Genomic DNA, 61,542 nt, shown 5'->3' with positions numbered 1-61,542 from the left:
TTGCAAAGATCAAAGCAAAAATCTTGGTATCGTTATTTACCAGACTAATTGGCCTCTCATTCTCAATACTTAATTTATCTTTTTTTTGTTTGGGATTAATTTGATAAGACCTTGAGGAAGGGTTGGTGGTAGCTCTCCTTTTCCCATGCCTTCTTCAAATACAGACTCTAAAAATGGTCTTAATAATAAATAACATTCACTTATCAACCCATCATTCCCAGGAGATTTATTTTCTTTAAGAGAGTCAATACATGTTTGTATCCCTGTCAAAGTAATTTTCTGGTCACAGATTGATTTAAAACTGTCATCAATACCCTTAATGCTTTTTTCTATGTCTTTAAGAAACATATCTGTATCGCCTTCATTTTCAGAATCGGTAGCATGTAACTTCTGATATAAATTGGCTACATATTGCAAAATTGTTTCTTCACATTCTATGTTATTAATTCTAAGTTTACCAAGTGAAGATTGTTCATACTTTCAAGATTAAAAAAGTATTTAGTGCATTTTTCAGCTTGTTCTAGCCACTTTCCTCTGGATCTGACTAAGGCACTTCTGGCCTTTTCTTCACATATTTTGTCCAATTCAAGTTGTAGAGATGACAGTTCTTGCAGTTCCTCTCCAGATAAATGTACTTTTTCTAATAATGTTATCATATTTGTAATTATCCGAGACTCACTTTCTTTGTTTGCATTAGCAAACTGTTTCCCAAATGACAAAGCGAAATTTCTAAATTCATATTTAATTCATTCCCAGCATTTTCCAAACTCGTTCAATAAATTAGCTTGTCTCCAATAATTATTTTTTGGGCTTAATTTTTAAATAAATTATTTTCTAATAGTGTTTTATGTAATTTCCTTTTATATATATATTTTTTTTTTCTTGTCTTGTTCTCATGAACACAGAATTGTGCATCATCACATAGTCAAGTGTATTGTCACACCCCTAATCTGAGACCTTATGTCCCCACCACTTTTCAACGGTTACTTTTTCTGTATCCATCTATATCTAAATAATACAAGGAGATAACTTTTGTTGTGAATTGGAGCTATATAAATAAAATTGTATTGAATAGTATATTAAGTGGTTGTAATTAATACATTGGCTGAGTGACATTAACATCCCCTTCTCACTTTTAAGGTATGACAACATTGCCATGAATGGTAACATAATTACGACCGTTTCACTTAAGAGCAGTGATATTTTTAGCCACCTACTCAGTCAATCCTCTATTGTTTGCAACCCGTTTTCTCACCATTTTAAGACTGCAGCCGTGTTTCTTTTATTTTATTATGGTGTGCATTTTTCATTGTAAACCTTTTATTTTTGCTTTTACTCACCGTTTGTAAAGTACGCTGCATACGTCTTTTCCATTTCAGCATCAATAAATCTGATTGACCGTGTGGCTCTCTTAAGAAAGCTGCTGATGCCCGTATATCTAAATTGCTTACACCTGGCTTGACATAGTCGCTCCTACTGAGCCTGGTTTGGCCTTTGTGGTGATAAAGCCAGGATGCACTGACCACACTAGGTCAAGCCAAGCTTTTTCTGTTATCCTGGATTTCTAAATTCTGCTTTTGTGAAACAGACCTCAGATGCCTTATGTTTGAACCATTTTTAGTGCACCATGGGACAAAATTTAAAAATTCAAAACAATGAATTCCGTTTGTTTAATTGCGTTCTTATTACCACTTGAGGAATACACATTTCCATGCAAAGACTTTATTCAGCCTTGTAATGAAAACAATGTTATGTACACAAAGGGAGTGACAACACACAAACAAAACAAATCCATTTACCAAACTGCAATAATACACAGAGTCAAGTTTATCCTCTTCAGAAGGATTTTAATGTACAAAATAACGAAAAACAAAACTTGAACAAAAACAAAATTCACAAAATGTTTCCTCTGAGAAAAAGAAAAAAAAGACTTCCTGTACAAACAGTGGGGTGGTGGCCAGCAAATGTACGGCCTGGTGATCATCTCCTCGGGCCGCCCCGGCCTCGTCCCCTTCCTCTGCCACGCCCTCGTCCTCTGCCTCGTCCCCGTCCAGCCACTGAAGAAGACGCATACTTGTTAGCAACATTTGTCAAACATTCACCGGTTTGTTGAGTATCACAGCATAGTCAGGTGGGCCACTCAACATGTAGACTAGTTAACCTCTATACTGAAAATCAAGTCATGTTTAAAACAGTACACACATTCCTGCTATGCATGAAAGTGAGGAAATGATTTGCACGACACATGCTATGTATCATACAAAACCTGCATCACAGTCACCTTTAACAGTGCAATCACTCACCGTTTGGTTAGGTGAAACAAGCAGGATGATGTACTGGCCAATATAATTATAATTTAAATCGTTTACAAGGTGTGGTAAATACACCAAGTAGACAACTAGTTTCCAGCAGTTTCTTTGTGCTAACTGGAGGTCTTGTAGCTAAATGTGTCAGTGGTCATTTTTGTCAAATGCAGATATTGAAAACTGAAAGCTCACATTTCGTTATCCCACAAGAAAAATGGAGTGTTAATTCACCAAAAATCAAAAACATACCAACCTTTTGAAATCTCAAGACTTATGATTCATTTGGACACCAAACTCACTCCCATTAGTGGCTGTAGAAATGTTATGACCCCCTGTCTTGTATTCTATCCTGCACTTCTGGGCTTTATGACATCCTAGTTGTGTTTCTAGTCTTTTGAGCTAATGCTACATTAGTGTTGAGAACTCAATTTACTGTAACTTAAGAATCATCTTCAAGAACACAAATAAATCCATAAATAGTTGGTCAGGTCCAACTAAATGTACAGCATTTTAGTATTTGTGTCTTAAGAAAAATAAAACCAAAGGCTTCACTAACAAGACAGGATTCAAACAAACACCCATCGACACTATTGTTAGCCAAAGCCTAAGAAAAGTGGAGACGGATGTTGTTTCAGATAGCATCACTGTGAGAAGGCCCAACTGGAAAAGGAGACACTGCCCCTATAAACTAAACTCGTGGACACATTGTATGGTTAATTCCAGCCACTGAAGGTTACAGTATAAAACCGGACTTGTCGTAGTGACAATTTGATGACAGCCAAAATGTAAATAATCAAAAGTCAGATTATTGTTCACCTCCCAACACCGTTCAAGCTCGTTACATTTACGGGGTGCCAATGTATTGTAGCAAAGCAAGGTGACGCAAAACTTTACTAAACTATCACAATATGTAGTTTCCAACATTACAAGAGAAAGCCTCGTATCATGCCCAGTGTGTTGTATTCTGTTTCTTTCTCTGCTGAACCCCTTGATGATGTTTCGACAATCCTCACCTGCTTCCCTCTTCTTGGACTTGATCTTTGGCTCGATGTCAACCAGCAAGGTATCAAGTGGGAGGCTGTCCGGAAGGATAAAGTAGCGAATGTTGTTGCCACGAATACTCAGTGATTCCAGCTGAGTGGGCTCCCTGTTTTTCAGAGTCATTTTCACTGCCTTCAGGTGGGTGTTCATGCTCACATCAACACCTAAAATGGGAAAATAAGGTAAAGATGGATGAAACGCAATAAAATGAACACAGGCAAGCCAACATACACTAACTGCAAGAGACTAGAGAGTAATAATAATCATCATGTCCATACTAAGCCGGCTAAATTTGAAGCATCTTCTTGCGGTTTCACCTTCTAATACACACTAAGCCAGCACTTTCACACCAGAAAATATGAACGTCTCAAAAACATTTAGTGCAGACAGGTAAACCTGAGCTTTTGTCTGTCCGGGACTGATGAGGCAGTAAACTTAAAGAGTAACTTAACACCCTGGAAAATCCTGTCAGTGTTTCCCATATGTTCATTTATTTGTGGCGGCCCGCCACAATATCAACACTGACTGCCACATATTGAATTTTTATTAATTTTTTTAAACTAGGCCTATTTAAAATCATATTCGACTGCAGAGCACCATAGCACATTTGTGCAGCACATCCTCTCGCTCTCTCCTTCATGAACACAGCTGCTCAAATCCGTCAACAACGCTGTCAATGTCAGAGACCCAGCTTAAAAAAAGTTATTAGCAAGCGTGTAAGGAGCCTATTTAATAAGGAGAGCTGTGCGCCACAGTTACACCGTCATTCTGTAGGAAACACCAGAAACCTCCAGTGATTCTTCTCACCTCGCTGCAGTGATGTACCGGTGGACTCCAGGACCCTGTGACATCACTGTTCTGTGTCGTTACAATGCAACAAAGCAAATTTCTGACCACACTCTGCAGTCAGAGCTGCAAAAAGATTTAAACTTTTAACCAGAGAGGGGAGCTACTTTTCAGCTGTTAGTCTTTCAAGAACACAATTATTGTTCAATCTCTCTCTCTAATCACTCATTTAAAAATACCAATACAGCCAAAAGCTGTGTCAACTTTGCAATTATAAAATAGTGATTCGAATGATGTCTCGGCACAGGAGTCACACGTTTACAAAGTAGCGGCAATGATCCACAAACAAAATACTGTTTTATTCTCATTCAGCTGACTGTAACAAGAGTAAAATATGTAAATTAGAACAATTAAACCATAACTGCACTCTGAGACTCTACAGTTTGACTGTCCTACTTTATCCCAGACTGTGGCCTTGAGGCACAGTTTTTAGTGTTTGCCATCTGAAAGGAGTGGATAGAAGAAACCTTGAAAGAAACAGGCTTGGTAAAGAACAGGGTGACACACACTCTTAACACAATACAGAGGCCTGTGGATGCAATTTATAAATCACATAAAACCCTTAACTAGAATCATTATGTCCCACCTTTGAAAAACAAATCTCTCACTGCAGTTTACTTGTACACAAGTAGCTGCAACACATTTCACTGATGCACCAGCCGGCTCTTACCTGTGATGGTGCCATGGACCTGGGTGCCATTCTTCAGTTCAATGGTAACCGTCTCATGGCTGAGTTTCATCAAAAACCTACAAGTATCAAACAAAATAACGGTGTGAAAACACAGATCTTTGCCTTTAACCTTTCACAACTACACACGAACATTACTTCAACATTATACATCGCTTAAAGTTAAGATTAGCCTGCAGTTAGCTACCGAACTAGCTAAGCTATGTAGCTTTCAGCACCAAAACAAATGTATTCTGACGAGGGGAGCTTTGATTTAATTTAATTTAGGGAGCAACAATAAATAAATATAAACGCCTCTGTCTACGGCTTTTTAAATAATGTCGCTAAATGCTGATGTGAAGTGAACTTTGCAGAGAAGAGCGAAACTCAAACGAGGCCTGTGTGCAAACTAACCTTTGCGTCGGTAACGTTACGTTTGTTAAAGTTAGTTAGCGAGTATTGCTGCTATAATACCTGTGTGACACTACAACTAAATCCACTTCTCTACACTTAATTTAGAGCCTGTATGTCTGCACTCATCTGAGGCTTTAATAAGAGCCTGGCTCATTGTAACACGGGGCCGCCTCCATTCATTTCGTTCACCGCTTCCCGCCTCATCACCGTTCTTCCGTTCACATCTAAGTCCATCCATCAGCATCGCCTTATTTTCACCATCTCATATCACAGCACTCAATAAACGGTGACTTCTCACGACCGCTTACCGGACTAGTTTCATGATGGTGACGGACTGTAGAGAAAAATCCTCCACCAAAGATAAAAAATTACAGCGCTCAGATGAAAACACAGGCCGCTGTTGTACGTTTTACGTTTACGTCGCGCTGATATGACGTCACTCAATCAGCGACAGCAAAGCGGAAACGTTACCAATAAAAACATCGCCGCCTAACGGTGGAGCAACGAACATATTTAGCACGTGTAAAGTTTAGACCACAAGCCTTTACACTTATTGTATAAAATATAACCATTAAATACGGTCATTCCATAACTTTAATCACTAAACTATTATTTTTCAACTTTATTGAACAATTCAGAAAGGGGGAGTATGAGTAGACGTCTGCACAATAAATATACAGCAGCGTCAGATTTGTGACCAGATAAAACATTTTTTTTAAAATAGAAAGAAAGAAATTGTGTTTCACAGTGTCTTCAAGAAGAGTATCAGTTTCCAAGAGATTGTTTCAGGCAACATGAAAGTTTTTGTTTCACTGTTGTTCTTGATTTATGGACGTTTTTCATAGCAGGTATTTTGACTAACACAGTAGGAAAAACAGAGGTGTTACTAATAAACTAACATTAACAATGTCTCTGTTCTATCAAAGTGTCCCAGTAAGCCAGCAAGCACAATACCAGGACCCTGAAACCTAAGCTGCTGAACAGTGCTTTTCCTACTATGACATGTCAAAATGTCTTCTGCAGAAAAATGCCAGTTGATTCTACTTCAGATTGAAAATAAATATCTGTATATTTACTTACGAGTCTAAAGCATGTATATAAGTAACTTCGTGGGCTGTAAAGAATCTGAAAAGATCTTCAGTGTGTTTTTAACAAATAATCCAGCAACAATAAGCTGTTAAGGAATAAAATGCACTGATTTAACTTTGAATGTGGCTCCACCATACCCTAGCCATTTTGTGTGCATTTTTATCAAACACACTTTCACTGTGTTTCAGGAGCACTGGATGAGTTCAGGTGCTAAGTTTGAAAAATAAATCCTTACAACGACATAAAGTTGGAATAAGACAACTTTGCTGGTGTAGTTGTAGTTTTCACTGGCTGCCAGTCTTTGTTGCTAAAGAGTCGTTTAACTGAGTACTTTTACTACTATGGTGATGGTTGGAACAGTACATTTTCACTGGTAGTGGGACTGCTCTGGAGCAACAGGGTGATGTTTTGAATAATGACTTTAAAAAAAATCTTACTTGAAGACTTAGATTTAGGTGAAGGTAGTTTCCTGAATCTCACCAACAGTTTTTAAACAAGTTATTCTTCCGCAGACTAATAATCAGTTTTTAAAAGTATATTTACTTGATCATGTTGTTTATGAGAAGTGGAAAATGACTGTAGATTGCAGCCTTACAGCTCTACCAAGGAATCACTGGAAAGAGAAACCGTGATGTGAAGCACAGCGACACACTTTCACCTCTTTTTATTGAGTAAACTTTGCACTGACACTTTCATTTACAGTTTTGGCCACACATCAAACCTCTCTTATGGACTGACAGGGAATGTATCAAGTATCATTTATGAGAGTGCAATTCTATTTTTTTATTTTTTAGTCTGCAGCGGTTGGTTGAGGGATCGTTAAAATATAAACTTTATATATACGGAGTACAGAATGGCACAGGACCATTCCCCTGACACCAGAAACCCAATTCTAAATAAAAAAACAAACAAAATAATAATAATAAAAGCTGCACTCATCAGTCCTCCACATCTTGTCCGACAGCACTGGATTAGTTTAACACATTAACAGCATGTTTGTGCAAATTAAAAGACGCCGGATTCAGTGCTTCCATTGTGTGTCCTGTTGCAATCATGCAACCTAAAACAAACGGTCATTCTTCAGGAAACAACGTCTGAAATTTTATGGGCATCATCAGCTGCCCTCACATCTTAGTAGGCTTTGTGAAATGTCTTCATCAACACCTACCAAACTGCACCTTCAGAGTTCAACAAGGAGAGGAAAAGGTGTTATTTTAGTTTTTTTTGTCACTTCCTCTACAGCCAAGATCACTTCAGTGGACCACTCCAGACCTCACACTTTAAACCAGCTTGAAACTCAAATTCTGATTGCATATCACGTTCTGTCTAACTGCCTACTTTTTTGAAGTAGAGGGAGACATTTCAACAAAATCAGAATTTGCTCTTAAACAGGATATCTTTACATTTGTTTGGCCTGCCATGAAAGTCTGATTAAAAACTCTCGTTATCATAATTTTAGTCCCCCCAAAGCACCAAATTGTGTCATTAACACAACAGGCAGTGTCTAATTTGCTTGTAAACATTACAGCTGGGCAATAAAAGTTTAAAGATAAAGGCTGAATGACAACAAATAAACCCAGTTTTTGATCAAGTGAAATGACAGAAACTTGGCTACTGATTCTCTGGTGGTGTGTTCCCCATTATCTTTCATTAGCAACTTTGTTTAGCATGTTTTAAAAGTAATGACACAAATAAATACTAACAAATACGATCCAAACAAAAAGGCACACAGAACCAACAACTCTGGTCTCAACTGGAAGAAATTTCATCTCTATAATGAGGAATAAAAAAACAAATTAATTAAACAAAAAGGATAAATTACAATAAAAACCCAACCCATCTCCAATCTACCAACAGCACACGGTACCGGCCATCAGTAGTGGAATAGATGTGATAAAAACAAACTAAATTTTAGTGTTCCCATTTACATTGTCTGGTTGTTTTGGATCAGTTTTCACAACAGTTGCAATGTGCAAAGAGACAAACTGTAAAGTCAGCGCTCAGAATACAGACAAGTTTCAATTTTAATTACTAAGCGTACAGATCAAAGAATGAATATGCATTTCTCATGATTTTAACATTACATGTCATTACATTTTATCACTGAGGAGCAGCGTTGCAACAAAATTGCTCTGGAAAGGAGAAAAACAAGTCAAATCTCAATGTTGCAGTGTATTGAGTGCAGCAGTGTAAATTATAGTGGTTTAATGTCATATGCTTTACAGCATTTCAGCAGTGTACTGATTATAAAACTCCCATTGATTGACATATCAAAGCTTTTACTAAAAAAGTAAACTGATGCATCATTTTGACTTGTGTGAATGATTTACTGTAGTGCAAAGTTAGAGTCCAGATTTCTTTATCTGTATTTACAGTAACACATAAATATCTTTTTATTTCTTCTAGCTTACATTAACTACATCTAGTTTTATCTTTTGTATTATAAAATCTTATTATATAATTTGTTGATTTTAAATTCGCTGCCTTGTGTGAATCACTTTGTAACCTTTTTATTTTTAATTTTATACATCAAGAATAGTAATATTATTGATATAATTTTAATTAAATATGTAATTCTTACTCTACATTATTTCACTGACTTCTGCACTTTTTTTTTGTCGTTGCTATTTGTATAATCTTGAGGAAATGACCACAGAATACTTGGCCGCATTATTTAATAAGAATGTTTATATATTAAAATATAATAAAATTCACTGAACACAATACTGTGACTATCTGATGCCTAATTAGAGATGAAAGATGTTTTCCATATCAATATGACCCCAAAATTTTCCGTACAGAATTTTGTGTGAAGAGTTTTGCATATTGTGAAAACTGAGCCAAAGCAATTTCAAAATACAGCAATATGGATGAGAGCTCATCTCTGATAAAGACTGAGAATTATTTGGAATGGGTAGCAGGATGGTGCGGTGAGCAGGTTCAATTCCCTCCGACAACAAGCACACATGATGCTGAGGTGCTGAGACTGACCTCTGATCTCCCTGTGCAGTGGGACAAGACCACTTCTCTTCTGTGATCACTGGAGTATTACAAAAGATAAATATATCATAAAGTCCAGATAAGCGTGTTGTACTAGCGTGACGTTTACTGAGCAGACAGGTGTATCGGAAAGATCAGTAGGCGCTCTAACAAAGCAGGCACAGTGTGCATGAAGGTCCATAAATCAGAATCAGGCCCTCTGATTGTACAGTACGCTAAACAAGCTCCAAGGTTACAGTCATCATCATCTTATTTGGCTCTAGGAGCTCTGAACAGGCTCGTGGTTGGGTCAGCGTGTTTATAAAGTGTGGGAACACAAGGCAAGATTTCAGCATGATCAGCACCAAAACGCCACCCTGGACAAAGTGATAAGACAAAACACAGGAGGCAGGGAATAAATAAAATAAAATAAAAAAACATGTGCAGCATTTTATGTGTTTATGTGTTATGATATCAGTAGCTTCCCATTGATGTACTCTGTTTTAAACACTCATTTGTTTCAAAGAATAGTTTGTCTGTTTTTCTTAAAGCAGACAAAAGCACTTAAAAAAAACTAAATCTAAATGCATATGACATCATCTTTACTGGACAAAGTCCGCAGGGCTGTATGTCCTCTCTAGATACAGTATAATACATACAGTAAACACTCAACTCCCAAAGACCTTTCATTGAGCCGTTACATCAGTGCCTCCCCCTATTGTTTTCTGTTCCTCTTTCATCACTCTCTCTCCCTGTTCTTGACTAAACCGTCTCTTTCCACATCGCTCTGTCGCTGTCACACCAGGTGTACTTGTTCCTCCCACTCCTCCTCTGGTGATTGGTCCCCTTCTAACTGAAGGACGAGGTCTAAGTCTCTCTCTGTGGCCTGGGCAGTGTGTGCGGGACTGTTTCCGCATTGGGAGTGTGAGCACGGGTGTGTGTGCGCTTCGTCCAGCGACAGGTCAGCCACACACCCTGCGTCCACACCCTCCTCGCCAGCATCTCTATTTTCCAGGTCTAGAGTGCTGGGCCGCGATGTCTTCAGGCCCTTCATACCCGCAGCACCTAGACGGGGACTTGCCGGCCCCCTGTCAGCTTCTGGCTCGCCCGCCAGGGGCTGCCAGATCGGGATGGGGGTCACGTCCCTGGAGGTCTGGCTCTCTGACTCAGTCTCAGTGTGTGTGTCAGGGGAGGAGTCAGTTTCTGTGGTGGGCGGGGAAGGGATGAGGGCCAGGCTCTGGGGGTTGTTCTGGGGGTTGATGTTGTTGTTAAACCAGGCCATGATGTTGTCCAGCAGCTGGGCACTGGCTGTGGGGTCCAGGGGCTCCAGACTCTGAGGGTCGCTGGGGGTGAAAGGGCCTCCTGGTGGGATCACCGGTGAAAGCAGCAGCTCCGGCTCAAGCTCTGGAGACGGGAGGCACAGCTGGGCAGGGGGCTGGGGGTCCGATGGGTGTTCGCGATCGTAGGCGGCAGGACGCTCCTGAGTGTAGGAGCTTCTGCGTTCTGGGCAGGGGTTGTAAGAGCTGTCCGATATTGGGGTGCTGTCAAACGTGGCTGTGTGTTCCCGGTCATATGAACTAGAATGGACGGGGTTTTGGGTGCGTTCAAGTGCGCAGGAGGCAGTGTGCTCAGCCTCAGCCAAATAACCACTGGAGTGGCAGTAACTCTGTTCTTTGCCGTCATAGCGAGGATCTGTGATGGTGATATGGTTGAGCACATACGGAGTGCCCAGTGCATTCTGGTCTTGTCTATGACTGCAGTCGCTGTAAGCAGGTTCACTGGTGTACGGAGCAGTGAGTGTACTGTGGCTGTATGTGTGGTGTGAGCAGAGCTGCTCCTGCGTGTGTGTGTCCAGGTCATAAGGAGTGGTTATGTTCCCCAGTTTCATAAGGCTGTCTCCCAGCTCCAGCAGCTCTGCACTGAGGGAGGGAGGTGGGGGTGGCAGGGGGAGGGAGTTAGACAGGGGAGGCTGGGAGGTGGAGTCTGTCCTGTTAGGAGGGCGAGGAGGATCCAGGAGAGAGGTGGGGAAGGAGGAGCCCCTGGCTCCCGGAGGTCCGTCCGTGTTGAGAGAGTGCAAAGCCACATCACCCAGGTCTCCCGTGGGACCCAGCCTCCTCTCCTGTCCTCTGTCCAGTCCACGCTCCATCTCCCCTCTCCCCTCCATGCCTCCCTCCAGGCCTCGCTCTCTGCGGGACTCCTGCAGGGACAGCTGGATGGCCAGCAGGATATTTGGGTCATCTTCATCCAGCGAGCCCAGCGCTCTTCTGCGGCCCTCACTTCTCTCTGGACCTTCTGGAACACAAAATGTCGCATTAAAACAAGGACTGCTTTGTTTAACCTGATTGCCAATTGATCCCAGTGATCAATGCCTCTGCGTGCTTCGACCAGATCAGATTAATGTTGCAATAACTTAAAATCCCATTTGCTGGATGTCCAGTGTAGTGACAAGTCAAAATTTATAAGTGGAGGCAATGAATGGAGCTGGATTAGGATCCACAGTTAGAGCAAATATATTGCTGTAAAAATCTATTGTATATGGTACTACACAGAAGTGAACATGGTACAAAAGGCCATGTACTGTATATACACATTTTGGATATTCCTTTTTGTAATAAAGGGCTTTCTGTGAGGCTGTTACTACATTAAAACATTTGCCAGACCTGTGTTGTCACTCCTCCTGCTGGTCTCTGGCGTGTTGCTGCTGCTTCTGAGGTTGTGCAGACTCAGCATGTCTCCTCTGCGTCGTGGCCTGTGTCTACGGCGGTACTGGATGTCAGCATAATCCTGCAAAAGAGTGGTTCAAGATGGGTTATTATCGAGCAGTTTTGTATCGAGCAGTTTCACAATCTTAAGCACAGAACACAGAATTTAGCCCATGCATACGCACAAAATGCCAGGAACAACAGTGCGTTACCTGTGAAAGTCTCTCTCTTTGATCTCCTGCTCCCAGTACAGAGTGACGACTCCCCATCTTAACACACATAAGCAAACTAAGTCAGCTGCAGCCGTGGTCATGCATTAGATGACTTAGGTCACTAAGCATAGGTTTAGGGAATAGCATTAGCTGGGCATGAACCAAAAAGTTAGCAGAACAAAACAGTTATGGTGCGACAGGAGTCGTCTCTGCTTACCTCAGGGGAGGCAAAGCCAAGGTACTCCCAGTCCCATGATCCTCCAGGGTAACTAAAACAAACAAGTAAATGTTGGCTAACAGTGACACACATGAAGCAGATAACTTCAATGTTCTTCTTCATCCCTGCCAGTGGAGGGAAGAAGTAAACAAAACCATGTACTGTTTGAGTGAGTCCAAGTGTGTTTGTCCATACTTCCTGCGGGGAGGCTCAGGCGAATCATTGGGAGCGACGCCTCGGGCCACCGACGCCAGGAATTCTTGCCTCTTCTGCTGCACCAGACGGGCTGCACTGATTATCTTGTGGCAGGGCGTCCTCAGGTACGGCCGGTTGACCTTCTGCGCCAGATCCTCCACAACCATCTCCAGGTCCGTCTGGGAGGAAACAAACAGCAGCATGATAACCTCCGTCTGCTCGGAGACTGAAAAGTCAAATTTGCAACTCATATTTAATTCCTATTATAGATAAGACATGAGCGGAGCATATTTAGAATATTCTTTATCTCACAGGAGACTTTTATAAAAATTTTAAGCCTGTTCAAGTGTCTGAAAAATAGACCTCTGATGGTTCAAATATCTTTGCAAAGCTCTGCTCTGCTGAATATTCATACAAAGAAGAATTATGGAAATGATTTTGTTGACCCCCTGACATGTCGTCTAGCATCACCATTAGTAATACAACACCTAAACATCAGATTGCCACGGGACTTGCTAACAACACTTTGTTCTAACCAGTTTAACCCTGTGTGGTTTTAGGGATGACTGGATGGGCTTAAATTGTTAGTCCTGTACTTTCAGAGGACACATGCATGTCACAAGTTAGGTTCAGTGACTTTATTTGTACCCGTGGGCAGATTTGGTTCCCAGTAGACAGACAAGGCATCCATGTTGACACACATTGTACAAACAACACAGACAAACATGATAAAAGTGCTCAATCAAAACTAATCATGTTATAAAAAGAGAAAAATAACAATAAAAACATCAACTAGAATAAATAACCATTAGACTAAATAATGTAAAATTCAGGTACTAATGTTGCTATGAATTATTCATCTGTGTGATGGCTGCTGGAACAAACCTAGTAAATCTTTATACCGCTTTGTTCTACAGGAAGAATCTTACTTTCGCTGCACATATGTATTAGATTACCTGCATGAGCTCAAATATCTCTTTCTGGGTGCTGCCTTGCTGCAGGAAGAAGCCGTACGGGTAAGAGCACTTCAGGACGCGCCGCGTCTTCAGCAGCTCGCACACCCCGTCCTCAATGAACCGCGTGTTTGGAGGCGTGCCTTCGCCTGGACCGAGATTATCATTATAATGCAGATAGGATTAAAGCATTAAGATTAAAACAAAACAAAACACTTTATACACCTCGTATCAGTTGAAAGGAACATACTTAAGCAGCTGACAATCAGCTTTACTCAATCAGTATTAGAGGGACTTACGGCAAATGAAGGCTCTGCTTAGCTGCTCCATCTTCTCTTTAGCTGTTTTCAGCAGTTTCTGCTCCAACTAATCAACGAGTAGAGTGAATACACATGATCATCAGATTGTTATGCATCCCAAATTGCCTTTTTAGAAATTCTGGCCAGCTTTGCATTGTTATAATTGTGTGTGCGTGTGTCGAGAGGGCATTACCTTATAACTGTGCTCATGGTTCTTGAAGCGGGTATAGTAGTGCATGAAACGGTCCAGCTCTTGAAAACTTTTGTGCTTCTTTTCTGCCTGTAACAAGAAGCAACTCATTTTCATTCAAACATCTTGGCGTGCGTTGAGTACATGAAAAGCTGACGGTCGCATGAACACGTGGTTCAATGACGTATCATCAGAGAGGCAATCAACCAGTTCTTGCAGGTGGAAAATGTAAGCAGGTTTGTCTGAATATATTTTGTGCGAATGTTTGCTTCAGTGAGAGCTTGTGTGCGATCGACTGAGTGTGTATTTTGTAATCTTTTGAGCATATGTGTGTATTTATACCTCTACAGTCATCTCCTTGGACTGCTCTTCTAGCTGTTGAATGACCTCATAGCGAGTACAGCGATAGTAGCCTCCTGTTGATGAGCTGTGCTTCTTCCACTCCTCCAGACAGATCCAACAAAAGTCATACTTACACTACAGAGAGAGAGATGAGATCATGTCATCATTCTAACCAAAATACGGTAAATATAAATATATAAAAATAGAATGATTAATACAGACCAGAACTCATTATCTGTACAAATGATGACACACAGCTGACAGAGAGATTAATCTGTATACCTTGGCACACTGCATATGGTTGCATCCCTCATTCTTCTGAATGGGCGACTTGCAGTTGGCACACGGTTTGGAGTTAGTTAACAGCCACAGGCAGTTAGCAGCATCCTCATAGGCCTCACTCACACCTGCCACTGTGGAAAGCACACACACACGCACACGTTAGCAACATCACAATTGTCCAACATCTGTCCTGCAGATACACCCTCCAGCAGACATATGCATATTATATATATAATTTTTTTTTTAAAAAGACATTACAGCTGTGCAATATCACTATGAAAAATCTCATATCCCGATATTGGTAGTTTCATATTCAGATAATGATACATATCATGTTATAGCACGTTTTCTGTAAATTCAATAAGTGCGCTCCAATCAGGATTTTTTGGGCCAATCACCGATTGCTGAAAGCAGTATCGACCGATACCGATCACTGAGTCTATTTGAAGCTTTTTATTTATCATGTAGCATTATACAGTATACTGTATGTTGATTTAATTAGTCCTAAAAACAATGTATTAAGTATTAAAATTAACAGATGATAAAGTAAATGACAACTGTTTATTTTATTGCCAGGACACATGGGCAACAAATTCAATTCCCTCTGTCTTAGAGACTTCAACCATTGAAGCCTTTGTCTGATTACTGTGAACACCTTATAGCTTAACAAATATAGCTTTACTGTGGAATAAACTACAAAAACAGAACAAACACCTTCTTTATACATTTACTTCAACTATAAAAACTGCAACAAAAAAGGCTGAGTCGGTGATAAACTCTGAAGTAGCCGCTTTTTATTCTGGAAAGCTCAGGCAGGTTCTGCTTTAGAGGGTAGAGAGAGGGAGAGTGGGCTACAGAGAGGAGTCATAGCTGTCATCACTGAGATTAGAAAATAAGGGAAATTTAAATAAATAAGAGTACAATGTTAATTCCACATTATACTGTTGGTATATTGTTAATATTACTTATAGTTACAATATTCTTTATAATTTTATATGGTTTACCACTAGTATAGTCCTAATATTATTTCAGTGGGTTGTTTTCATTTATTGAATCCTTGTGCAAGAAGCACAGTCTAAATCTTTTACATAGGCCTACTGCCACCGGCTTTACCAGAGGAGAGAGTACCAACACTTCATATAAGGCCAGCAGGTTTTTAGTTGATTTTATAAAGGTTAAAGATACGGGAGACTTACTGGGAAACATTTAAACGGGAGGATACTGGCTTAGAACGGGGAAAACGGGAGGGTTGACATGAGAGGAGTAGAGAGAGGAGTGGGGTAATGTTAGGCTGCATCCACACTACTACGGTTTCTAAAAATTTTTTATAACAAATATGATCTTCTCTGTCCACAGCAGTGTTTTAGCTGTTTAGCTGAGTCTATATTAAAACGACATCTAGAGGCCGTTCACATACACTGGGCATGCTAATCCGCAGTTGCAGAAGATTTGGCGAAAGAAGAAAGTAATACAGACGAAGAACCACACCAGGTTTTTTTTTTTTTTGCATTGACCGACAACGAAGTGCGACTGTTTCTCAAAGCAACACAGGAGTACAAAGAGATTGTGGTGCCGGAAAACAGACTGGGAGTCATTGCAAAGTAAATACAGAGACATGCACAGTAGCCTAGGCTACAAGTGTTTACAGTATTTACACAGTACAAAATATTTTAATAAAAATACAGAAACTAAAACTCTGACAGTAGCATCGTGTTTTTGCTTTGCATGACTAATAAGACGAAATCAGAAAGCCAAATGTGAGTGTCTGTGTCATCGTTTTATAAAGTCCTCTGTTTTGCCCAAACAAACATCTTTGGATTGGGCGTTTTAATCTGGACGGGAGGCGGAAACGTAGCAAAAGCGATCCGTTTTAAAACGAAAACGGAGAGAGAAAGGCAGTCACCTGATTGAGCTCTCGTCCGTAGACTCTACATGATTCTTGCGAAGGTGGGTAAAAGGGTTAGAGGTGTTTGAGTCTTTCATGTGGACCGCTCTGCAGTATAATTTGCAACGTATGGTTTCCTGCTGTTAACCCCATTAACAAGGAAACAAAACTGGAAACACAAACAACACAGGATCAGACTTACACTCCTCAGGTTTCATCTCTGTGACCTTCTGGAGCCAGTTTCTCCACATCTGACAGTCACATGGCTCATGGGCCTCGCCAAGGCACTCCCTGCAGTCAGGGAGTGTGATAAATAAAGTACAGTCAAATACTATGAGACTAAAGCAGCATAACAACTTATCACTCATCCCTAGAAAGCTAGGCAGAAAGATAAGAGTGAGAGAAGAATGAGGTCATGATGTTGGCCTGCAAACTTTTACAGCGTAGTTTTCAAAAAAACAAAATTGGTTAACGCTGTCAAGCCCTGAGTGAACAACCATGACCATGTTGTGCAACACAGTGGCCTCTTCGTCAAGCTGGGTTGAGTGTGAAAGTATGAAATGAATGGAGAGGGAAAGTGTGTGGCTTAAACCCTACATTGCTCTATATTTGAAACTTGAAAGTTAAGTGTATTTCTGAGATCAGAGGTGCATAATTGTATGTGTGTATGCAGCCAATAAACCGTGAAGTGTACCAGCAGAAAAGGTGACCCTTGCCACAATCGACGGCTGGGGAGGGCAGCAGGGGGAAACTCTGTGGGTCACTGTCCCCGGGGCCTGGACGGGTGAGCCGCACCGCCCGCTCACAGCGTGCTGCGGGACACCAGCGGATGGCGGGATTGTTCTCCACAAATGCCTGCAATAGAAAGCGAAAGAGAGCACACAGATAAATGATAAGAAGATACAGAGGTAGAGGATGAAGAACAGAACAATTTGAAGAGCAGACGTGATTGGGAAATAACGGAAAACAGGAAGAAACAAACAGACAGGAAATAATTTGTCATATAAATATGCAGCAAATTACCCAATATAAATTTTCAGTTGAAAAAAAAGGATCAATTTAGCTGCGGTGAGACTTTGGGAACATAAATCAATATCCGTGTGTATTGTTTTTACCTTGATGTCAAACTGTAGATATCGCTGGTCCATCTCTCTGGAAACCACACTTTCGATCACATGCACCGGCACCAACTGGTAGCACTCGTAGGCCGGGCAGAAGATGTTGTGTGCATCACCCTCCTGAATCTTTACATTGAGGAACCTGAAGAACGCAGTGAGCACGTGTCAGGAAAGCTGACACATAAATGTTCAAACACCCTGACGTATGCAGGAACATTTACACACACAAAACACAGGTCCCTACCCTTCCCAGCATGCTCTGCAGAACTCGTGTCCACAGGACATGTCCACTGGATCCTCAAACACTGAGATAGAGCAGAGACAGATTCCACACTGCAGGGAGACGGAAGATAAACACATCGCAGGATATTCAGATGTTGTCCAACACTTAATGATTTCAAAGTGATATCTAACAAATTACTCTATTCCATTAACTTGAGGTTCAATGCTTTTTGATGTGTTTTCATGATCTACATTGGAAATGGACAAAATAACAGCAAACCAATATAGCAACTGAAAGAAATCCTACCTTTGCAACAAATGAACATGTTTGGTTGTGTGAAAGAGAACCAAGTCAATTTCTTTGTAATTCCTGAGGCCAATTTGCGAGGTTGAATCATTGTATTAGATTTTATTATTACCATCATGTTGTGATGTGATGGCCATCCAATATTATTATCCCTATTTTTCGAAAGACAAGCAGAACTCCCATTATATTATTATTTTATTATTGTATAAGTAAGCACATCGTAAGCAGTGTACAATCCTGAGTCAAATTCCTCATATGTGAACACATACCTGGCAATAAACCTGATTCTGATTCTGATTATACTTTTCAAGTAATATCAAATCACATGCCTCTCTTAAAATACAGCCCGACATCCTTTAACGTCTACAAATCTTCCAGTTTAAGGAGTCTTAAAACTTAAAAGCGTTGGTTGGTTTTTGAATTGGGGTTGTATAAGGTACTCCAGTTAGTTGTGGATGGCCGTCCACAGCAGTATATTGCTTAGCTTCTGTGCCAGTAAAACTCTCTGCCTCTCCAAACAAGGGGCATGTCAACCGCCACCTACTGCTGATAATACACTGACTATGGATAAGTACCTCATACAACCCCACTTCAAAAAATCCAAACTAACCCTTTAAGGTCTGAACACTGTGATAGCCTACAAGTTAAACCTTAGTCAGGATTTGCAGGCAGACAAGTACTGGATGCGTAATTACAATGGAAAAGAGGCTGATGTGCAACTCCAAAGAGTAGAAAGAGGAAGTACTGTGAGAAAGACGGCCTATGACCTCCTTTTTCTCTGGTAAGATAAGACATTAACCTATAATCAAATAAATGAGACACTCTGCAGTCTGACAAAAGTTCAACTAGAATAAACTTTTTTTTAATACATAGACAAGTTTGCAATAGATGCACTTTAGTCCACTCATTCATGTCAGCTGTCAACACAAGACTTTAAATACAGTGGATATTGTGGAAATGTAATGGATGGACCATTTCATTTCATCATCATCCATCCGTCATTAATCAACTAAATAAGTCAATTCACATTCAAACGTAGGTTTATCAAAAAAACAACATCAGAGATTTGCTGCATCTTGAAGAGTTGGTTAAGATTAAAAGGTATTCAAGTCATCACTGGGTGTCTCACCGTAGACAGGCCTTCCTCTCCAGGTGTGAGGCAGCTGTCAGTCGGTGAGGTGAGGGTGAGCGTGAGGGGCGAGCGCGGGGTCCTAGGGGTGCGAGGCGAGGGTAGAGTGTCCCAGGCATTGTATCCACTGGGCGGTGGGATGGGCATGGCCACACCTGAGCGCTGGCAGCAGCCTTCAGCGTCTGACATCCAGGCTTCCAGAAGCTTTTCTCTGTCCCAGTCTGAGAGAAAATGAGAGAAAGAAAGAGAGAGGTTGCATTCACAAGTTTGGAGGCAGGGAATACCTATGTCATTTTCTCTGAATAATGCAATCACACACTGACAGTGCTGTGAGGGTTTGTGAAGTTGATAATTGACTTTCTTTAACAGACAAACACACACACCATGCGCTCGGAGCAGGGCCTCAGCAGTGAAGAGGGGGGCTTGCAGCATGTCAGCCGTCTCTACGATGAGCATGTCCTTCAGCCTGCGCAGGTCTTGAAGCTTCAGTCCCTCATAAGGCTGAAGGGGGGGGGGAGAATTTCTTTTTACCATCACATGGTTCACTTTAAGGACATTTCCTGTTTCAAAGTTGAAGCACTTACTAAGGTCCCTGACCTTAAAAAGAATAAAAATAGCACATTAACATTAAAAGTACAGCCAGCAGGAAACCCCCAGATCTAGTAACTGTGATCTCACCTCCTTGTATTGCAGCAGGTTGGTTTCGCCATGTGCGTCTGTGTTTGACTGCTGAGCTGAAGAGGAGGAGAAAACCATCTGTGACTCCAGGCTGAGGGCCAGCTCGGTGTGGTGATGCCGCTCGGCGTGATCGCATGGCGTCAACCTGTCCTCGTCCTCCACAAAAAGGTCCGCCTCGCTCTGGATTAGCAGCTAGAGGGGAAGGACAAGGAGGGAGAAGAGAGAGAACAAAAGGAATGGGAGAAAGAGGGGAGACATGGATAATAGAGAGGAACAAGAAATTGAAGGAACTTGCAACAAAAGAGAACAAAGGAAGCGAGCGGCAACAGCAAGTGGAGCAGACAAAGAGAAAAGAGGAGGAGGGGGAGAACAGAGAAAGAGAAAACAAAAGAGGTGGTGTTAGAAAACAGAAAATGTAAAAAGATGGAGAAAACGACAAGTGGAAGGGAACAAGAGTCAAAAGAAAGTTTGGTAAAATGGAAATTGATTGAGGTATGGACAGTTTATGAAAGAGATGAATAAACAAGGACAGAAGAGAGGGAATGTAGAAATGAAGAGAAATGTGTTTTTATCTAAAAAGATGCACATATCAGTATTTAGCTCAATTTCTTGGAAAAAAACAAGGGAGGAAGCAGTAGCACTACTTGGATCAGACAGTAATGAAACAAAGCAGATGCTCTTGATGCAAGGACTGGTATAATACTGTGTACAGATTTCCAGGACTGCGCTCCGTGTGATTGGATTTGGCAAAGATTTTACAGACAGATCTGCCATACAGAAAATAATGCTCATCCTAATGCGAGTTCGGTGACACACACACACACACACACACACTTTCTCTCACCTCCACACAGCTTTTCATGCCTGCAGATGCAGCGTAGTGCAGACAGGTGCTGTGGTGATTGTCGGTGGCGTTGACGTTGGCCTTCTCATACTGACCTCCCTCCAACCTGGCTCCGGTCCAGCTCAGGATCATCTATCGACAGGGGAACCCACAAATAAACACATGTTGTCAACTTTAACAAAAGAAACAACTTTAAATAATACACTTTGAGTTTGTACACTGAACTACACCTGCAGGCAGTCCGCACGCCGCTGCTCGTCCCTCTGGGGTCTGGCCAGTCGGGGCGACAGCGCTCCCTCCGACAGCAGCAGGATCTGTGGGCCTTGGCACAGCACGTGGAGGCACGTCTCGTTGTGCACATTGCGCTTGTTGGGGTTCCCCTCTTTACTGAACAGGAAGGACCTATACGATGCAGGAAAGAAAGCCAGGAATAAATTAAACAGAAGAAGGCTTAAGGATAAAACAAGTTCAGAGGAGTTCAAAAGCGACGTGGGAAGAGAAGAAAGCAATAGGTAGAAGACTTCAATCAGAGGGTGGAAGAGGAAACTGCAGCATACAAAAGAGAGAGATCGCTGTGGAGGAAGGAGGAGATGGGGGGATGGAGTGGAGATGACATGAGGTTAAAGTATAATGGTGAGATGGATTGTGAGATGAGTGTTAGAGAGAGGGAGAAGAAAGATGGCAGAATATTGACTATTTCTGTTTAACATCTCTGAGATAATGACCATGCTGGCTAGCAGGAGTACACACACACACACACACACACACACACACACACACACGATGATGGATGTGCCAGTTGCACTGGAAGCCAGGCTGCGGTTGCAGTTCTGTTTAGTAAACAGTGTTTCTCTGCTCTTTGTCTGTCAAAACCTCCATTTACTGATTAGCTTTCCGCTCATTCATTTGGCTCCACCTATTTTTTCCCCTCTTCATGATTCTTTCCCCTCCTTTTCTGTCCTATACTTGCTTTTTTCTCCTCCTCTACAAAGTTTTTTTTTTTTCCCAAATGACATCCTCCTCTACATTATCCTATGGTAGCAGCATGTTAATCTGTAAGGACAAAACCTGTTTCTATTTCTTTAGTGGTTTAATATGAATAGTGGGGCAAAGAAGAAGAAAAGAAAAAAGACGCTGCTAAGCCTCTCTGCTCCCTCTGCACTTTGGACACAGCAGCAGCAGCCACTATTGAATTAGCGTTTGAATGTTTCCTTATTGTGCAGCCTTTCAGCATATCCGTCCACTGCTGTCCTGCTCTTCCACTTTTGACCTTCTCATCCTGTCAGCCACAAGCCCCTGCAGCCTCCCCCTAATGACTGCACTGCCAATTCACCCACACAGCAGTTCAGGATGGATGGCCCTAATATCAGTCTAATACAGACAACAGTCTAGGGGACGTCACATGTTTTGCTGCACTTGTCGAGCACCAAACTGTTCAGACCACAAAGTCATTTGACGAGGGCAGGAAACTTCATGGGAGAGTCAAAGCAATTCACACTGAAATCCTGAATTAGGTTGTCCTGTGCGGCCAAAAGGTAACCGAACCTGCCCGCGCACAAAAATAAAAAAGGGGAGTTGTTCGGGAGCTGCAGTGTGTTGACAAATATGTCTAACCACATGACGTCACAGTTGTTGTTTTTACATATTTGTAACACTGTTTAGAACAACATTCAGTTGTTGTTGTTGAGATAGGGTTACACTTCCTGAACTACACGCATTTTTCCAGTAATAGGTCCACTTGTGATTTGCACTTCTCTTGGGATTACTAGCCAATCCAACCCACGGAGACGACTAGAGGACAGCAAATAAACAAGGAGTAGATAGACGTTAAAAATAATCTGAAAAACAGACTCTGCATCTACCAGCCCACGCTTGTCCTCTATGAGTCTTTATTTTGTCTGAGATTTCTCGGTCGTCTATCTGCTTGGACAGAGGGTCCAGTCGAGCTGCTATAACAAAGGAGCATTTCCTCTGATACTAATCAGGAGCAGAGCGCTGTGTTCAGCACGCCTCTCCGGCCCATTATAGGTTAGTAGGAAGGGACACAAATAGCACACCAATTGATTCACTGTGTTATATTCACAGACTCAAATGCATTAAGCGGTTGTGGAGTCACAGTTTCCCCTCTCTCAAAACACACACGCACGTGTGCACAAATGCAGATGCACAGATAATTGACTGGCTTTTTCAAACAGCTTCCTCTGACCCCCGTAATCATGGAAAGAAAGGGCAAAAGAGAGGAAGAGTGCAAGGAGGAGGAGGAGGAGATGAGGACGACTACTGAGTCACAGAATCAGCTGTCTCAGTCATGGCCATCAGCCTGATTATCCCTGCAGGGGGTAAAAAGACACACTGGTGTCTTGCGTGCTGTTCACACTACACAACTTGCCGTCTTGTGACGGGAGTCTTGACGTCGTTGTGGCGTTCACACTACGTGACTAATCGATTACAGGGGGTCACACATTACGCGAGCTGACAACGACTCTGTCACCCGACACTGGTCCCTAAACCACGTTTTGTCAAGAAACATACGTGAAATGTGAAACGGGAAATGACACGAACCTACAGACAAAACAGCTGTTGTTTGTTATTATAAAGACAGCAATTATAAAGACAAAGAATATGGGTGAAAGAATGGATTGGGACACGCAGGTAGCTGGGATTGTCTGAGCTACAGAGAGCGCTGGAGGTGAGTAAAAAGTGTTTTGCGGTGAAAAAGTAGTTGCCTGCTCTCATTGGCTGAATGTGGATGTCGAGTTGGCCGACTTCTCCAGATATTTGGCATGCTAGATATCTGGCAGACATTGGCGATGTGTCAGAAATGTGTCAGGGAGCCGTTTTGACACGTCATTGAGTAGTTCACATATAACGACTGATCGCCGATCAACCCCTGATTTACTCCCGATCACAGCCTGACGGTCGCCGAGCGGCAAATCGGGCTAAAAATCGTGTAGTGTGTACTAGGCTTAAGACTCAGTGACTTGCCTTTATTGTTTCTCTCAAGACATTATCCGACAGTGCTGGTGTATATTTGTGTACACCTATTTCAAACAAGTATGCATGCAACAAAACTCCTTACAGAAAAAAAGAACCATGCAGTAAATTTTTAAAAATCTGCTAACGCTTGCGAAGTGGCACTGTGGTGATTTAGCTTTGCACTTTCATTAAGTTGGGGGACTCAAGAGAAAGAGATTAAAAAGACCGGGAAAATCTACACAGCAGAAGCAGAGACATCTTGACTTAGTAAAAGACAGCTTTCCGTTAGGCCCAGGTCTTTCAAACTCTATGAATCCAAGTTTGTAAAGTGTGCTTTCTGATTTAAATTTGAAGCCCACTTTGAGGTAAACCTGAGTTATTTTACCAGTAGATTTACCACAGATAATCATCACACAACTGAGTAGTAAAGTTACTCCTCATGATGAGTACACCGAACCTCATGTGGAGTGCCCCTTTCATGTTTGCTTTTTGTTGAGTCTCTCACAGTTGCTCATTCTAGTAATTGGTCCTTTTTGATGCTATCCATTGCAGTTTTGACAATCAGTAGGTTGGTGTGGGTCTAATTGCATCTGATTGCCAATGTTCTTCATGGCTAAGGCACTTTTTACCATGTCTGGCGCATGTCAACTGGATTTATGAGACTTCATCATTTACATAATTTGACAGTATATACGACTGGCCTCTTTGGACTTCTGTGCAATAAGTTGCCTTAACAACACAATGGTGAAAATGGTGACACTCAGAAATCTATTAAAGCTGACATAATGCAAATTGTTATTCAATTTAATATGACTCACTGGCATAACTGCCTTTGTGACTGTATTGGAGAACTGCTTAACACCATTAGATCTTAAATATAACTGTCGAATTCAATTAGCACCTCTGACATTCTCAATCAAATCCAAACCACAAAAACATGTTTTTTTACCTGAGCAGACGTGTCATGGCATGGCGGCAGACATAGTGCAGGGGCGTGTTGTGCTGGTACTGCTCTCCATACGAGGCGTTCGGGTCCAGGCCTTCCCTGAACTGAGGGTTTCCCTCATACAGCTGCCAGGCCAGGGCCTCGTCGCCACCCACCAGGGCCTTGCGGAACTTGGTGGCCGTGTTGCCCATGGCTTCAAGCTTGCAAAGGGCCGCCTAAAGGGAGCTATGGCAGATGCCCGTCTGCCTGCCCGCCTGCCTATGCCTCCCTCCTCCTCTTCCTCCTCCTCCCCGTTCACCACAGGTCACAACTTAGAGCAACATGGTTCAGTGTTTTCCTGCCCTGGAAGTAAAAGAGAGAGAGGGGAAGACTGATTACAGGAAAAGGATGGTGGAAAGAGGGACATGCAGTGAGGTAAGAATTCGAATGAGTGTGGGGGGAAAAGGGGTGGTGAAGGTACCTCTACCGGAAATAGAGGGGAAAACGAAGGGATAGAAGCAAGAAGCTAGAAAGACAGAGACATAATTAAAAAGAGGGCAGGCGAGAGGGGAAGGTTAATGATATCCAAGCCATCGATCGTTAGTCAGTTGATGAAAAGGCATGTTCAATATTACCACAATTGGCTACTGGGAGTCCAGTGAGCTTACTTTGGAGGATTTTGCATATTTTAGACTGTTTACATGCTTGTCTTCTACTGGAGAGTCTGAATGTGTGTTAAACCATGCAGCACTAACACAATGGGCCAAAACCAGTTTTACTTTTGCCTCTCAGGCTCTAAACCAAATAATCGCAGCTATAGCTGCTACAGCTTACTCGCCCAGCAAGATCCACAAGATCTCTACAAGCTAGATCCACAAGCTATCATGATCTTTTCATTATCTTCAATTTTCAATTAAAAAAAAATGCAAACCAGAGTAATAACAGTGTGTTGAACAGAAACAAACACACACTCTTTCTCCTTCACATTTTGTACATAATCACTATCTTTACCAATGTGTTCTGCTTCATTTCCTTCCTCGTCTTCCCCACCTCTCTCTTTCTTTCTTTCTCTCTCACACACACACACACACACACACACACACACAGTCCTGTCTTTAACACACACCATAACATCCTATAATGAGCAGAGTATGTATGTGAGTGCATGTGTCTGTGTGTGTATTGTGAGCCACTGAGGGTATCATTACAGTCTTTATTCTATGGCCATCTGTCTGGTCCTCACAAAGAGCCTCTTTTAGCCCGGCTACAGTTGGCCGCTGGCTGGCCAGGCTCTGGAACATTTGAATAATGTGGCTGGCTGCCTCCCCTCTTCTGCCTCCCATTTCTATACAGACAGGGATGCAGACAGAGAAAATGCACACTGACAGATGAAGACATTCAGGCCGCACAGAAGCTGCTACCGCTGGCGAATAATAGCCAACATCTTGTAAGTTCTGCTCCTGTGATGCATGCAGTGGACTGGACCTTGTGTGTCTGTGTTTGTATATCTGGAGGGGGGTGGTGGTGAGGGTGGGGGCGGGGGTTACTATAGTTAATAGGTCAGTCTGTCTGCTTGGCTCTCTGTTTTGTGCACACTGGTTTACTTCCAGTTCACTTCACTCCTCTGTGTATCTCCGCCAGTCTCTCTTACTAAATAAGGACAGGAAGTCTGGACACGGAGGAACTTTGGAATTTCAGGGATCCCAAGTCCTGCTGTTTGAACTTGGCAGTGACAGGGCAATTATCTACTATAACGAAAGCTGGTCGAGCTTACAGTCATTTAGTGGTCGGGTGGAGTGAGGCTGAGGAAGTGTTTCATTCCTTACTGTCTGGACACCGTGCACAAAAGGTATGTTTATGAATAAAATAGTAAGTTGCACAGGTCTACACAAAACAGGCATTTTAGGCAATGTAATAATCAAGACTTAATGACTCAGGAGCTCAAGAATCCCAAACACATGAATCTTATCTGGAAATGTTGTCTGATGATTCCTGCTGACAAGAACTCAAGTCATGGTTACAAAAACGTGTTCAATATCCAATGATATAAAACAGAGAAAAGCAGCATTTCGGCACTTTTGAAAAGAATAAACTTTAGAGTGTTTGCTAGTTATGCTTGATAAATGATACTTTTAATGACAAAACAAAGCTGCCAATTCATTTTCTGCTAATCGACTGTCAGATTTAACAGACAACAATCTTCAGTTACAGTTCTTCCAGGGGTCATATCAAAATATTAACATCACACTTATATGTATCTCAGCTCTATGATTTGTTTTAACTAGGCAGCTATGATCATAGACTTTAAGTTACTATTAGACATGCAAACAGGGACACAGTACTTAAACCCTACCGGGAAGCCCATTGAAAGTGAAATGTACATTTACAGCTCTGTTACAATCACTCTCACATGTCTTTAAAACAGAAATCCCCCACTGTGGTGCCATTGCAGTTATCAAAACTTGCTGTCAGCTCATATAGACATTCACTCAAAGACCTCAGTCAAAGTGTGGGTGGATGGTGCTGCTGTATTAAAGCAACAAAGCTAAGCTGTCAGAATATACATAAAACTTGAGGGAGTCAGGCATGAGCTGCATAATGAGATGCAAGTTACTTCAACGGCACTTCGGCATTTACCAAAATTAGCTAGGTCACCGTGTATATCAGCTAAATATTCGGGTCAGACCTCGTGTGGTTACCTCTGAAGAAGTGTGTCAGCATGAAATGGAGCACAAAACAAACAGCAGCCGACTTCTCTCTGCATGTTTCTGTCCATGCGGCCCCTCGGTTAAAGCTCCTTTGTTCAACACATTGACAGTCTGTGTGAATCACTAACCTAGCCGGACAGCGAGTGGTTAACTTAAGGTGTAGGTAACCTGAAATGCCGCCGACAAAACGCGTTACCTTAACGTTTTCACACGGCTGCATGGGGAAACGTTAACACCCAAAGCAGCCTACCTTCCTGCCGCTACCGAAGCTAGCAAACCGTCTCTCCCTCCGGTGGACGTTAGCTACCTCCCCGACAGCAGGACAACTGTAAATCTCCGCCGTTACTTACACGGTCGTTTCACTTGGTCACTAGTCGCACATTCGGAAACCTTCGCAAATCGAGAGCCATTTTCTCATTGCTGTCATTCGCATCCACGGCTGCTTTTCCGCTGAACCATCCTCTCTGCCACCGGACCCGGCGGGGACGTTGCTGCTGCTGCTGGGAGCGGAGGGGCGAGACTGACTGACTCGGTTCAGTGTGTTGTTGTGGCTGCCAAAGAGAAAAGCCTACTGCGCATGCTCGGAACCAAGTGTCACACGGTGGGCTCTCACCTGATTGGTCGGTTGTCTGGGTTCTCTGGGTGGTTTTGTTTGGTTTACTGTTTGCTTACTGAAACCTTCATTTTAAATTTTATTTTATAGCTGATATAAACAGTTGTATTTCAATATCTATATATATTGATTGATTGATTTATTGATATCTTTATTTCGAACTTAAAAAACACAGTGTTAAAAAAACAACCAAACAAAAACTCCATAATTTCCGGTATTTTAACACCTCTATTTACATGTGCGAAAAGAAGTAGGAATAAGTAAAACCCCAACTCCAAATGCCATAATTAATAAAACAACTAAAAACCCTAGCAAAAAAATATATCTATAAACAAAGACAATACATATTCAAATATAGTTATATTCACATACATGTATTCACACAAACAACAATATTTATACACATATATAATTCAATAAAACCCCAGGTGAGTATTAGAACCCTACATCATCTCTATACCTCTTGAATATAATTTCTTTGTACATCTTTTTAAAACGGAATATGTTTATCCCACAATTTAACACCATAGACAAATAAACCGAAACTTTCCTGGTTGTTCAAAAACTGTGAGTCTTAAAATTTGACTTTCTCCTTAAGTCGTATAACCCCCCTCTCTTTAAGAGAACCTTTGATGTGTAGGCCTATTACCAGGAAAAATCCTGTAATTTGGCAAAAGTGGCAACATCACACGTCTCTTGTCTAACAACTCCTGACCCCCAGCTGGGGAACCACTGTATATCATTGCATTGCTAATACTAATGTAATAATATATAACCAGCAATGTAATGTTGAAGCTGGTCAAAATGGAGATCATTTTAATTGGACAGGTTAACATGTAACTCCCATTTATGTATTAAGATCTGATTCTATCAAATACCTGTTCTGGAGGAAAAGTACAATATTTGAGGAGCAGAAATTAAAATAAAATGGAAGTACAGTAGTTGAATAAATTTCCTTAGTTGCATTCCACCACTTGTCCTCATCATCCATAAATCCATGAAATAATAATTACATCCAAAACAAAACTTGGTCAAACTTAAGACTTTATTATAAGCAACAAAAACACACTATTTGTCTTGATCATTTTGATAACGCACCATTAACCTTCATTAACAATTAACTATAACCAATAACCATTAACAAAAAACACAAAAAAGATCCAAATCTGCATAAACTGAACCTTCATTATGACATAAGCCAACTTTGAAATATTAGGAAAAGGGACACTTACAAATTGCAAAGGAGCAGTCAACAGTCATTCCGCAGTCAGTCTCTCGCTCACAAACACTCACACACAACATACTGACAAAGGCCAATAATGCAGGCCTCACAAAAGGAAGCCTCGTGAGGTTTGGTGTTCATGATTTGCTTTGATCTTACATTGCCCCTACCAATATCGTCTGAATGTTGCTGAATGCCAGGTGTTTTTGCACGATGAGCAGCAGAAACTGTGGGGAAATGAGACAATAAATGAGCGTTAGAGGGACAGAGCTTCACAGGGTTAGGGAGATTCTACCTGAGAGTCAGCATGCAGCAGCTATTCCTGTATTAAGTTTATTTTCCCCCTTTTTTATTGGGTTAATTTTGCTATAAAATACGGGGCGGGGGGATACAAACATAGAGCAACAGGGTAACTCCACAGACGTATCCATATCAAATGCACAAACACATACTTACATAGACTCATACTTTTGCATATACATCCATCCATCCACCTCTTTTTTTGATATACATATTTTATTATTACTTACATGTTGCTTTGTTACCTCTGTAATATTCTGAATGGTTAAACTAACATTTTAAATTGAAAAGGGTCAACATTCCCATAAATTTATAAATTAAATTAAATCAAGTGCTGGATTGTTAACTAAGTACTTACTCAAGTAATGTAGCCTATAAGTATGAGAGAGTTACTTGTACTTTACTTGAGTATTTCCATCTTATAATACTTTATATTTCTATTGTACTTTTTACTCCACTACATTTCTTTGATCACTTTAGTTACCAGTTACTTTGCAGATTTAGATTATATTACTCAATATAAATCAACTAATACATATATTATATATTAGCTCCACCTTTACCAGCTGCACCATTAAAATGATAAACACATTAATGCATCACTAATTGTTATCCAGTAATTCAACATAATGATTCTGAAATGGGCCATTCTACATATGTGGTACTTTATATTCTGAAAACTTTTGTACTTTCACTAAAAAAGTATTTTTTACACTGTAGCATTGTTACTTTTAGTCAAGTAAAATATCTGCACACTTCTCAAATTGATCAAAACAAATATTGCATAGCAACAAATTAAATGCAGTTTGAACAACAGTTCCCTAAGATGTGGTACCTATTAATCTGCTCATGTTGTTGTATGATGGTCCAATGAAGATTAACTTAATTTTAACTTACGTCTCTCTGAACACCTGCTAGATCCCAAACAAGTGACTTCTAAGTGCACAACATGTGGACAATTCATCAACAACACCTTAAAAAACATTTCTGTAAGCCTGGGGGGGTTGTCTACCAATATTTATTTAACATGCAACGGATTGTTATATTGCTTGTGTTTTTCTTCCTTTTTTGTGTAGCCTATAAAAATAATATTTGGATTTGTCTTTTATGATTAAAATAAATTATAAATTGAAAAAAGATTTTCCATTAAGATAATATTTGCCTCCTTTTGCTTTAGTTTAGTTTACTTTAGTTTTATATCATTGCATTAACAATTGTGTGGGGCAAAAGTCACAGCAGTGGTACTCACTCAATGTTGGTTTAGGATGAAGACCATTGTAATAAATATTATTATGTCTCTCGAAAACATAGAAACCTTCCTCTTTGAGCATTTTAATTTAAGGTAGGATAATGACCAGCAGGGGGCACACTAGACTAAATGAAATGGGTGACATAAAGGTTTATTTTTAAATTTTTAAATTTTATTTTAATAACATAAAGGTTGACAGAATGTCCAGATTTTAAGTAGGTGTGGGAATCCCTGTCAACATAATCTAATATCAACTAAGTCTTATAAGACATATTTGGATGTATCCCAAACAATATATGGTCCATCCATCCATCCTGCATACAGGGTTGTGGGGGGAGCCAATCCCAGCTGACCTCGGGACAGGTTGCCAGTCCATCGCAGGGCCACACATAGACAAACAACCTCTCATGCTCACACCTAAGGACAATTTAGGGTTGCCAATTAACCTAGACTGCATGTCTTTGGATGGTGGGAGGAAGCCAGAGTACCCGGAGAGAACCCACGCAGACACGGGGAGAACATCCAAACTCCACACAGAAAGGCCGGGGCAACCAGGGTTTGAACCCACAACCTTCGACAGTGCTAACCACCGCACCACCGTGCCGCCCACAATATATGGTCAAAATAAAAAAAATACACTTTTAAAATAACAAGAAAGCACAGAGTGAATAGCTGATGCTGCAAATGCCTAATCAGCTATTTTATAAACAGAAAATGTTTAAATTGTTTCGATCTGCATCTGGCTTTACCTCAAAACACCCACAGAGACAGAAATTCATGAGAAATGTGTTTTTATTCTTGTTGGTATTTTTATTTCGTAAACATTTCCCATGGTCCATGATCTTATTTTTTCCCTCAAATGTGGTATATACCTCTTACCAGCTGATTTATTCCAGAAAGCAGATTCAATGCAATAACATGAACACCTTTTGACACAATCCAATAAAACGTTGAGTTCAATCAAGATCTTCTTGATAAAATCTCAACCAAAAATTATCATTAAACCCTGTAGGTGTTCATGTTGTCAGTAAATGCCAAAAGTGAAAGTTGCAGGGTTTAGCTAATTTTGAGTAAAGAGGACATGGTATGATATAAAGTTGCCTATTTCCCCTCAATAGCGTATTGCAACAGCGAATTTCAAGAAAGATTTGCTTGAGAGGTGGGAGTAGAGAAAACGTAGGCTTGATCGTCATCAATTGAGGATGGTTCGTTATGAGGCAAAAAAAGGGATCTAGCAGACCTCAACCGACTGTTAAGATGGGGATCTGGATACATCGTTGAGGAGAAAGGCATTAAATAAAATAAAATACAAATACAAAAAAATGTAATACTACTGAGATGATTATCTTATTACCTTTTGGGCTTGTGACCCTTGATCCAATAACTCCTGACCCCCAACTGGGGAACCACTGTATTATATATGTAGCTGGTCTATCAAATGGATTCTATCAAATACCTGTTGCAGAGGAAAAAGTACAATATTTGCCTTTGAAATAGAGGAGCAGAAAGTAGACTAAAATGGAAGAAGTTGAGTAAATTTACTTAGTTCCATTCCACCACTTGTCCTCATCTAGAAATCCATGAAATAATCATTACCCCCAAAACAAAACATGGTGAAACTTGTAACTTTATTAATAACAACAAAAATACAAAAAAGATACAAATCTATATATTTACTTTAACAATCTTAACATTGGTTTGTCTTGGTCATTTCGATAACACACCATTAACCTTCATTATGACATAATAAGCCAACTTTATAATATTAGGAAAATGGACATGTACAAATTCCAAAGGAGCAGTCAACAGTCATTTTGCAGTCATCTCTCTCTCTCTCTCTCTCTCTTTCACACACACACACACACACACACACACACACACACACACACACACACTTGTCATACTGTTACTAGTCATCATCCTGACAGCAAATGCCCATGATGCAGGCCTCACAAAGGGAAGACTCGTGAGGTTTGGTCCACACCTTGGTAGAGCATGCCGAGCCACCATCATCATCGTCGTCGTCCTCATCTCCATAGCAGTTCTTCCGGATTTTGCGGATCAGCCTGAGCAAGGCTACCTCCACCTGTTTCTTTGAGAAACCAGGTAGATCAAACTCATCATCTTTGCAACGGCGACAGGCCTGTCCAAAGGGCCGCATGATCACCGTCCCCCGGTCACTCCGCAGCCGGTAGCGGAACAACACCACCACCCGTGCTGAAGGCCAGGTCTTGTTGCAGGATGTACAGCAGAAACTGTGGGGAAATGAGACAATAAATAAGAGTCAAAGGCACAGAGCTTCACAGGGTTTCTGAATTGTTAAACCAACATTTCAAATGGAAAAGGGTCAATATTCTCATAACTTTGTAAATTTAATTACATCAAGTGCTGGAATATAACTAAGTACATTTACTCAAATAATGTAGCCTACTTAAGTACAACTAATGAACTTGTACTTTAGTTGAGTTTTTCCATTTTATGCTACTTTCTTTTCCTGCTCCACTACATTTATTTGATCACTTTAGTTACTAGTTAATTTGCAGATTATTAATGCTAAATATAAATCAACTAATACATGCATATTAGGTTACACTCCAGCTCCACTTTACATGCTGTAACATAAAAGCGATGAACACATTACTGCATCTCTAATTATAATCCAGTAATAAAATATATATGATTCTGAAATGGGCCGTTCTGCATATTATGCACTTTTACTTTCTATACATTATATTTTAAACACTTTTGTATATTTTTTATTTTTAAAGTATTTTTTACAATGTAGTATTGATACTTTTAGTCAAGTAAAATATCTGAACACCTCTTTCATTTCTCGTCCCATACAGCAGGATGGCTTGCCCTCTTTAACCAGGGTGCAGTACCAGGTTTTTCCACAGAATGACACTGTTTTAATTCTGCACATGACCTGCTGCCTAATCCCAATCATTTCATCATATGACCTGAAGATTAAAGTTGCAACAAGAATGAGGAAGCGTCTGAGAAAGCACAACACTACGACCTGTGTATTAACCCAACTACTATGACAACAAATGTTTATACACCTTGACCACAACGTCAATCACTGTGTGTAATTTCAAGTTATAAATATTGATACTTGAGAATATAGAACAATACGTACTTTCCATAGGCACAGTGACAGTAGACCTTCCAGCCTCTCTTCCTCTCCTCCTTGGTGACTTTGTCAGTCTGGCTGTAGTTAAAGTTGAGAGTCCACTGGTCTCCATAGTCCAGCTCATTATCTTCATTCAGCAGTTCCTCAAAGGTGTCCAACCACAAGGAGGGAACCCAGTCTGCATGAGTGAAGGTAAAAAAAAAAAAAACATTCAAGAAAAAACAGAAATGCAAGTCGACATGGTACCTTTCAGTCAATAAAATGTTTAACATTTTTTAACTACTCTTTCTGGTCACTGACCATGAAATAAAAAGGAGCTTGGAAATTGTTGACAGTTGCCCAAACATTTTTCTTGTCAGGTCTGCCTTTAGAAATTGTAAATATAGCCATTATGAGCACTGGAAATGTTGACGTTGCAGCAATGGCGTCAAATTGATCAAAACAAAAATTGCATAGCACCAAATTAAAAAGCATATTAACGCATTACACAAAAAGTAGCCTATAACATGTGGTACCTGTAGATCTGCTCATGTTGTTCGATGATCTGTTGTCTGATCTGGTGAAGATGAAGCGACGTTTAATTTCTCAGTGTTGCTCTGCAGACAGCCTCCTGTATTTATTATCCTTCTGCAGCTGTTACTGAGGAAAACGAAACGTAACATCATAGTTTCACTTTCCATCTAGTCAGGGGGAGGGGACGCAAAGCCCACACAACAATAACACGAGCGTTGCTAGACGTGTAAGGGGATTTTACCTACAGAAGATGACTGTGTTTAGTCATTAGATCTCAATGGCTGCGGGGTCTTAATTCATAAACAGGAATTGCATCGTGTGTTGAACCACAAAACAGACACAAAGACAGTAGCCTAATAGATTAGTACATGAACTGGGAAAGAATATATAATTTAATATTGGCCAATCAATATTTAATGGTCTAAAAAGTAACAATGAACTGATTCCATTCCTTTAACCTCCAATCTGATTTAGAAGATATAAGCATTTTATTTCTTTCCCCAGTAAGTTGATAAACTTAAGTATTTGACTCTTTTCTGTATCTTTAGGAAGCTCATTTTATTTTTCAGCTACTTTGTTTGTTCACAGTGAATCATTTACCTGTTTCATATTTTCCCCCGACCAACATTTGTCTTTGTTTCCTTTATGTTTCATTTAAAGTAAAATCTTTGCAAGAGTGATGCAAGTGTGATGCAAATTTCACTGAGGTTCAGTTTACCTCTATTCAGTAGGGGGCAGCATAAGACTGTTTGGCACAGACCACATGCTGAACTTAATTACAGAGCATTTGAACCAAAGGGTGGCATCTTCTGCTGCACAGTGGAAACAAGTATTTTAAGGAGTCCTTTCCCACAAGCCACTGCCTGTTTCTCAGAAGTAGGTGAACTGGATCAGCTTTCCATTCGTATTATAATAAGTAAATATACTTTAAACATAATGGAAACTGGAGTTACTGCCAAACATTAGGGTCGTCCTGATGAGCTTTATCTGAATGACCAATATACTGAAACACATTGGCTTCGCTGATTAAGTTGTCAATATAATTGTTGCAGGAGTTTTAACCTATAAGAATGTGTCCCTTCTTCTTGCTGGTACAGATGTACCAGTAGGCACCTCACACGTTACACCTAAGCATTAACACTTTGAATGATGATGACCAGGTAGCATTTGTCTGAAACAGGTGCTCTCATCAAGCCGAGTTTTAAGTGCTGTGCCAGCCTGTTGTGTTTGGTGACTGACATCCATCGCATTAAGGTTGACGCTGTTTTATACAGTTTATGGTTTACACCTCTATCAGTCCTATTCATCTACATTTTCTTCTTTCAGCAGGCTGAATTTGTCATTCTTTCAAATTTAAGCCTAAAGAATTATTGGTGCAAACACTAATCTGTGGCACCTTTCTACTTTAAAAGAGGGTAAAACCTTTTGATCACTTGCTGCAGTGCTTTGCACACTTAAACGTGTTTTAGGTCTTCATTCATTCCTGAAAAAGCATGCGTGGTTTCAACCTCAACCACATTAATGACATATAAACATATAGACTGACAATCCTGACCCCTGTTTACTCAGACTTTATGTCTGTAAAGCTGTGCACTGTGTTTCCTGAATAATCATTACACTCGCATCATAACAGTGGTAATAATAGCATAAGAAAGACAACACCTGTCACAGGTATGTAGTGATGCCTCACACATACTTACTGTAAATGGAAAAACCCTGCACACACTGTTAGGACTTTTCTTATTTCATTTCCTTCAGGTTGTTTACAGTTCATGATGATACCCCACCCAGTACTAAAAACTGATTATAATGCCTGTCAGAGTCACCGACAAGGCCCAGAGCTCTGGTCAAAGCAGGAATACACACACACACACACATCTAATAAATCACACATGGAGGTTTGTATGGTTCCTAAGAGAAATCTAATTTAGAAGTACTTTAGAAGGCAGTGAATATTTACGTGTTATCTGCTGTAACAACATAATGACAGTTACTTAAGCAGGTTTCTTAGTTACACACACATGTTCATTCTAACTGAATTGTCTTTTGTTCTGAGGATCATGTTTCTCTTGCACGTTAACAGCTGGTGAGAAGAATAATTTTGCAGGATCTTGTTCTGTGGTGGGAAAAAGCACCTGCACACTGAAGAAACTAAAGGTGAAATATCATCACATGGTGGCTGGTAATGGGAATGTAGTGTCGTCTCATTGGCATGAGAGTCCCCACACACATAGCAACCCATATACTGCATAGTGCTGAAGGGCACATGTTTGTGCACCTTTCCTCCCAGCACAGTGGTGTAAGGATGACCTCAAAGCCCCAGGCTCCAGAGAGTCACCTTATACTCAGGTGTGACATTACAGTGTGAGAAAAGCATGCTTGGAAAGCTCACAGGGCTACAGAGATGCAGGCTCCAGACAGAGAAAGAGAAAGAGAGAGGAGACAACGGCAGACTCACAGAGTGACCTCTTTGTATTCCATTTCTACAGCACTGAAGTAAATTCTTGTTTATCAAAGTAAATGGTGCTTAAGTCTTCTCTGAGAAAACAGCTACATTAGTTGTCAACAAGTGGAGGAAACAAACACAAAAGCGACTCTCCATTTCCTACAGAATTATTGTGCTTTTGTCTCATCTCACTTTGAAAAAGATTCGCATTCCATTTATTCTCTCATAGAAGACACCATATTTAACATATATTATAATACAGTATGTTCCCAGTATATTAGGATAACCTAGTTAAAACTACTACAGTCTATTACATCCCTGTGAGAAATTCTATCTTTACTTATCCTATCTTTAGAGGCTGCAGTTTGTGGTACTGTTACATAATAACCATGGGTACAACAGATAATGCATTAATCTTAGCTAGGTGTACAAAATAAACTGATGCATCTGCAGTACACTGACACTATTCCAGTACAACAACATATTGCTTGAAACTGAAAGTTCATTGTTGATCTTGGAAACAGCAGTTGACAAAACAGTATCACCACAAATTTCTTTGGTAGCTTATCTGAAGCTTTCAGTTATGTGTAGTTTTACAGGAGGTTGAATTTAACCAGTCACCAGATCTGAACCCAACACATATGGGAGATTTTGGACTGATGTGCCAGTCAGCTCCCTCCACCACCACCAAAACACCAAATGAGGAAATATATTTTACATTTGTGGTGTTTATGAACAGTCTTATAGAAGCTGTGCCTGGGAGCACTGAAGCAGTTTCGAAGGCTTGTCAGTAAACTTTATGTTCTCTACATATCCCTACAGTTAGTGCTCTCTACAGCTGCATTGTCAACATTGAACTCAAACCGCCACGTCAATAAAGCTTGAATTCGAATAGTCCCAGATGACGCAGATTCCTCTGCCAGGCATGTTGAGATTCAGGCCAGGATTTAGCTGCTGCTGAGACTCTGCCTCAACCTGTGTACCTGTTCAATGGCTGCCAGGTGACTCAGAGAGGGAGGAGGATGGGGAGAGCGAGGCAGAGGGAGGTGGAGTAAGACAGAGAGAGATAGAGAGACAGACGTTGGGTGTGGTCAGATGCCTTGAGCACATTCCTTGCAGCAGCCGCACCCCACGTTTCAGCTCCTGTATACCTGCTAGTGTTTGTTATCAGAGGTTGTTCATGTAAGCAGATACTTGGGTTACTTTCTCTCTTGGCACTCATACTTCTTTCATTAAATATTGTCTTACACACATTGCACACTGTCACGAGCTGGTAAGCACTCACACAGCTATGTGCAAACTCTTGTTTAATACTTCTGGCATGCGGACAGTTGCACATTTGAATGAACTGTAAACGGGCTAAGTGAGAGCTCAGAAATATGGCTCCTACAGTGCAAGTGTATAACAGCTTACTAAGACTTGGTGCTCAGACATTCCAGCAGAAGGCACACCCTTAGGAGCAGGACTGAACACACAGTCGTACTCAAGTGCGTTGCTATCAGAGGGCCACGAAACAAGGTGTGTTCTGTCAGATAGACATGTTCCAGGACAAAGTGCGGCCCATATAAAGTGCACACACAGCGGCGTATGGATGTATCTGTATTACACCTTGTTTTAATGTCATGGTTGCTGCTGTATTTGAGCACAGGTGAATGACTGAGAATCAAAAAGAGAGAAGTAGTGAAAAGTACATTCAGACAAAAAGAAAACAGCTCAGTTAACATAATACTCATTCACCTTTCGGTCTACTGTGCACTGCTAGATCGAATTTCACCTACAAATGCTGGTTTATAGCATATATGTAGGCCTACATGGGGATATCCCATGAGACTAATGTCACTGGATCTGAGTATGGTTACTTTATCTACACTGTACCTTTAGTAAAACAACTTTCCCGAATCCAGCCGATTTGACAGAAGAAGGAACGGAGCCAACTGGCCTGCAGCAGGGAAAAGGGAACTGTTGACATCTGCTGACTCGTGTTTTGGTATAAAGAAAAACAGCAGCTGACTCATTTACATAGTGTTTCAGTAAGAAACATGTTCTCCAAGGAAACAGAGCCTAACTTATGCTAAAAACGGGCCACTGTATGCTTTGTTTTGTAAGTAAAAAAAATGTAAACACTAAAATGTAGTTGCACCAAAAAGAGACGAGCCAAGTCAGCAAACTGAAACACTGAAGTTAGTTACAACACTGTAGTTAACTAAGAATAGCCACCATAAGCTAATAGTCATACCAGACAATGTCAGGCAACAGCAGCAAAGCCGCTGAGTGTATTGAATTAAGAAGTGAAGTGTTTTTTATTGATTGGGATTTTTCATTTGAATGAGGAATACTGTGCTAAATGTCTTCTTTCATAAATCTATCAATACACAGTAGCCTACAAGCCAAGAGTAGGGATGACATTTTGTTTCTCTTGGGCTAATGGTGCTACATTTAATGTGTAGGCTAAGAAGTTCAATGCAGTCAACATAAAGTAGCAAGACAAAACAAAATGAGAGCAAAGACAAGACAAAAACAGTGTAAAGATGCGGTGCAAGAATGGTGAAATAGTGAGTAGATGTATGAGAACAAGGCTGGCGGTTGGCCAAATTGGCACATACACACATATGAGTTTTGGATAAAAGTATTTAGAAACATCCTCAACATAAAATGAGCAACCATGGCATAAAGGCCAGTACTTTTGAAATATGCCACTAGCAGTGAACTTCCAATGGTCTTGTGGTCCCAGTTATCAACGGGTTTGGGAGGCGGAGTCACACCGGTGGGAAAGCCCTGCCTAACAGGAGTCGCCCGCTTCTTCCTCATTCACCGCGCTGCCCTGTGCCGAAGAGGCGGCGGCTCTGGAGGTTCTCAAACCGCCCAGTAAAGCGCTCAGCACGGGCCCTGGAGTCCGTGTTCGCCTGGCCTGTCTTAGCTGCACGACACTGGAGGGTGTACACCGGGGGTTTGGGTGGAGTTGTTGCCCGATCTGAGGAATGTGACGCACCGAAGTGAAGCAGGCGAGCGGTACCCGTCGGTACTTAGAAAACAGACAAGGTCAGCCGCGAAGTTGGGAGGTACGGAGTGGAAACAGGCGAAACTGGGACAAAAGAACTATTTGTACAGAGGGTAAGTTCTATTCCGTCTTGTTTTTATTATCTATATGTAATAAAGGTATGCTATTCTACTCTATTCTGTCCTGTGCTCTATTAAAATCTATTATAGGCCTATCCTGTTTTATTCTGTTATAATGAAATCTTCCTGGTATAATATATCCAATAACTGTATCTTAGTTATGTCTGTTCTTTTCATTGCTCCATTAATGTGGGTGGAATACAAAAAGTGAAATGCTGGTAGCGTGAAGTTTATAGGGGATTTATCATCCAGGTAGCTGCTGTGTATTGCAAAACCTGAACAGTACTGTTGTTATAGTCCAAGTACACAGAATGCTCTGCGTTGGGTGGCACTGACAAACTGTGCTGCTCTATCTCCAATCCTTTGAACACTTTCAGGAATGAGAATATAGGTACTTCTTGTACTGTACTGTAATGTACTGTTGGAAGGTATCAATAAGTCTTGAAAAAGCAGAGACACTTTTACAAGCACGTCTTAATCCTTGGTTGTACAATGCCATGCATGCATTTCAGATCTTTCATTAGGCCTCGAGATCCCTCTAATTTAGAGATAAATGGTGAGATAATACAGAGTCTTTGCCTTGTAATCATACAGCCTTGTCAGTTGCGCAACGAAGACACCTAACACCTTCCTCCTACAGACTTCAATCTATAAGCTCTGATAGTATTGCAAACACACACACACACACACACACACAAACACACACACACATGCACAGATTCAATTCATTTGGCAGCTTTCACCCAAACAAGCAACATATTGATTTAATCCTCACCTTCACAAACTTTTCCTCCTTTCATTCAAAGTGAGTCATTGGAAAGGAATAGTCCAACATGTGGTTGTAATTTGATGGGGAAAAGTTTGTAGTGCCAGCTTCTTTGTGGTGTGTCTGTGCTTGTATGCTTCTTATTTTAGATCCCATCTTGTCACACTAGCCATATGGCCGAGGCTCCATCCCATTCACAGCTTTGTTTGCATTGTGTGTGTTACAAGGGGTCATTGTCTACTTGTATAGGTGTTATAATTCATGTATGAGCAATAATGTGCTTTTGGGGGAGAGGAAGCAACGTAGAAATTTTTTTATGCTTTTATTGTTGGGTTTTCCACTTGAGATGACCGCAGACATTAAGGCAGTTGGAACAGATGGGCGAGGACCTCAGAGGACCTGTTTTTCTAGCAGTGCTGCTGCGTAAAATACATTTAGAAATGCGTATTCTGTAGGCCAGGGGTACTCAACTTGCTTTGACCAGGGGCCACTTTTGCAAAATGACAGGTTTCCAGGGGCCAGTGACAAAGTCACCCAAAAGCATCTTTTCCTAAACTTAACCAAGTACTTTTGGTGCCTAAACATAACCAAACTGTCTGTTTCACAATGTTAAATGGTAATTTATGTATTTTTCAACCTTATTTTCCCATGCTTTTGTGTCTATGTGACTAATTGGGACAGCATTTTTTGAAACTGGTCCAGTGCTGAGCGAGTGCGCTGCAGTCGGCAACAGTGAAACAGGACTGCAATGTAATCCTTGCAGGCAATTGCGCTCCGTCAAAGTACGTCCGCTAAAGTGCTTATTTCTTGTTTTTGTTTAACCAGAAACAGTGACTATAGTGCTCTTGTTGAAGACTTCATTGATAAAAACACCGGCAGATGGCAGAAAGGCACGAGGGCAGACTTCCCCGTGTGGGTCAGGTATACATGAACTTTTCGCAGGAATCAAGTATCACCTCTTCTACGCACTGCACAGATTGCTGTTAGGCTAATATGGAACTTCCCAAGTAACAGCCAAGGGACATTATAATACATTTACTGATTGTATACACAAGCAAAACAATTTCCAGTGGGAATCAATTTTTTTTATTGTGAATTACAAAATGGTCTGTAAGTTGAGTATCACTGCTGAAGGTTATGGGTTTTCACATAAAGTATACATTCACGCGACCTTCAGCTGTGTTTTTTTATTTTTTTTTGTGGCTTTCAACAGTCTGGCTGACTTGTGATGATGTAGCTACAGAGAGACAAACAAGTGGTGTTCTGTTTGTGTGTCTGATGAAAGTGGCTTTGAAAGGTCTTGACAGGAGCATCTAAAGATTACTGGCTCATCTCTCCAAACCTGTTTTCAAGAATTGTTTTCTTACTCCATTCACTCCGAATTATATCACACAAAATGAATCCACCAAAGAGGTATGCCGGATCAATTAGTGTTTGTTTAGTGAGGTGTGTTCGGATGCATGTCTGAGAGAAAACAGAAAGAGAGTGGAAATATTTTTGGGGGGAGTTTGTACATGATAGTTTGTATCTCCTCAGGCTTATTTCTATATTCACATGTTGAGACAGATATAATTTTATCTCTGTCAGCTCTTCACTTACTCTTTCGCTCCCTCTTCTCGTGGCAATGTTCATGCAGGAATGCAGAACAAACATTGGGCACATCTGAATATTTGGTTTGTCAGCCTCAAAGAGCTGCAGTCAGTTGCCGCCTGCCTACCCTGTGGTGGTTTAGTGTTTCAAACTGGCTTTGTTAATTGTGCATTTAGGGCAGGCTCATCCTCGTGTGCAACAGAAAGCTTTATCACTGAGCGAGGAACAGAGAGAGAAAAGAGAGTGAAATCATGTATCACTATCTGTTGCTATAACAACAAACAAAGGAGCAGCATTTGTTTGAATACCATGTTAGCAAGGTGAGGTGCAGAAAGTCTGTCATGCTTCTAACGTTCTTCTTCTTCTGTTGCTTCATTCTGCAGAGCGCCAGAGGTCAGGAGGGTGAATAAGAAACCCCCAGGCTCTCTTTAGTGCTTCTGTGCTCTTGAGTCACCCACTGAGCTCATATTCACCTCAGGGTTGATTTGCACAGATCCGCCTTGTTCCTCTAAGGTGGATTATAATCATCAACAATTCTGTCAATTAATTTTTCAAGTAAAAATGCTGAACACGACCTTCAGTTTAGATAGTAAACTGAATATCTTTGGGTTTTGGACTGTCGGTCAGACAGAACAAGCAACTTAAATGCATCGCAGTGAGCTTTGGGAAACTGTCATGGGCAATCTTCACTTGTTTATTTATTTTTTTTGGAGTAAACAATTAATCAAAGATCATTCAATAATGAAAATGATTATTAGTTGCTGCCCTCATTATTTTTGTAAAGGCAAGACAGTAACAGCAGTACTAACTATTTCATAATTTGAAAACACTTGCAGTGTTGTTTTGGCTGTTGTTGTGTTGCCACACAAGTCGTGCATGGCTTTTCTGAGGTTTAAACATTACAACGAGCACAGGCAGGTGTGCATCTTTCAGTTCATGGTTGTTGGCTGTGACTTCAGGTGCTTCACTGCTGCCTCAGCACATTTCACTTGAATACAGATCAAGCCCTCAGCTGATAGATTTCTTTAGAATCAAAAACAAAACAGACCAAAGTATGTGTGATTCTTCCATTTCAGAAACTTTGCAGGAGTGAAATTATTTAGTGCAAGCAGTATGCGCACCTATCATGCCTCCCTACCCGCCGTGGAACTTTTAAAAGGGAACTGTACACCGCAAAGTCCTAAATTCTATGGCTAGAAAGTAGTAAGGAAACAGGATGTCAGCCATTTTCCAACAGATGAATCACCACTGAGCAGCTTGTTGCAAGTTATCTGCAGGCCAGGCCAGGCTGTGCTACCCGGTGACTCACCCTCTGAGTAAATCGGCTTCTCTTATTGACTGCAGGTTAGGACTTAGGCCCTCTGCTATCACCACCGATCTCTAAAGAGTGCATAAAAGTTTACAGAAAACACGTCACAACCACTTCTAAAGCAGGTACAAACTAACAGAAGACCTACTCATGCTGCCACTCAGACCCCAGGTTACACACACACCCTGAGCATGTACCCAGACTGTCAATCAACCATAGTTCCTAAGACTGTACATTTCCATGGTGATACATCCACACAGTCAAAAACACTTCCTGTTTTGACCACAAGCTGTAATGTGCTAAGGGAAGCCATGTATATTCTTGAGATTTACCAAAGCTTACTTTAGATACTTGAACTATTGAGTGTTAACCCACATCTCCACCATCAAATGACCCATCCAGTATGCAGCTGTCAGGACCACATCAAATATCAATGAGGTGGTGGTTGGTGGTGGTGGGGGGGGGGTCCTGGTTGGCTCAGTCGATAGTGCATAACACATAACTATGTTGTGGGTTGGAATCCAGCCTGGGACCTTTTGTCACAAGTATTCATCCTCTTTCTCTCTTCCTTCATCTAATGCCAAACAGTGACAGTGTCAGTCTATCTTTTGAATGCCGCTACAGTACATCACAAAATAATTAACAGATGCCAAATAATGATGGCCAAAGTAGATTGAACCAACTTGTGTTATTATAAACTAGGGCTGCACGATTTGGAGAAAAAGTCATATTGCCATTACTTTGATCAATATTGCGATTTGCAATGGCGATTTGATGATATTGGAACAAATGGTACTATGAGTCTACTTGCTTAATTATCAAGGAATATCTGAAACACTGACATTTTGAAATGTGTATTTCTCAACTTGAACAAAGTTAAACAATATTTATAACAATAACTAGTAAAACAGATGTAAAACAGATCAACAGGAGCGTGTTGCTCTACGGAGGAGGCGGCTAGAAGCAGCAAATATTGGCACACTGGCTCAATGTCCCTAATGCAGAGTCTCTATCCACAACCTGGAGGATGAACTGTACATGAGTGTATTAAACAAAGAGTATAATGTTTAGTTAATAGTATACTATTAGTATAACAATAATATACTACATTCATTATAATTTCATATAATAGTATACTATTTTACCACTAGTCGAATATTATATCACAGTTACAGCTGTTAAATTTTTGTGGGTTGTTCTTATTTATTTAATCCTTGTGCAAACAAAAGGCTCTACACTACTCTAATTTCTTAATGCTAAGTACTAACTTGTCAATAATCATGTTGTTCAACATTTAATGATTTGCTGTAGCACATCAAACTTTATTTAATGTCCTGCTCCATCCAGGCTGTGATTGGTCGGTTGACGAAAAGTGACTGACGAGCACGTGGCTCTGTGAAAAGTTGAACATGTTTAACAGCTAAATGCACTGATACAGTGAATATTAATGGCCAGTGAGACAAACTCAAACCGTCTTTATCTTCTCCCTGTTTTTTTCTGTCCTACCGCTTCAGCTGTCGACGACGTCTCTCTGTCACAGAGCGACCGGAGCACCGGCATTTCCGTCGTTGCTCTGGTGGCGAGTCGGACTAGGTTTGGAGCGATTAGTGGCGGGGTGTAGGTAGGCTTATCAGTTTTTAGGGGCACATGCGAGAGGCGGTGTGGGCGGAGATAATGATTAAACTCACACACTTTTACTGTTTTATTAAATCGCACACTTTTTGCGGTTATGTTATCGCACATGACGACATCGCGATTTCCATTGCTATTAGATTAATTGTGTAGGCCTAGTATAAACTAATTGTTAATTAACTCAATATGGATCATCAACATTTTGATAATCCACTAGTCATTTGAGTACATTTTCAACAGACAGACTTCCCTGTTTCAGCTTCTCAATTGTAAGAATTTTATGCTTTTGTATTTTCTTACTAATAGTGAACTAGGTATCTTTAGGGTTTAAAGTGTTGGACAAAACAGGCTATTTGATCGCATCACCTTTGGGCTTAAGGAAATTGTGATTTGTGGCATTTTGTACTGTTTGTGACATTTTAAATACCAAATGAATAACTGATTCATCGTGAAAATAATCTGCTGATGAACCGATATGGAAAATAACCATCAGCTGCAGCCCTACGTATTATTATATCCCTTCTTGTTGTGTTTTGTTGTTTGTACGATTTAGTTGTCTTCTGTCTATCTTATTTTTTCAGTGGTGGCTTATTGTCTCTTTTGGGCTGGGAATGAGAGAATTGGTGAAGTATCTAATGAATCAATTTATTCACATATAAAATTATGTGAATAATGTTGAACTTGGCTCTTAAGGTCTGTGGATCTGCGAAGAGAATCCTTTACTTTTCCACACTCTTTCTGATTTGAGCATGTGCACATTCACAAATTGTTATGTAACAATGTTCCTTTCACTACCTTTAATTGTGTTTAACTGAATTCAAGTCATGGCAGAGCTATTAGCTTACAGACCGTGCTCTTCTAAATCAATGTGTGTGTAATGGCTGACAGATTGCTCAGGATCCAAGTAGCAACACGAAGCATGACGCACCATCCTGGAAAGTTTACTGAGCAGAGATATGAGAGAAGCTGTCTACCTCTTCATACCTTTCCCACCTCTCACTTACACCTCCCTTTTTATGTTTTATGTAAAGCACTTTGAATTGCCCTGTTGTTGAAATGTGCTATACAAATAAAACTGCCTTGCCCTTTTCTCTCACTTGACTCGTCTTTCTTACTCCCATTGTATTTTCCGCATCCTGTTGTTTTTCATTGTTCTTACCTTTATGTACAGTTTTCTCACAAGCCAGATTGAATTTCATTTAATCATCGGTGCTATTTCGTTGCTGAATACTACTCTAACATTACATCAAACAAGCAATAAAGCAGGGTGTGTGATGCCATTAACGAAAACTAAGTCATGTCTACAGTGTACTACAGAAGACAGATAATATGATAAGATGCCCCTGATGATGTACAATGAGTAATGAAAGTCTCCATTTTTTGCCCTAGTAAGGTATCAATGATCTATTTGTATTGCTCCTTATTGTTGTTGATGGTTGTTATACTAACCGTCAACCTCGCATTAAGATACATGAAACACAACTTAATAATCTTTCTCTCCTTTACTACAATAATTTGCCTTGGAAACTTAGAAACGTGGCCCTTGTCTGGGAAGGAAAATATTTCTAAAGGTGTTAATGAAAAAATTTACTTGTTTAACTAACTGAACAGGCTTTGACTTGGCATCAAAACCTGCTTTGTGTAAGAGGTTATGGGTAATCTGTCTGGGTGTATAGCCTGACACTAAGCTTTTATACTGTGATCACCCTAAGGAATATTTGGTTGAATTAGCATTGTGCTTCACATTTTTTTATTATCAAACTTATTTCTCTGTGCACTTTCTTTCTACACAGGTTCAAATTCCTCTTCTCACCCCTGAGCCCTAACCTTTGACCCCACCCATCTGCAACCATGCCACACCGATCTCAGACTTCATCAATTGGTGAAAACCCTCTTGACCCAAACTATCTGGCACCACATTACCGTGAGGAGTACCGTCTAGCTATAGATGCTCTGATAGAAAATGACACCCAGGTAACACTTCAGTTTTGTTTTTTAATTTTTATTTGTGTGCTTTTATGTGTGTTTGGAATTAATAGTTATTTTAAATATTTAATATATGTATACATTTTTTTAGTTTGTTGATGTAACGAATTTGGGTGTGTCTTCTGTCACACCAGGGCTACTATGAGTTCCTCCAGACTGCAGATGTGGTCAATTTTCTGGCACAGCAAGAAATTGAATATATCAAGTCAACAATCCAGGCTCCCAACCAGACCTCCAGCTTCCCAGAGCTGGCATATCATGAGGGAGGTCTAGAGGCTGATGGCTCCTCCGACACCTACTGGCCAATGCAGTCCGACGTGCCTGCCCCAGGGCTGGACCTGGGCTGGCCCCTGGCGCAGCACAGCTTCATGGGTCCCACAGAGGTCACCACTCTTGTCAACCCCTCCGAACCAGACATGCCAAGCATCAAGGAGCAGGCCAGGAGACTTATCAAGAATGCATGCCAAGTAAGTGAAAGGATGTGATAGGAATCTGGGAGATGTGTTACACTTGCATATCTGGTTTGCTTTCAACAGCGAAAGAATGGCATCTGAAGATGAGATGAAAGTATTCCGTGTTCATAAATTCATGTTGTGTCCAGCTACAAATATGTTACATGTTTTTGTTTCTATGCACATTCACTACTTTTTCACACAATGATATACACAATTTCTTACCTGAGTATCCTCCTTCTCTCTCTGCATGCACTGTATGTTATCACTTTAAAAGAGGTTAAGATAAAGGATTGCAAGTGAGTAGTGCATGTGTGGGTTACGCTATCTCATTGTTACTTTAATCTTACTTTTTATCTGCCACTGCCAACGTTGCCACCACTCCCTTTCAGATGAATTTCTTTCTTGTTGGCCTTACGCAAAATTAAAAATGTAATTAACATGAAGGATACGTGCCAAATATCACAAGCAGTCAAACCTGTTGGTGTGGTGGGGTGTCCTCCATTTCTGTCTGTTTAGAGAGTATATGTCTCATTTATTGTCACGACAAGTGTGACTCTCCTGTGTTCAGGCATAAAGTAAGTGTTTCAACATGCAAGCAGATTCGCAAACATTATAGACAGATTCAGACATTATATTGCTGATACACTGAGTGCAGTTAAATGTACATTATGTTATTTGGTTGAGAAGTGTTCATTGTGGTGTTTGCAATATCTTAATTCAATATAACATTTTTCATAGTATCTATAGTAAATAAACTATTAATCCTACTTACATTACGTTTTTCTCTTCTGCTCCAGGTTATTGCTGTGGTGATGGACAAGTTCACAGATGTTGACATTTTTGCTGACCTCTTGGATGCAGCAGCACGCCACGTTCCTGTTTACATTCTACTGGATGAGCTGGAAGTCCATAACTTTGTCTCTATGGTCATCAACTGCAAAGTCAACTTGGACTTAGTTCCTGTGAGTTTGCCTTTTCATCACATTTTCTCAAATGCATTGGCTAACAGTTGGCAATCCTGTGGCATTTATCAGGTTATTTAATTATTTATAACATATAATTTCCACTTAGGCTTGCACATGTCCATAACATTTTTTAAACTTTTGTTTTACAGATGATGCGTGTCAGGACTGTGGTAGGAATAACCTATTATTCCCGGACAGGGAAATCATTTAAAGGGCAGGTGAAAGATCGTTTCCTACTGACTGACTGCAGGGCAGTACTCAGTGGCAACTACAGGTGGGTCCTGTTTATTATAAGTTCATCAAATTGCCAAGACAGACAACTGCCATTCATTCTGTAAATGCAAATACTTCAATTACCTCCACTGTTTTATTTTCTTATAGTTTCATGTGGTCCTATGAAAAGATCCATCGCTGCATTGCCCACCTCTTTCTCGGGGAGCTTGTTGCCACCTTTGATGAAGAGTTTCGCATTCTCTTTGCTCAGTCAGAGCCTCTAGTCATTGGCCCATCCAACGGAGCACTTGCTGTCTCTGACACCAGCAGCACCAGCAGTTACTTCAGCAGCCAGTTGGGTTTTAAAAGGACCCAGTCTTTGCGTAATCCCATAGGTTACCGCAGGCAGCCTGAGACTCCCTCTGCCTTCCCCTATGGAGACTCTGGTAATCTTGCACTTCCTTTCCGGAGGAACGACCCATTTCGTCACACCATTGAACCTGGGGCAGGAATTACAATTGGTAAATATTCCCAGCAGCAGTTTCGTCTGCAGCAGTCGTTCCTGGAGCAGGGAAGGTCCATAGTTTCTAGGCAGATGGAGATGAGTTCCAGTGGCTTCAAGCGGCACAGCTATGCAGAGGGAACCCAGGAAAACTACACATCTTCAAGGCAATACATGAAGCACAGAGTCATGAATAATCTGAACGAGACAGACTTCCACAGGTAGTTAACCCTTTAATAATACCTGCAACATAAGTATTCAGAACCATCACACGTATGACCATCTTATGTGAGCACATGTCTTTACACATAGCAATGAATTTATAATCAAATAAATAAGAACCACTGAATTTTCTTCACAGGGAGCAGACCCAAAGTAGCCATTACTACACTGAAGGGCCTGGGCCAGGTTCTGGCCACGGACACTACGACAGACTTCGAGGTTGTCCTCCAAACCTCTCCATTGACCAGTATTCAGACTCAAGCTATCGCTCAGATCTGGAGCCTCCACCTGGAAACTATGGCCGAGATTACTTTTCATCTGAGGACTTGAGGGCACCTGAGGGGCATCTGGCACCTCCATTAGCTGGGAGGTATGGAGGAGGTTCCTCCCATAAGAGGCCAACCATAGGGCAGGCGTATGCCTGTCACACCTCACCCACGCAGCCCCACCCACCAGAGAAGAAACAGTTTCCCAAACAATCTGAGGAAGTGCATGATCAAGATGATGATGCTAGGCAAGGCCTGAGGAGTTGGCGAATTCACTCCTATCTTAGCGCTTATGAGGACAGTGGAGAAGAAGGTCTGACTCAACCTATAGGGCCTGATACATTTGAAGATCCTCCTGCATCTCAGCACCTAACTGCGACTGAAAGTTCAGCTCCCCACTTTGGAATTAAAGAGCCTCCGAATGTTCCCCCTAAACCCAGACCAGATATCCTGAGACCACGCTTTGGAAAGCCCATCTTACCTGAGAGCAACAGTAAAGACTCTGCCCCAACAACAACCAAGGATCTGCTTCTGTCGGTTGAGAGGGAGACGGCGAAGGAAAGGGAGAGTGAGCCAGAGCGGGGTGCAGCAAGGGAGGTGGGTGTGGATGTGGAGATGAAAGAGGCTCCAGATCTCCTCCGGTCCAAACATGAATCATTCCGCTCACGTGTTAACCCACTCCTCCAGCGTAGCTCTCGTCTGCGTTCTTCGCTGATTTTCTCATCTTCCAAGGCAGAGATACACAGTAGTAGCCTGGGCTTAAAACCAGCCACAGAGGAAGAAGAGGAGTTAGACTCAATACGCACCTCCTCAATTGTGGCCCAGATCCTAGAAAAGAGGAGGTCTCGGGAGCCTTTTGAGTGGAGAAAGAAGGCTGAGGAAATAGATAAGGAGAAAGAAAGGGAGAATGAGAATGAGAATGAGAAAGAAGAAAAAAAGAGGGAGGCACAGCAAGAGAAAATGGAGATTCGATTGACAGATGAGATAAAAGCAAAAGAGGGGCCTGAGAAAACTAATGAAGAGGTCTCATCTCTGAACATGAATGACCCAGCCAGTCGACTACAGTATTTCAAAGAGCTGGCTGCCAAGAGAAAAACCTCAAACGTGGGGACAGAGTCATCGCTAAAAGACCCAGAGCCTGCTGAAAAAAAGCCAGACCTTTCTGATAAACCCCCCCTAAACACTGTGACGACTCCAAAGATCCGAACTGTCTCTCTTAGTTCAGCAGAATCTGAACCAAAGAAGCTAGACATCTCTGCAAAACTGGCAGAGCTCACTCGCAGACCTTCGATTAGTTCCTCAAAACCACCCATAATCTCTGCCAAGCCTTCTGCGAGCTACCTGAAGACTTCAGAGACAACTCAACCTCATAAAGAGGAGAGTGCATCAGAGGGTCAAAAGAAGGATATATTCAAGTCTCTAAAGCCCCTTCCTTCACCTAAGATCTTTAAGAGGGACCCGTTGAAGATCAAAGGACTGAATCCTCGTCGCATCTCTTGTGGTGAGGAGACTCTGACCACAGACGCTACAGATGCAGAGAAGAGTGAACTGAAAAAGAGCCGCTCTCATAGTTCTTCAACTCTGCCTCGTGATGACGTTAAGGAAGGACTTCAAAAAGTTATGGGATCTAATACCTCCATCAACACACTTGGGGAGGGAAAGGGTGAGGGTAAGACACTTGACTTCTTAAAGAAGCAGACTCAGAGGCTAAAGGGATTCCTGGGGCCCAAGGATAAAGACAAGAAGTCTTCAGGAGACGATAGGGGCATGACCACCGTCATAGAGATTACTGGAGATTCAAGCAAAAGTTCAACAGCTAAAGATACAGGATCTACCACTACTGACCAAACTGCAGCCAATCACAAGTCATCAACCGGCACATCAGGCCCATCTCGATACCAGGCCCCGGGCAGCTCTGTTCTGTTCAGTAGCAACCTACGAGATGACACCAAAGTCATTCTAGAGCAGATCTCAGCCAACAGCCAGAAGAACCGACAAGAACGAGAAGAAACAGGAGGAGGCAGAGATAGTGATGCTGGGGAGAAGGGGCTGGAGAGACAGAACTCTATCAAAAAGAATCGATTTCTGCGACCGCAGGGCAGCGTCCAGGAGCGGGAGGGATTGCTGAAGAGGATAGAGAGTTTGAGGAAGGAGAAGAAGGTCTACAGTCGTTTTGAGGTAGTCTCTCAATGCAAGGGTGATGTTTTCAGTGTGGATGGGAAAGAGATATGAACAAAAGCAAAAGTAGTGTTAGATATAATCAACACAAGTAGCAACGACATGTATTACTTAAATTACATTACAAAAAGCCAGCTCTTTAAAATATAAAGCCCAAATCCTGTATTGAGTTGATCCAATACAGCATTATGCAGTAAACTTGTGTCAGTAGCATATAGTACAGTTGTAAGAGTATAATGTGAAAAAACAATCTCTTTGAGCCGGACCAAAGTCCTTTTAGGCAAGTCATGCCACTTGGCCGCCACCATGGCAACGCCTCCAGGCAGCTATTTCGGACTAACCAGGCTCCTATCTAAATGAATGGGGAGCCAGATCTGCACTTTCACTGGTCACCGGGACATAGAAACTATATGAATAAAATCAGCATTAAAATCTGATAAAAATCGCTGTTTGACAGCTTTGCCCCAAAATAAGGTTTAAAAAGCGTTTGTCCCGACCGGTTCTCCTTCACCACTTCCACGCATGCATAGTAGAAGTAAAACAGACCCTTACGTCAGTGGAACCACACAATTGGCTGAAATATGTTTCCCGCTTGGCGGTTAAAAGCAGACGACTGGCTTTCTAGCGGGAGGGGTAGGATGACCGCCATATTGATCATTAAAGGCTTTCCTTATAGAGTTGTATTGAAAATGTGATTGAGTGGCATGTCTCCTCTAAATTGTCTCCGGCCAAACTGATGTTTAGGTATTTCAAGATTTTTGATGAATTGATGAATTGAGAATATGTTCAGTCATTTTTACAATGGACAGTCTTTTATATGTATATAAACTATAATGTGTTTGGGCAAGTTTTATTGCTGTGAAAATACATTTTGGTGGACAAGCTAATGTTTTCGTTTTATAGAGACACTAGAAGTCTGGTACAACTTACTCTGTTTCAATTGAAGTGAATTTGGTTTTACCTTTGTTGATATACTGGTTAAAATATATAATAATAAGCAGAACATTGTACTTAGTACTGTATGCTGAAGCCTCAGAAAACTGACAGTAAAGAGGTGAAGGAAACAAAGGACAGATGGAAATGGGTTGGTGTTCATACTCTGTTGCATTCACTGTTATCCCTGTTGTTCTGTTAACAGATGGGGAATAACCTGGGATAACGAAAAAGATGGAGGAGCAACCTTTTATATGGAAACTATTTATGCAAGATGATCAAAAAGACCCATTGTCCATATGTGCCACTGACACATTCAAAGTACCTCTGTGGCTCCACGATGCAGCCTCTCCTGGATTTTCACAAAAAGTAATAAAACTTGAATATATAAAAATGCTGAAAACAAACTTAAGTCATTGAGTTTGGAATGTGCCTGTATGCCAAGACCTGCTACTACTGTTACCATATATGGTGACTGAGAGAAAGAAGAGTGACACTACTTGCATACTGGTTTTGTGGGCTAATGTTTCACGAAAAAGAAAAGGGTAGGGGAGAATGTGTCCTTTGGGATTCACCGTGTGCCAATGGCCCACCAAGGGCATTACCAAGGTTAGAAGGACTGTTATTAACCCAAACCACAAAGCGAAGCTGAGAATATGAAGAGGAACAGAATGAGATGCAGAATTGATGAAGGGTGAAAATATAAGGGCAAGTCTGTGAGATTATAGAGAATGAAGAGTGAGACAAAAAAGGGAGAAAGTATGTTTTCTAACGTTGAGGCGGCAGCAATAGAGCTTCCATAGAAAGTAGAGAGTGTAGCGAACTTTACCCTCTCAAGAGAGAGTATGTACCTTTCTATTAAGGTGTGGACCCATTTCTCAGGGTTGAATTCAGAGAGGAGACCTACAAGCTTTTATGGTCAGAGGAGTGGCATTAAAAATAGTGTACTAGTCTTTGCCTTGAGTAATTTAAATAAAGTATTTACAGTTGCCCTGAATCACTGTAAAAAGTAGACAATTTTTAAATGACTTAAAAGCGTCCACCCGTTTCTCCTTCCTTGCCAGACTTTTAAATTAGTGAGGACCTCTAAAGGAAAGGAAGAGAAAAGGGATAGCTGCCTTTTGTAGTACCGGAGCAAGGTCATGTGTCCTTAAATAAGTCACCTAACCTCTGAGGCCGAAGCCCTATGCGGGACTCTTTAGTCCTGTGTTGATCTGTAAACACGATTAAACCAAAGATATTGTTCTATGGTGCAGTTCCCAGACTGCTTGACAGCTCAGCTGGGCCTCAAACTGTTTAGTGTTTATTGTGTATTTGTACAGTTCATCAAAAGATTGGAAGAACTATTGCTCTTTGGACACTTAAGGGGTTACGCTGTTTTCTATGCGGGATTGTAATGTACATATTTATATGAATATGGCTTGGTGATATTCTAAGTAACAAATTAGATTATCACCCTCACTGTCTTATCAAAGTGCCTTGTGTTATTAATTAATATGTGGTCGTGGCTGTAAAAACTAATTGGCATTAATTGGTGGGAAATCAGACGCACGTATTCTTTTTTATTTTTAAACCTAAGATAGTATTACATCGTATTTGAAATACTGCAAAAGTCTTTTATTAAATCTGTTTAAAACTGAAGTTGAATGTGGCTGTGTGCACATGTATACAATATGTGTGTATATTGTAGTGAATGGTTGTAGTGTTTTCATTTATAGGCTCTTTAAGATTCATAAAATAAAACCCATTTGACAACAATGTCACAAGACTCAAACAACACTTAAACAAACACTTCATATTTTTAAATATATGAACACCTTTATATTATATCAATACGCAATATTTAAGTAAGATGAACATAGTACCGTACAGGGTACTACAACTGGCACCTGACAATCTGAAAAACACCAGTCACAAACTGTAAAATATTTCATATTCCATTAAAACATTAAATTTGGCACAAATTCAAGCAACAAACTGGATGACAGGCCTATGGTTATACAACAATTAATATAAAAACATCAAATACTTGTGCCAACGACACGGGAATAAACACAGTTTTGTCTAACATTTTACTTGGATGTCACTGGTATAGATGAAGATAGAAGTCGTGACTAAAATTCTGGTTATTTTCATTTCATTTTGAGGTTAACTGAAGTTTTAGGTTTGCAACCCTTGGACTGATTCAATTCAGAAGCATACCTTTGGGAGATTTAAGGTTTAAACTATTACCTCTGATTTTTTAAAACTACCTGCAAACATGCAGTTTCACTCGTCCTGAGTCTCTGCAGCTGTCTGCTTCTGTTTCTTCACCTCTTCTAGCTCTTCAGCGAGGCGGTGCAGCTGAGCCAACTTCATTTGTTCTATAAGAATCACAGAACATGACCTCACAACAGGGGTTGGAAATGGAAAACACTTTATTCATCTATGTTCAAAACTAAATGTTTTACTGCATGCATGCTTGATGAAGAATGTGCAAAATTTTTTAGGGGTACTTACCAGCTGATAACAGCTGACTTTTCGTAGTCACAGCACTCTCTATTTCATCTGGGAGCCTTTCTGGAGTCTAAGTAACAATTTGAAAGACAAGAATCATTAAAAATACCAACAAGTCACATTATCATCTTTCTCAAGTCCCACTCATTGCGACAAACTTACAAAGACAGAGTGCAGATTCTTATGCTGCTCTATCAGTTGATAAAGTTGGTTTTCAAACCTCATCCTGAAAAATACAAGACTGACTCCAGTAAATCTATGACTAAATAAACGTATATGTTATATATTATTGCACGTTTAATAGGTACCGCTGCTTCCGGTGTTTAAGCTTGAATTCCTGGATTTCACATTTGTACTGTTCCAGCAGTTCGTCACTTTTCCTGTTCTGCTTTAACAGCCTGCAAAACACACGATTGCTCACTCAGTAGAAGATATAAACATTGAAAAAAAAAGTCCACCTAACATTACAATGTGTGTACAGTAGACTTGGCGCAAAGTTTGAAACATGTATTAAATATGATAATCACTTGTGTTATTCAGTGATTACACCACAGACCTCTGTCATAATCCGCCTTCTGACATTTGAACCTACTGTATATATAGTAAACGATGATGTGAGTTGATCTCCAGGTAATGGACTTTTAAGAACAAGTCTAAAAAGAACAATGTAAACCTGCCACGTGTAATGCTGGATACCAAATACTATCATCACATGATCCTGTGACAGTACACAAAAGTACACAAAAATGCATAACAACTATGTACAAGAATGCTGTATATAGTACAATCAGTCACACACTATGACCGCATACATAAAAATGTGCTTGTAAATTAAATAACTTATATATAATTATACTTACACGTAGGGATTAGATTGAATATAACAAACAACATGTAAAAGCATAAATCTAAAAAGGTTAACAGTTGACAGAGGTATCAAACTCAAAAGTCTTTTAAATGTAAAAGTGTTTTTCTGCCACCAACATGATGTCCAAAATGGGGAAAAAAGAGGGAATCCTACACACTCATTAACCTTGATGATACAACAACAAACCTTCCTTTGGGCTTTGCAAAAAACAGCAAATTAAATAATACGTAGAGTAAGACATAGGTACATATGTTATTTTAATATCTTTATCCATCTTGGTGGAGGTGACTCTAGTCAATATATCCCACTGAATAAAAATGTACCATTTAAAAAAGTGATATTATTATATATTATATTATTATATTACGGTTTCAAAAGTATTTCAATCAATAAGTACGACAATTGATTAATTGACACAGCCAACCTCAGGACTGAAGAAAACAAATCAATATTTCATAGTAGATCTAAAAAATACAGGTACAGTTTGACACCAAACTATTTATTACAGGAAAACATCCAGGATTTTACCATGATAAGTTGTTGCCCTCTGGTGTTACACACCACAAACACACAATTGAGGTCTCACAATATGAAGACAGAAAAAAAAAATGTTGACAGATCACATCCAGCTAAACGCTCATGCACCCTCCCTATAGCTGAGATATATAGACAATTAATAGTATTCTTTATCCACATGGTGCGGCACTCACCTGGCACAGTCCTGCTCAGACTCCTCACACTGGAACTGCAGCTTCCTGCACACCTCTGGAGGGAAACATCACAGTAATTGTGCACGTCAGCTTATTCATACTTATTGTCAGTGTATTTACAATAGATAACAAATGTGTTTCCAGACACAGTCAACCAAAACATTAACACTACATGGCATCAAATCTTAATACTTATTGGGCTATAATCAATTACACATGTAAAACTGTGAATAAGACTTGCCTTCTTTTTCTTTATGGATTCCTTCAAGTTCATATGCTTCAGTTTGTACTGTAAAAAAAACAACAACAATGTCTAGTAATAATAAACGATAACGTACTAAACATTTGGATCAAATAAAATTATTAGTGATGATTTTTTTGTCTTACAAGTTTCCAGCTCTTGCTGCAAAGAGTCGCTAACTGATTTGATCTCCTTAATTTCCTCCTCCAGGGCTCTTTTACCTTGAAATAAAACACAATGTTAACTGAAAGATGAAAATGATTGTTGTGTTAAGATTATTCTCAGAACGTAGGTTTATGCTGTGATAACATACCATCTCAGTTGCTTTTAAGCCTGAACACATTTATTTAAACAGACTTGTCAGAATGGTCTTGTAGGGTGTTGCTGTTCCCTACAAGATGGAGATATTAATCATATCTCATAACTCTCCATTCATCATGATCTGAAACTCCTTGAAAGGAGTAACAGGTAAGGATGTACCTCACTGAAGATACCCTGCATTAGCTGTAGAAACGCATATGTATGGTAGGTATAGCTGTCTCACTCACGGTTTCATGAACCAGCGGTGGTGGTCAACTTTTATTTGTTACGTGTAGTGAACTGTATTGTTATTTAAACTTTCCTTACTGTGTTTATTTATGATGGTTTTGGTTGTTAATGCTATACTTTCTCTAAAATCTAAAAGGAAACGCGTGGTCATTAGCATATGGTCGGCGCAAACCAGCCTTCTCATTGGTGCACATTCACAAAGCTTTTTGTCGATCTCAGACGTTCGGTGTTGAAACGTTTTCACTTTATAAGAACAGCTTACTTCTATAGGACATGCTACGCGTGGTTCACATGCTCATTTATAACAGTTTTCCTTGTAATTAAAAGAAAAAGTCAGCGCGACTTACCAGCGGAAGCGGAAGCGGAAGTGTTACTTCACGAAGAGTGACTGAAATGTCTAGATGTTTACTTCACATCCTGTTCTAGCTAAATTACCAGTTGTAATCCGTGTCGGCTTCTACAGAATAGCGATTTAGGGGTTATAATTAGAGGGTTGATATTGATTAGATAAATGGTCTCCTAATAAATCATGCACAAACCGTTTATTTATCCATGGACCATACCACACCGGCACGACTGCTCGATAATGCGCAATTCAACACGAAGACGGAAAGACAAACAGATATTTTGCTCGACCAAAATGGTTCACAGGCAGGGTGCAAATTTTACTTTTTAGTTCACAGGCCAAATGGCTAGTGAATGTTCAAAAAATACCAGCTTCTCAATAGATTACTATTGTTTTTTATTTTGTTTTTTTGGTTGTTAAGTGAAGTAAATTAATTAATTCATATCACAGTACATTTGCATATTTTACTAGCATTTGACTAGTGCCAATTTTGCAAACTGTTCACAGGTGATTGAAAATGTGAAAAACTATTATCCTACAGGGGCACCTGCAAATTTAAAACCAGGTAAACAAGCGTGTCCTTAGGGCCATGTTCTGAAATCCCATAATCATGATTTTACATATTAAAACAGCAAAACTGCTGCAAAGTATTAGCAATGCAGTTCAATCCTTCATGTGAAGCTTTCTGCCATTGTTTTTGTACCAATTCAATTCAAATGTTAGCAAGATGAAAAACGTTTCAATATACAAAGTAAGTGGAGGTGTATAGACATACTAGTAAAACAAATCCCATCTCCCATTTGTCGCCTATATGTCACTATTGGATTTGAAAAGGGCTTTACCTTCCATGTAAACAGACTTATCTCTAAAGTAATCAAAACAATGTACACATAACAATTAAAAATATCTGATTTAATAACAATTTAAAACAAGTGGTAGGTCAGAGTCAGTCAAACACTACCTTGTTGCAGCCTCCTCAATTTGCCCATCAACTGTTCAACTTTGGGCTCATGCACTCCACCTGACATCAGGGCATGAAAATATTATCAGCCTTGTTTATAGTTTTCAAGATATGTTTCGTTTGTGCTTTGTGTAAGTTTGTAAGTTTACCTTCTTTCAGCAGTGTACAAAAAAACAGGTCATCAATGTTTAAGCCTGTTATGCAAATAAACAGACATTTTAGATAGGTGAAGGGTTTTTGTCTTAACCATCTATTATGTTCCACTTTGCCTACATACAAATGTTAGCTACCTCAATGAAAAGCTTGCCTTGCTAACGTAAGTTAAGGTTACATGGTTAAAAGTTAGGTTGGTTAAAGTAACGTTAGCCTAAGCTAACTTAGGAACTTTCTGCAAAAAAACAAGCAGCTATTCAGTTATTTTCAGGTTTTGGCTCAGACTGAAATAGTAACGCTGATAACTGGTAAGTTACAGTATCTATCACATGTAACATAATCTCCAATAAAATGTAGTTTGCTTAGGTTAGTTTTTAGCTAATGTTAGCTAATTCTAACATTGACCTATAACATTTAGGTTAGCTAACACTATTTTCAAAACTAAATGACATAGATTAACATTTAATTAACGGTAATAGTTGATTAGCCAGATATAAAGGAAGACACTGAACAAGTAACTTACCCACTGTATTATTACAAAGCTGTTAACATATTTTATTTACAAGCCTTAGCTAATAGTTACAGATCCAACAGTAACTGGAGGCTAATTTAGATGCTAACTTACCATGTAAGTTATGCAGTAAGTTAAATGTTATCTAAAATATTTCTTACAGCGATCAGTGTAAATTAGCCACTATGGTGACTTAACGTTATAGTTCCACATATATTCACGTCGTCTGACCTGCCGTTTCGCTCATGTTTATCCAGCCAGGGGAGTCTTAACTATCCAGATGGCTATAGCGCCAGAGTCCTAACTATTATCGTGAGCACGAGGACGGAACGCGGCTTTTGGCGCCACACATCAAGTGTGCGCGTGCACCACAGTAGCACATTCATAGCAGAAAAGTTGTAGTTGCAGATAAAAGTGGATGGTTTCATTGACTTTCTGTCGCCAGTGAAAGAAAGAAATATTGCAGGTCCATGAATGTTTTATATTATACAACAATGAATGATAATAACTTCCCTTCAGCTACCACAGGCTTGAGCTTACACTATATATTTTAAATGTCAACATTTAAAGCTGGATTTAAAAAAACACACAATATAACAAAATGATACTTGTCATCTTGATCCTGGTCTTAATTTAGTGTTGTTTTTTCAACAAAATTTTTCTTTTTAATGTAATCTAATATGTAACAAGGTGTCTTAAACATGCTAGATGCTGGATTTTTGAGGTTTATGTCGTTATTAAAAAGGAAAAAACAACCATGCTAAATTGGCTGATTGTTTTTTTTTTACAAAAACATATGACATAACAAAACCTTAGTTAAGAAGTGTGACCCATATGCTTTGGGAAGAATAAAACCTCATCTCTATGGCTTACAACCTACAAAGTGGCGACAATGTTTATATTTTAATTCAAACATATCTTTGGCATTTTGTACTGACTTTGCTATGTATTGGCCAACAGACTGTATACGCTTATGTTGCATCTCTTAATGTTAAACCCGCTGATATTATTGGCTATGCCGATTTATTGGTCAGGGTGCAGTAATTACAATCCATCCGGTTTAGTTTTATCAGAAATATGATTTCACAGTCTAACAGATATAATGTAAATGAAAACACAAAGTTCAACACCTTTATTGTATCAGTTTTAATGAAAAGCTAACAGCAGTGTAGGGGAATGTGGTTCCACTTCTATTTAATGCAAATATACAATGCAAACAGACCAAAAAGCCCCAAAATTACTTAATCTATACACATCAAACCACTTAGGAGTTCTATACACATGTACACATTAGTGAGATACAAACACAGGAGTTAAAAAAAGTCTAACAGGGCTGCCAAACACTGCGTCTTTCCATAACAGGAATACCTGTACCGTGTGCATTATCGCACATGCATATGAGAGGAGAGGGTCATGCAAGAAGTGAAAAATCAAAACAGAAATCACAGAATAAAAAATGTTAAATATATCATTCAAGTTGTGTGTGTTTTGGCTTCCAGTGCATGTTGCTGTCACTTTTTTGAGCAAGCATGTGACCAGTATGTTGTAGTTTCACCCTCAACGTCTGTGTT

The 61,542-nt window shown here is 40.4% G+C and overlaps 6 protein-coding genes and 1 non-coding gene across 8 annotated transcripts in view; 1 reads left to right on the top strand and 6 right to left on the bottom strand.

The window, feature by feature from the left end:
- Window positions 1–1,706: 1,706 nt before the first annotated feature.
- snrpd1 (small nuclear ribonucleoprotein D1 polypeptide) lies at window positions 1,707–5,731 on the bottom strand. 2 transcript variants are annotated; one of them, XM_038725567.1, is made up of 4 exons: window positions 5,583–5,731; window positions 4,864–4,940; window positions 3,320–3,511; window positions 1,707–2,057 (listed from the first exon to the last, which is right to left on the bottom strand). In XM_038725567.1, exons 1-4 carry the CDS (start codon window positions 5,594–5,596, stop codon window positions 1,981–1,983), a joined length of 360 nt encoding a protein of 119 aa, XP_038581495.1. In that variant the 5' UTR covers window positions 5,597–5,731; the 3' UTR covers window positions 1,707–1,980. The 2 variants fall into 2 exon arrangements, with proteins under 2 accessions (XP_038581495.1, XP_038581496.1); XM_038725568.1 differs by lacking the exon at window positions 5,583–5,731 and adding an exon at window positions 5,275–5,379.
- A 1,266-nt stretch (window positions 5,732–6,997) lies between these two features.
- Window positions 6,998–28,071, bottom strand: LOC119907207 (ankyrin repeat and IBR domain-containing protein 1-like). Its single transcript, XM_038724904.1, has 21 exons — window positions 27,877–28,071; window positions 24,843–25,181; window positions 21,148–21,319; window positions 20,918–21,049; window positions 20,074–20,265; window positions 19,779–19,896; window positions 19,396–19,616; window positions 17,982–18,070; window positions 17,735–17,879; window positions 17,314–17,474; window positions 16,822–16,910; window positions 14,735–14,865; window positions 14,453–14,587; window positions 14,114–14,200; window positions 13,921–13,987; window positions 13,625–13,770; window positions 12,669–12,847; window positions 12,474–12,525; window positions 12,257–12,313; window positions 12,003–12,126; window positions 6,998–11,634 (listed from the first exon to the last, which is right to left on the bottom strand). Exons 2-21 carry the CDS (start codon window positions 25,028–25,030, stop codon window positions 10,139–10,141), a joined length of 3,981 nt encoding a protein of 1,326 aa, XP_038580832.1. The 5' UTR covers window positions 25,031–25,181; window positions 27,877–28,071; the 3' UTR covers window positions 6,998–10,138.
- Window positions 28,072–32,519: 4,448 nt separating this feature from the next.
- LOC119908060 (receptor-transporting protein 3-like) lies at window positions 32,520–34,702 on the bottom strand. The gene is made up of 3 exons (XM_038725786.1): window positions 34,559–34,702; window positions 34,050–34,221; window positions 32,520–33,165 (listed from the first exon to the last, which is right to left on the bottom strand). Exons 1-3 carry the CDS (start codon window positions 34,572–34,574, stop codon window positions 32,820–32,822), a joined length of 534 nt encoding a protein of 177 aa, XP_038581714.1. The 5' UTR covers window positions 34,575–34,702; the 3' UTR covers window positions 32,520–32,819.
- A 5,102-nt stretch (window positions 34,703–39,804) lies between these two features.
- On the top strand, window positions 39,805–54,777 carry fam83hb (family with sequence similarity 83 member Hb). Its single transcript, XM_038724068.1, has 8 exons — window positions 39,805–40,113; window positions 47,210–47,390; window positions 47,537–47,869; window positions 48,655–48,819; window positions 48,972–49,096; window positions 49,204–49,758; window positions 49,899–52,203; window positions 53,342–54,777. Exons 2-8 carry the CDS (start codon window positions 47,268–47,270, stop codon window positions 53,360–53,362), a joined length of 3,627 nt encoding a protein of 1,208 aa, XP_038579996.1. The 5' UTR covers window positions 39,805–40,113; window positions 47,210–47,267; the 3' UTR covers window positions 53,363–54,777.
- Window positions 54,778–54,911: 134 nt separating this feature from the next.
- si:ch211-199g17.9 (uncharacterized protein LOC108180085 homolog) lies at window positions 54,912–60,301 on the bottom strand. Its single transcript, XM_038724071.1, has 10 exons — window positions 60,203–60,301; window positions 59,457–59,501; window positions 59,308–59,367; window positions 57,598–57,672; window positions 57,452–57,499; window positions 57,211–57,265; window positions 55,941–56,030; window positions 55,795–55,858; window positions 55,636–55,702; window positions 54,912–55,499 (listed from the first exon to the last, which is right to left on the bottom strand). Exons 1-10 carry the CDS (start codon window positions 60,216–60,218, stop codon window positions 55,405–55,407), a joined length of 615 nt encoding a protein of 204 aa, XP_038579999.1. The 5' UTR covers window positions 60,219–60,301; the 3' UTR covers window positions 54,912–55,404.
- On the bottom strand, window positions 57,811–57,942 carry LOC119908197. The gene has a single exon (XR_005445224.1). It is a non-coding gene; the product is annotated as a U8 small nucleolar RNA (small nucleolar RNA).
- Window positions 60,302–61,090: 789 nt separating the features above from the next.
- grinaa (glutamate receptor, ionotropic, N-methyl D-aspartate-associated protein 1a (glutamate binding)) overlaps window positions 61,091–61,542 on the bottom strand; it is a 17,867-nt gene continuing 17,415 nt past the window's right edge. The window contains exon 7 of the mRNA XM_038724070.1: window positions 61,091–61,542. This exon is cut by the window's right edge and continues 1,330 nt beyond it. The gene's annotated coding sequence lies outside the window, so the exon portion shown is untranslated.

This window comes from Micropterus salmoides, unplaced genomic scaffold (genome assembly GCF_014851395.1).
Source record: "Micropterus salmoides isolate LMB-PRFRI ecotype aquatic unplaced genomic scaffold, ASM1485139v1 Ms_hic_scaffold_17, whole genome shotgun sequence".
Taxonomy (NCBI): Eukaryota; Metazoa; Chordata; class Actinopteri; order Centrarchiformes; family Centrarchidae; genus Micropterus; species Micropterus salmoides.
The sequence above is the reverse complement of the archived record's forward strand: the minus strand, read 5'-3'. Positions and strand labels throughout refer to the sequence as shown.

What these genes read in the sequence shown, in the direction of transcription:
- snrpd1 (XM_038725567.1), bottom strand. An exon ending in GGTCCATGGCACCATCACAG is followed by an intron (nt 3,512 to 4,863) that starts GTAAGAGCCGGC and finishes TTCCCATTTTAG; the next exon opens with GTGTTGATGTGAGCATGAAC. An exon ending in GTCCAAGAAGAGGGAAGCAG is followed by an intron (nt 2,058 to 3,319) that starts GTGAGGATTGTC and finishes CGTCTTCTTCAG; the next exon opens with TGGCTGGACGGGGACGAGGC.
- LOC119907207 (XM_038724904.1), bottom strand. Translation starts at nt 25,030, where the DNA reads ATGGGCAACACGGCCACCAAGTTCCGCAAGGCCCTGGTGGGTGGCGAC. An exon ending in AAGGGTCACCTTTTCTGCTG is followed by an intron (nt 16,911 to 17,313) that starts GTACACTTCACG and finishes CCCTGACTGCAG; the next exon opens with GGAGTGCCTTGGCGAGGCCC. An exon ending in CCTGAGCCTCCCCGCAGGAA is followed by an intron (nt 12,526 to 12,668) that starts GTATGGACAAAC and finishes TGTTTGTTTTAG; the next exon opens with TTACCCTGGAGGATCATGGG.
- LOC119908060 (XM_038725786.1), bottom strand. An exon ending in TGTCACTGTGCCTATGGAAA is followed by an intron (nt 33,166 to 34,049) that starts GTACGTATTGTT and finishes ATTTCCCCACAG; the next exon opens with TTTCTGCTGTACATCCTGCA.
- fam83hb (XM_038724068.1), top strand. Translation starts at nt 47,268, where the DNA reads ATGCCACACCGATCTCAGACTTCATCAATTGGTGAAAACCCTCTTGAC. An exon ending in AACGAGACAGACTTCCACAG is followed by an intron (nt 49,759 to 49,898) that starts GTAGTTAACCCT and finishes TTTTCTTCACAG; the next exon opens with GGAGCAGACCCAAAGTAGCC. An exon ending in AGGTCTACAGTCGTTTTGAG is followed by an intron (nt 52,204 to 53,341) that starts GTAGTCTCTCAA and finishes TTCTGTTAACAG; the next exon opens with ATGGGGAATAACCTGGGATA.
- si:ch211-199g17.9 (XM_038724071.1), bottom strand. An exon ending in TTGTACACTGCTGAAAGAAG is followed by an intron (nt 59,368 to 59,456) that starts GTAAACTTACAA and finishes CCCTGATGTCAG; the next exon opens with GTGGAGTGCATGAGCCCAAA. An exon ending in AGAATCTGCACTCTGTCTTT is followed by an intron (nt 55,703 to 55,794) that starts GTAAGTTTGTCG and finishes ATTGTTACTTAG; the next exon opens with ACTCCAGAAAGGCTCCCAGA.